Below are 60,522 nucleotides of genomic sequence, written 5' to 3'. Positions count from 1 at the left end.
CCCCTGTTGGGTATGACTTGGGTTGGATGCATAGGAGTGCTGAGATGGGCACGTGTGATCTGTTCCCAAGATCCATTATTGCCCGCTTTAAGTTCAAGGGCAGCTGCCTGAAGTGGCAAAACCTCCTGGCAAGAACCCTGGGAAATCAGACTTTAGTATTTGCAGGGAGCCTATTGGAGTCAGCCCCACTCCACACAGCCACCCCCTGAAACTCCCAGAGGTGGGCAGACCCTAGTGAGCTTGTTCTCCTGCCCCATTTGTGGAATTCACAGGGCAAATGTGTCCAGCCATTCTAAACATTAACAGCTTGGGGAGATCTGTACCATTGCATCTGAAGTACACCCAGTGCACATTTAAAGCATATGGCTCCCCCATCCAAAGAATCCTGGGAATAGCAGTTTTCCCGTCAGAGCCATCCCGTCCACACCATCTTTAAACAACAGTTCCCATGATTCTTTGGGGGAAAACTCCTGCCTAAAAGTGTTGGCCAAGCTTGGGTCTCCAGCTGCTTTTGAACTGTAACTCCCATCATCTCTTGCTTGTAGAACCCGGGGGTCAGGGATAATGGGAGTTGTAGTCCAAAAACAGCTGGAGACCCAAGTTTGGGAAACACTGACCTAAAACTTGAGATGGGTGTGCATCAAATATATATGATGAGGATCTGCCCATTGTGTGGGTGTGACTTGCAGCAGAGGTACCATTTTGCATTGCAATTCCCATTGCAGTTGTAACGTGAACTCCAACTCTGACATTGTGGTCAGATTCTGCCTCAGCGGTCCAGGGCAAAATTTTGCCACAACTTTACATTTTTTACTGGGTTGCAGTTGTTCAGTTCATCTTAACTATAAAGCATTAAGGTTTTGGTTCTGTTTGCATTTAAAATAAGAAAAAAAAAGAAAGAAAAGGGAACTTGGCTTATTTAATAACTGTTATATTGAAGGTAATCTGCTGTTTTGCAGACAATCAGCATTGCAAAGTTTTGTTTTAGAAATCCAGAATGGGAAAAATCAGAGGGCGAGTCTGTGTACAGGTAACTCATGATTCGGAGACGGGCATTCCAGACTCCAGATAGGGCACGAATAGCTTCCCTGTGAAATAACTAAAACCCTTCCTGTCGGAAAACAAGTCCTGCATATTAAATAGAAGAGCCTAACCCATTCTTTCTAACATGCCGGTTTTTAACAGGTAGGGAGGTTTTATTTAATGCAGAAGTAGCATTCAAACATGCAGTTCCTCACCTGCCTTCTCAGCATCACCCCAATTTCTCTGCACAAGTGTATCTGCTCTAAGATGAAAAAATTCCTTCAGTAGCACCTTAAAGACCAACTAAGTTTTTATTTTGGTATGAGCTTTCGTGTGCATGCACACTTCTTCAGATACAGTGAAATGGAAGTTTCCAGGCACTTATGTAGAGAAGGGGTGGGGAGGGGTGGGGATGGGGAGGGGGGATCACTCAGAAGGGTGGTGGAAATGGGTGATTGACTGACTGATAGCTGTTGATGACCGCAAACGACTGCAAATGGTTTTGCATGAAAAAGCAAGGGTTGGGATGGCTGAAGATCGCTTATCATGTATAATGAGATAAGAACCCGATATCTCTGTTCAAACCAGGTCCCTCCATGGTTTTGAGCTTGGTGATAAGTTGCAATTCAGCAACTTCTCTTTCCAGTCTATTTCTGAAATTCTTTTGTAGTAAGACAGCTACTTTGAGATCTTGTATAGAATGTCCTGGGAGATTGAAGTGTTCTCCTACTGGTTTTTCTGTCTTCTGGTTCCTGATGTCAGATTTATGTCCATTTATCCTTTGGCGTAGGGTTTGGCCTGTTTGTCCAATATAGAGAGCTGAAGGGCACTGTTGGCATTTGATGGCATACACAATGTTAGAGGATGAGCAATTAAATAGTCCTGAGATGGTATGTTGGATGTTGTTGGGGCCAGTAATGGTGTTGTCTGGGTGTATGTGGCAGCAAAGTTGGCATCTGGGTTTATTGCAGGCTCTGGTACCAGTGTCCATGTTAAGTCTGGTGGTTGTATTATTGTGGGTGAGGAGTTGTTTAAGATTGGGTGGCTGTCTGTAGGCAATGAAAGGTCTTCCTCCCAGAGCTTGAGAAAGGGAGCGGTCATTGTCCAGGAGAGGCTGTAGATCTCTGATGATGCGTTGTACTGTTTTAGCTTGGGAGCTGTATGTGATGACTAGTGGTGTTCTGTTATTTTCTTTTTTGGGTCTGTCTTGCAGCAGGTTCTCTCTAGGTATCTGTCTGGCTCTGTTGATCTGTTGTTTAACTTCATCAGGTGGATATTTTAGTTCTAAAAAGGTTTGCTGTAGATCTCTTAGGTGAGATTCTCTGTCTGTAGAGTTGGAACAGATGCGGTTGTAACGTAAGGCCTGGCTGTATACGATGGATTGTTTGGTATGTTTGGGATGGTAGCTAGAAGCATGTAGATATGTTTGTCGGTCAGTTGGTTTTCTGTATAAGGTGGTGTCTATACGTCCATCCTGTATTTTTATAGTAGTGTCCAAAAAATGTATTTCTTGCATAGATTGGTTCATTGTTAGGTTGATGGTGGGGTGAAAGTCATTGAATGTCTGGTGGAAGGTTTCCAGGGTCTGTTGTCCATGGGTCCAGATAATAAAAATATCGTCAATGTATCGCAGGTACAGGAGAGGTTTGAGTGGGTAGGAGTTAAGGAAACGTTGTTCTAAATCTGCCATGAAGATGTTGGCATACTGTGGGGCCATGCGGGTGCCCATGGCTGTGCCGCTGATCTGGAGGAACAGGTCATCACCAAATTTGAAGTGGTTGTGGGTAAGGACAAAGTGGCAGAGTTTGGTAGCAAAGTCCGCTGTGGTTTTATCTGAAATGGTGTTCCTTATGGCTTGTAAACCATCATTGTGTGGGATGTTGGTATATAGAGATTCCACATCCATAGTGGCTAGTATAGTATTGTTAGGAAGATTGTTCAAATATTGTATTTTCCTCAGAAAATCTGTGGTGTCACGTACGTAGCTGGGAGCACTGATAGCATATGGTTTCAGAACAGAGTCCATATAGCCGGAAACACCCACTGTAATGGTGCCAATACCTGAGATGATGGGGCGTCCTGGGTTTCCTGGTTTGTGTATTTTGGGTAGAAGATAGAAAGTTCCTGGCCGAGGTTCCGCTGGTGTGTTTGTGAGGATCTGTTCTTGGATGTGTAGGGGTAGCTCCTTGACAATCTTGTTCAGTTCTTTTTTGTATGCTTGTGTGGGGTCTGAGTCCAATTTCATGTAAAAGGCAGTATTGGAAAGTTGTCTGTGGGCCTCTTGGATGTAATCAGTTTTGTTCATGATGACGACAGCTCCACCCTTGTCTGCCTCTTTAATTATAATGTCTGGGTTGTTCCTGAGATTTTCTATGGCTCTCCTTTCAGCATGGTTTAGATTTTGTTGTAAGCGATGGTGTTTTCTGGTCACATCCGTTTGGATTCTGTGGCGGAAGCATTCGATGTACAGATCTAGTGTGGTATTGCGTCCATCAGGAGGGGTCCATGTGGAGTCCCTTTTTGTGTAACTTCTTTTCGGTGGTAGTTGGTGGTCAATGTTCTGTTCATTGATGCGTTTGGAGGGTGATGGTTGTTCCCCAGTAAGTTGAGAGGTGTTGTGTTGTGGGGATGTAGTTTGTTCTACTTTGTCTTGTTCTTGTGTGTGATGAAAATACTCCTTCAGGCGTAAACGGCGGAAAAATGCTTCCAGGTCCCCGCAGAACTGAATCATGTGTTGGGATTTGGCAGGGCAGAATGATAGTCCCCGTGAAAGGACGGATTCCTCAGCTGGGCTGAGTGTTTGCTGTGAAAGATTGACAATGTTGTTGATCTTGTTTTGATTGGTGGCCTGTAGGTTGGAAAGGTTGCAGAGTTTTTTATTTTTCTGGTTCTTCAGTAACTCCAGTTGAGAGTGGTAAATGGTTTGTTTTTCCTTGTGGAACTTCTGCCAGGCCGGGTGATTCCTGATGGAGTTCTCCAGTGCAGAGAGTTCCTCCTTTATTAACTTCTGTTTGGAATACAGAACGCCGATAAGATGTTTCAGCAGTTTTTTAGATAAAGTGTGGCATAGTTTGCTGGCATATTCTGTGGGATAAGTTGATTGAAGAGGGTTCTTAATTCTAAGACCCTTAGGTACAATGTCCAGGTTTTTGCATTTAGATAGAAAGAGGATGTCAGTTTGTACCTGGGCAAGTTTCTTGGTGAGGTTGATGGACTTCCATTTCATGCGGCTCAATGTGGTGCCTTCCATAGTTCTGGTTACAGGTAGGTAGCCGTGTTGGTCTGGATCGAAGTAAAATAAAAAAATTCCTTCAGTAGCACCTTAAAGACCAACTAAGTTTTTATTTTGGTATGAGCTTTCGTGTGCATGCACACTTCTTCAGATACAGTGAAATGGAAGTTTCCAGGCACTTATGTAGAGAAGGGGTGGGGAGGGGTGGGGATGGGGAGGGGGGATCACTCAGAAGGGTGGTGGAAATGGGTGATTGACTGACTGATAGCTGTTGATGACCGCAAACGACTGCAAATGGTTTTGCATGAAAAAGCAAGGGTTGGGATGGCTGAAGATCGCTTATCATGTATAATGAGATAAGAACCCGATATCTCTGTTCAAACCAGGTCCCTCCATGGTTTTGAGCTTGGTGATAAGTTGCAATTCAGCAACTTCTCTTTCCAGTCTATTTCTGAAATTCTTTTGTAGTAAGACAGCTACTTTGAGATCTTGTATAGAATGTCCTGGGAGATTGAAGTGTTCTCCTACTGGTTTTTCTGTCTTCTGGTTCCTGATGTCAGATTTATGTCCATTTATCCTTTGGCGTAGGGTTTGGCCTGTTTGTCCAATATAGAGAGCTGAAGGGCACTGTTGGCATTTGATGGCATACACAATGTTAGAGGATGAGCAATTAAATAGTCCTGAGATGGTATGTTGGATGTTGTTGGGGCCAGTAATGGTGTTGTCTGGGTGTATGTGGCAGCAAAGTTGGCATCTGGGTTTATTGCAGGCTCTGGTACCAGTGTCCATGTTAAGTCTGGTGGTTGTATTATTGTGGGTGAGGAGTTGTTTAAGATTGGGTGGCTGTCTGTAGGCAATGAAAGGTCTTCCTCCCAGAGCTTGAGAAAGGGAGCGGTCATTGTCCAGGAGAGGCTGTAGATCTCTGATGATGCGTTGTACTGTTTTAGCTTGGGAGCTGTATGTGATGACTAGTGGTGTTCTGTTATTTTCTTTTTTGGGTCTGTCTTGCAGACCCAAAGAGACAGACCCAAAAAAGAAAATAACAGAACACCACTAGTCATCACATACAGCTCCCAAGCTAAAACAGTACAACGCATCATCAGAGATCTACAGCCTCTCCTGGACAATGACCGCTCCCTTTCTCAAGCTCTGGGAGGAAGACCTTTCATTGCCTACAGACAGCCACCCAATCTTAAACAACTCCTCACCCACAATAATACAACCACCAGACTTAACATGGACACTGGTACCAGAGCCTGCAATAAACCCAGATGCCAACTTTGCTGCCACATACACCCAGACAACACCATTACTGGCCCCAACAACATCCAACATACCATCTCAGGACTATTTAATTGCTCATCCTCTAACATTGTGTATGCCATCAAATGCCAACAGTGCCCTTCAGCTCTCTATATTGGACAAACAGGCCAAACCCTACGCCAAAGGATAAATGGACATAAATCTGACATCAGGAACCAGAAGACAGAAAAACCAGTAGGAGAACACTTCAATCTCCCAGGACATTCTATACAAGATCTCAAAGTAGCTGTCTTACTACAAAAGAATTTCAGAAATAGACTGGAAAGAGAAGTTGCTGAATTGCAACTTATCACCAAGCTCAAAACCATGGAGGGACCTGGTTTGAACAGAGATATCGGGTTCTTATCTCATTATACATGATAAGCGATCTTCAGCCATCCCAACCCTTGCTTTTTCATGCAAAACCATTTGCAGTCGTTTGCGGTCATCAACAGCTATCAGTCAGTCAATCACCCATTTCCACCACCCTTCTGAGTGATCCCCCCTCCCCATCCCCACCCCTCCCCACCCCTTCTCTACATAAGTGCCTGGAAACTTCCATTTCACTGTATCTGAAGAAGTGTGCATGCACACGAAAGCTCATACCAAAATAAAAACTTAGTTGGTCTTTAAGGTGCTACTGAAGGAATTTTTTTATTTTACTTCGATCCAGACCAACACGGCTACCTACCTGTAACCTGCTCTAAGATGGTGAAGGTAACTTAGTACCATGGCTAGGTGCATTAAACCAGCAGTCTTAAAAACTTAAAGTTTATGTTGGGGCTTTCTAGGAAGGTTTTGTTTTGTTTTGAAAAGTCTGTATATATCTTGTATAGTGAACCTGGGTTACTTTGGAAAGCCTGAGATAAATGTCTCTGGTGAGTTTGTGATTTAGATCACATCATTGCTTCCAAATGGTTCAATTTCTGTGGGTTCAGCCTTCTCACCCTTTCAAGCTGCATAGATCACTATGTACATTTGTTTCAGTTGCATGAGGCTTTTCCCGAATTTGTTGCAATAAAGAGAAAGTTAACAGCACTTTAGAGCAGCTTGTCTGGTTTTCCCCCCCAAAAGCAGGTGTTCTTATCACTCGCCTTCCTCCGTAAGTGAGCTTGGCAAGGGATAGCACTTTTAAAAATTGGAATGGAAACTCATGAGTGAGAACACCAGGGCTATATTTGGATACAGACTGCCTTAGGAGTTGAGCCCATTGAATTTTTGGATTTGTTTCTGAGTAGTTACTTGTTCAAACCAGTTGCTTAACACGAGTTCTGAGGCATCTGGGAAGATTATCAGGGATTCCTCACTTGAGAAGATCAGGAGTGGAAACCAAGTTTTGTTTTTGTTTTTAAAAAAAGAGAACACCAGAGTTTAGATGGAGTCAGCCATGCTTTTTTATTCTGTACAATTCTCTCCAGGAGCAACATTATGTTGATTTATGTTTATTCATAACAAAATAAAAAAAAATCCTTCCAGTAGCACCTTAGAGACCAACTAAGTTTGTCATTGGTATGAGCTTTTGTGTGCATGCACACTTCTTCAGATACACACTTCAGATGCACACTTCTTCAGAAGTGTGCATGCACATGAAAACTCATACCAATGACAAATATAGTTGGTCTCTAAGGTGCTACCGGAAGGAATTTTTTTATTTTGTTTTGACTACGGCAGACCAACACGGCTACCTACCTGTAACTATGTTTATTCATGGCACACTCTTGACTTAGGGTGTGGGTGGCTAGACAACACTTTCAAAAGGTTTTTGTTTTTCTTTAAAAAAATAAGATTTCACTAAAGCTTTTTCATAATGCAATAAAAGAAACTGATCTTAAAAAGAAAACGGGGGGGGGGAGTGAAAACACCAAAGGAAAACCACAAAAAAGAGATGAAAATGAAAAGGACTTCGGATTTTCTACCAAACAGTTACCGGTATATAAAATAAATTATTCAAAACATTCACTCTAGAATGAGCTGCTTTATGTTAGGCAAAAATTTTCCCAATCTTCTGACTGAAATAGATGAATTCATTATCCTTTTTGCACAAAAAGTTGTCTGTTTTGGGTACCTTGACCTTTGTTTTAGGCAGACTTGTACATCACTTTAAGTTGGGTGCAACTTTCCACATTTCTCTCACTTAAAACAAAAATGAGACACCAAGTGGATAGTCATGAAAGTATCAGACAGCAGTTGAGAAAAGTTTGTTCTGCATCCCGGTACAGTGCAATTAATCGCTAAAACAGTATGTTGTTATAGTAACTTAACAAAACAGGAATTTTAAATACTTGCAGCAAAACATTTTGGCTTCTGCCAGAATGAACAAAGCCCTTCTGAGCATTTCTGTTCTCCAAGCTCTGTGCCTGCTACCTTGGAAAGTGTGTCATTTTCGTCAGAGCAACTATTGAAGGGGAAAATAATACAATTGTGGAGTTGGAAGGTACCCCAAGGGTCATCTAGTCGAACCCTCTGTGACCCAAGAATCTCAACTGTTTTGCTGTAAGAATTTAAAGTTTCTGTGCATATATATACATGCACACACGCCCCTCGTGGAATTCCTTGGAGGGAAACTGGGATATAAATCAGGATTTTTAAGAGTCCCAGTGTTATTTGGACGGAGAGAAAGCCGCCCATGTACAGTAACTGAATATTGCAACTACAAGCACCACTACCTGACATAGGAGTGCCTATTGAGCCTTTGCTTAAATATCTCCACTGAAAGAGAGTCTACCACCTCCCAAGGCAGTTTGTTCCTGTTGGTGGTGGAGTTAAAACGCTGGCAAAAGTTGAACTGAATACTTGGTCTCTGCTGGAGAAACAGGCTTTAGCATGGATAAAAATGCTAAAAGGCTAGGCTTGCTGTTGAATCTCAGCGGGCAAGAGATCCCAAACATACCGGCCTCTCATGAGGAAGACCTGGAGAAGAAGCAAGTAGGAATTGATGCCTGCAGTCCTGGGCGTATCTAATTTGAAGGAAGGTCAGCACAAGTTAAAAGGCAGTCTAGAAAACGGTGGTTCCTCTTGATCTCTGCTTTTCCATGCAGACGCATCAGCCTTTGATGCAAGCTGAGCCACACCCCGACAGTTCCACAGTCGGGAAGCACTGGATTCTCAAAATCTGCTTCGCTACAATTTCCACATGCAGATTTTAACTAAACAAACTAATTTCTCCCCCATCCATACTCGGCAAACGGGGTGGGATGGAGAGAATATCGGGTTAAAGGTAAAAAATAAAAAGGTAAAAGACTCCAGGGCAGTAAAGTCCACTCAAAGGCGACTGGGGTTTGCAGCGCTCATCTCGCTTTCAGGCCGAGGGAGCCGGCGTTTGTCCACGGACAGCTTTCCGGGTCATGTGGCCAGCATGACTAAACCACTTCTGGTGCAACAGAACACTGTGACGGAAACCAGAGTGCACGGAAACACCGTTTACCTTCCCGACTTAGCGATACCTATTTACCTACTTGCTCTGGTGTGCTTTTGAGCTGTAGGTTGGCAGAAGTTGGGACAGAGCAACAGGAGCTCGCCCTGTCATGGGGATTCAAACCGCCAACCTGCTTGGCAAGCCCAAGAAGCTCAGTGGTTTAGACCACAGCGCCACCCACGTCCTGCATTAGCAGCTTAAAACACCGGCCACCCTCCAAGTCACATTTTCATGCTGTTGCACACACACACCAGAGAGTGGGTAGGGGTGTCTTTATCAATGTGCGTTACCTGCTTGACTTTCCTGCCCCTGTGCGCACACAAAATATCAATCGTGTTCAATGGCTGTTTGAAATGTATAAACGCCTCAGGTTACAAAGGCTTCAGGTTACAAACTCCGCTAACCTGGAAGAGTTGAGTTGAGAACTTTGCCCCAGGATGAGAACGGAAATCGTGTGCCGGCGGTGCATTAGCAAAAGCATGCCTCTAAGAACAGTTTCAGGTTAAGAACGGATCTCTGGAACAAATTTTTTTTTAAAGACAATTTATTAGATTTTCCAATTAAACACATTTAAACAAAAACAAAACAACAAACACAACATCACATAATAAACATAATAAACACAAAAATTTTCTTCTAAACCTCTTATCAATTATTACAATTTTCTTTGCTCTGCCGAGCTTTGACTTCCCTCCCTCCCAATCGTTTTTTTTGTCCATTCCTGTCTCGCAGTTTCTTTATTCCTTCTCCGGAACAAATTAAGTTCATAACTAGAGCTTAAGTGCAAAGTGAACGTGGCTTAAGTTTTCCTTTTGGATTGAAGCTTGCTTTGAGGGAAAAGCCAGAACTTCTCAAGGACAGGATGGCTCTGCATCATAGGCAAAGTCACACGTACACAGGATTCAACAGGCAGCAGCCAGGAGCACACGGGAGCCAGACTGAAAGGTAATGTATACTCTGCCCTGATTTGAGAGGGTTTGTTTGCCGTTGATGTTCCACTGAAATATAACCCACTAGTTCCCCCTTGTGACCCATCGCAGCACTACATCTTGAAAAAATTAAATATTGTTCTCACAGAATGATAGAATTGTGGAGTCCGACCCCCTGCAATGCAAGAATCTCAACTAAAGGATCCATGACAGGCCTCTACTTTGTTTATATTCAGTGTTCATATGCTACAGCAACCTAACAGAAGCTTAACATGGCCGTCCCATCAGATGACTTTTAGAAGACACTTGAAGGCAGCCCCATGCAGGAAAGTTTTTTATGTCTGAGAGTGTTTTTGTGTGCGCGCTTTTACTATTTTGTTGAAAGCTGCCCAGAATGGCTGGGGCAACGTGGTCAGATGGGCAGCATATAAATAATAAAATTATCGTGTTCATCAACTTAAGCTGCTACAGAGCAAATTTTAAAATTCAATACACCCAACAAGCAGTCTTAACGAAAAGTGTAAAAAAATATATAGCAGGAAACACATTAAAGACGATAGTTAATGTGCTAGCCGGAGGAGCGGGGGAATCAGTAAAATAACTAAAATTGATATTTTACATGGAAAATATATTCTATTCGGTGGGCAATCCTGTAGCCCATTTGGCACCTTGAATTCATGAGGGGGAAATGGGGGCCTGCTACCTCACCCTATGATGCAGTTCTAGGGCTCAGCAGCTCTTGTCAATTTCATTTTCTCCTCTTTCCCTATCTTAATTTCAGCTTTTCATTCATCAGGGGACCATTGGTTGTAGCCAGCTAAGTTCTACTTGGAGCAAACCTGTTGAAATTAATGGACCCAAACAAACTTTGTTTATTCATTTCGATAAGTCTTCTCTGAGTGGGAGTAGCATTGTCTTCCACTCAGAAAAATACCATGGACACTATACAGCCCCGATGTGAAAAGAAACTGCTAGCAGGCTGAAGGAAATAATGCGTGAACACCTCCTCATCTTCCGCTGTGCAGTTCCTAAATGTAAGGGGATCAAATGCAGGCTGGTGGCTTAAACCCCCTTTTATTTCCACTCTGCAAGGCAATCTGCACGGGGTCTCTGACCCTGAGGCCTTCCTGCAGCTCCTGCCCTGGTCCCAGAGCTGGAGAGTCAGCAGGTTTTACTGCATTCAGAGTGCCAGAAAGGAGTTTGCTTGCCTGTGCACATTTTGCTTCTGGAACCAACAGCATCTCTCGTCATCCTCCACTCCCACCCCAGCTCCCCATCATTGGTCATTTTCAGTAAGGCGCTGGAGACGTTTGGGCCAAGTCAGCAACATGTAGCTGTCGGAGGTGCTTCGAAAAAAGGGGCTCGGCTCAGCCAAGACAAGAGAGACGAGCGGCAAGGAAAGAGGTTCCTGGGGTCTGCAGGTAGGCAAGAGGGATGGATGCTGAGACCACCCACAGGATAGGTGTGGCTGGGGCAGAGGTGTGGGGTTGTTGAATATACAGAACACAACCTACCCCAAACTGGGGACTTTGCAACCCCATGGCTGATGGGAGTTGTAGTCTCTCTTCTGCAGCATGGCCAGAGGGCAGGGCGATGAGAGATGCTGGCACAAGCTTGGGACAGGCTGTCTTAAGGGAATCGGATGTAAGCATGGGGAGTGCGGTGTTCAGCCCCTGCTTTTGGTGTCCCCATAGGCATCTGGTTGGCCACTGCAGGAGCAGGGTGTTGGACTGGGTGGGCCACTCGCCTGATTCGCCTGATTCTTATGTTCTTATTGAACTGCAACCATCTGGTGCTTCCCCGTTGTGTTGATGCTGTGATGGTCAACCCCTGAGTCATTTGTTGTTGTTTAGTCGTGTCTGACTCTTTGTAACCCCATGGACCAGAGCACGCCATGTGTCAACAGTGTGATGCAGCAGCAAAGAAAGCTAATGCTATTCTAGTATTATAGGCTGTGTCAACAGTGTTGTATCCTGTTCAAGGGAAGTAAGAGTCCCACTCTTATTCTGCCTTGGCCAGACCACACTTGGAATACTGTGTCCAATTCTGGGCACCACAATTTAAGAAGGATGTTGACAAACTGGAACACATGCAGAGGAGGGCAACCAAGATGAGGAGACTGGGAGGAGATTTGACAGCCATCTTCAAATATCTCAAGGGCTGTCACATAGAAGAGGGAACACGCTTGTTTTCTTTTGCTCTGGAAGGTAGGACTGGAACTGATGGTTTCAAGTTACAAGAAAGGAGATTCCGACTAAACATCAAAAAAAAAAAACTTGCTGACAAACTTGCTGGAGGTTTTAAAGCAGAGGTTGGACGGCCATTGGTCATGGATGCTTTAACTGAGAGTCTTGCATGGGGGCGGGTTGGACTAGATGACCCTTGGGGGGAATCACTTCCAACGCTACAATTCCACCTCTTCCACACACACCCCAGAATATCTATTGCATCATTCCTAGCTGCCATCTCTCACCCCTGCCCCCTTGCTTATATATTTTCTGCATTTCTATCTCAACTTTCCCAAGGGTTCATGGCTGAGCTGGGATTTGAACCCTGGTCTCCCAGGTCCTAGCCCAGCACTCTAACCCAGGCATCCCCAAACTCGGCCCTCTAAATGTTTTGGGACTACAACTCCCATCATCCCTTGCTAACAGGACCGGTAGTCAGGGAAGGTGGGAATTGTAGTCCCAAAACAACTAGAGGGCCAAGTTTGGGGTTGCCTGTCTAACCGCTACACCACGCTGGCCTTTCCAACAGCAACCCAGATCTTGCCACCTTCTAATCTCTAAGCCTCCCTTTTATTCCTTCCAGCTGCTGCTCTCAGAATTGGGCGAGGATGTACAGCTTCATGGGTGGGGGCTTGTTCTGTGCCTCTCTGGGGAACATCCTCCTGGTGGTGTCGACGGTGACCGACTACTGGATGCAGTACCGATTGGCAGGCGCCTTTGCTCACCAGGGACTCTGGAGGTACTGCTTCCCTGGCAAGTGCTACATGCAGCTGGAGAGCATTGGTAAGAGACAGCTTGGAGCCTGTGTGTGTGGAGCCCCACCACACATTGAAGAAGCTCAGTGGAGATGATCTGATGATTTCACAAGCTAAGCTCTGCTCAGGGTTGGACCTACCGTACGTTAATCAGGCAGCGCATAGTTAAACTGGGACTCACTGCTACAGGACGCAGTGGTGGCCCCCAATTTGGATGGCTTTGAAATAAGATTCAAGAAATTAGACACCAAATGCCCTGGGGGAACAGGAACGTGTTCAATTTCTCCTGAAAATAAATGATGATAGAGACAGGGGCACTATGCTAGGGAGGGCATTCCACAACCGGGGAGCTGGCAGGGGGAAAGGCTGTGTCATGGGTCAACACGAAGCCCCAGATGGTGGCATCCCCTCTCCTAGTACTTGGGGGGTGTAAATCTTGCTAGTACTTGGCGGTGTAAAACTTGTACTTGAGGGGTCCAGCCATGGCCATTCAGTGCACCATAACCTCTAGGCTAGATTGCTCCAATGTGTTATACACGGGGCTGTCTCTGAAGACAGTTTTGAATATTCAGCTGCAGAATTCAGTGGCCACGTTGCTCCCTGGGGCAAGATGGTTTGAGCATATAATGCGGATCCTGACCCAATTGCACTGGCTGCCTATTAGTTTCCGGGCCCAGCTCAAAGCGGTGGTTTTGACCTATAAAGTCATAAATGGCTCAGGACTGCAATAACTCAAGGACTGCCTCTCTCTGTATGAATCTACCCAGACCCTGCAATCATAAATGGAGGCACTTCTCTGGGTGCCTTCTCCATGACAGGTGTGGAGGGTGACAATGCAAGAACGAGCCTTTTCTGCGGTGGCTCCCTGTTTGTGGAATGCGCTCCCCAGGGAGGCTCACCTGGTGCCTTCTTTACATATATTTAGATTAGAGATGTAAAATTTCCAGAAATTTTGAAGCTCGGAAAAAACCCTGTTACATTACCACTTCTTTTTTCTTTTCCATATTGAAAGTCATTCTGTTACTTTAGAAACATAAAATATAACTATGGGCAATTGTAATGGGCATAAAATTATCACAACTAGCATATTGCTGTACTGTTTTTAATATTCGGTTGGAAGCCGCCCAGAGTGGCTGTGGAAACCCAGCCAGATGGGCGGGGTATAAATAATAAATTATTATATTATATTATATTATATTATATTATATTATATTATATTATATTATATTATATTATATTATATTATATTTTAAAAATATAGTGTATCCAAACAGGAACTGAAATTTAACTTGTCATTCATCACTGTTTGCTATGCAACATACTTACTCCACCTCCCATCTTTTGCCCATGAGACCTTATGTATTTACTCACACTGATGTGTGTGGTCTGTTAACCACTTTAGTTACTACTATATGCTTAAATTAGTTTGTTTCACTTTTTAAAGACTGTTTTACAGCATTTAATGTTTAAAATATTTTCATTTCCCCCCTTTCATAACACTTCTCTGATTGCCACAACAACACACATAGGGGAAAGTGGGGCACGTTGAGCCATTTTTTACTTTAAGCTCTACACACCTCAAAATAATGCACATAAAAGAAAACTTTTGAATTTAACATTTATTAGGTACTATTCTAAACAAAATCAAAGGGTTAATGTTTCACATTTGATGGAATAAAATGACAAAAAATCACATTTAATTTTTCCAAAATAATGGATCAATGTGCCCCAGTAGTGGGACACATTGAGCCATTCAAATTTAAGAGCAAAGAAGGCATTTTTACTACACAGTATAAACTTCCAAAAGAGTTTCAAAAATATCTCAAAGTTCTTAAGAGTCAGCATCACTTCAACTTGTACTCATTAAGTAAACATGGAAATGTTACCATCTTAGAAGCATGAGCAGTTCCTCCGAAGCAGAGTGGTTTAGGCAACAATTTTACAATATCCTCAAAAGGAATCAAAGCTTTTGGTCCAGAAGAGGGAGTGAACTTGGGCCGCTCATTCACTTTGGACAGAACACATTTTAGAAATTTTACAATGAAGTCCCCATATTCATCAGTTCCGGTAACTTCAGCAACATAATGGGAAATTGTGGTTTTTCCTAAAATCTTCACGATAACAAAGTTTCCCTCTTTCACATCAGTCTTGTTGAATTCTATATTTTCCTCTTCCTCTAGTTCATCTTTAGAATTCAAAATCAGTCGAGTCACTTTCAAACAGCTGGTTCGCATTCAACTTTTCTTTCATAATTTTTGACACAGCCTTTCCATATTTTCCATGGGGTACATTGATCCATGCTCAATGTACCCCATTTCCAATTGGATCAATGTGCCCCACATCACCATTTAAGACATAAATCTATTTTAAGCAAAACAGGCTGGCATGACAAATATTTTAGAACATACAGGTGGCGCTGTGGTTAAACCACTGAGCCTAGGGCTTGCTGATCAGAAGGTTGGCGGTTTGAATCCCTGTGACGGGGTGAGCTCCCGTTGCTTGGTCCCAGCTCCTGCCAACCTAGCAGTTCGAAAGCACGTCAAAATGCAAGTAGATAAATAGGAACCGCTACAGCGGGAAGGTAAACGGCGTTTCCATGTGCTGCTCTGGTTCGCCAGAAGCGGCTTTGTCATGCTGGCCACATGACCTGGAAGCTATACGCCGGCTCCCTCGGCCAATAATGTGAGATGAGCGCGCAACCCCAGAGTAGGTCACGACTGGACTTAATGGTCAGGGGTCCCTTTACCTTTACCTTACAGCTATATTAACTATGATCACATAAATGAAAAGATATTTCAGCTACCTTTACAACTTTTAGAGCTACATGGTTGACAATACATATATTTTTTTTTTTTACTAAAGCTTACCTAATTTAACAAATCTGGATTTTTGTTTAAACTTCTTTGAAAACCCAAACCCAAACACAATGACAGTATGTACGGTAGTATCACTGTTGTCGTAGTAGTGTTGCCACAAACTTTGTATAAAAGCTAAAGTACGGTTTTAAAATGGAAAGGATCGATGTGCCCCATGGCTCAACGTGCCCCACTTTCCCCTACTTTCAGGCCCTTTTTGTTGCTCTATATTTTCTTCCAGTGCTTTGAGTGAAGAGGAACAGAACCAATGCATACCACACACACATGCAAAAACTGAAACCTTTTTCTTTTCTGGTGACAACAGCACCTCCTGAAATGTATCTTGTTCTTGCATTGGAGAGTTCAGTTTGTAACTTAGAATTTGCTTGTCCTCACAGAAATTAGAATAATCTGATACCATTCATATTTTTAAAAAATGATTTGTAAAATATTTGAACCCATCTTAAAATATTTTATTCATCATGTTAAAACAAAACATTCCATAATCTATTTTCTCTCCCCTCACCCAAATTTTTCAGAAAAAAAACAAAAAAAGGCTTCAGGAAAAAAAAATGGGGGGGGGAAATGGACGGGCGGATGTTTTTTCTGATTTTTTCCGGGTTTTTCCTGGCCCTTCACATCTCTAATTTAGATGCCAGGCAACAAAAGCATTCCTCTTCTCCCAGGCCTTTGGCTAATTGAGCAATCTATGGGCTTTTAAACTCTCTCTCTGTGTGTTGGGTTTATGTTTGTTTATTACTATGTAATGTATTTGTGTGTTTTTATATTATAAACCGCCCTGTGATCCTCAAATGAAAGGATGGTATAGAAATTAAATAATTATTCATAATATTATTGCGGGCCATTCCTATTCTGCTCACCCTAACTCAGCAAGCATTTAGCTAGGAATAGTATTCAATAGCTCTGGCACCTTTATGTGAGCTTCTTTCAGTCTTATTCCCTGCAGCCTACTGGAATGCCACCCGGGCCTTCATGATCCTCTCTGCCCTCTCTTGTTTTGCTGGCATCATCACCGGCATCTTTTCCTTCGCCCAGTTCTCCACTTTCCAGCGCTTCAACAGATCCTTTGCGGCCGGCGTCCTGTTCTTCGTTTCCAGTAAGTACCTCTTCTCTCGCACAGGTTGGCCGGTTTCTCAAAGCTGCACAACTCGAAGCAGGGCAGATGCCTAGATTTCAGATGGAAAAACACAGGACTCAGTTGGGGGCCCACGTGCCACACCTGGGCCCCCAAGATGGGGTGGAGGTGGGGATGGGGGTGGAGAAGGAGGCAAGGGGGGAATTTCATACTCCCAGAATAAAGCACTGTGTCTGTGTGTGTGTGTGTGTGTGTGTGTGTGTGTGTGTGTATGAACGAATGAAAGTATTTCAATTAAACAACATTAAGTGAAAAAATTAAAAAGGAAACAAAAATGCAAAAGACAGGAAACAAAAATGCAAAAGGAAACAAAATGCATTAAAAATACAAAAGGAAAAGATTTAAAACCAGCCAGCATAATTCCATACATGCTTGCCTAAAACAAAGGTATATAAGTGAAATATATATTCTAAATATATATACATTTCTTTAGAAGAGTGGCTGGGGGAACCCAGCCAGATGGACGGGGTATAAGTAATAAATTATAATTAATTATTATTATAATTAATTAATTAATTATTATTATCATTATTACAACAACCTACTATGTTTTAAAAATACTGTAAATGCATTGCAATTGGTTAACGTAAATGGATTCTTTGTGCCCTACAAACTACAGCTGAAAGACTCCACCTAAACATTAGGAAGAACTTCCTGACAGTAAGAGCTGTTCGACAGTGGAATTTGCTGCCAAGGAGTGTGGTGGAGCCTCCTTCTTTGGAGGTCTTTAAGCGGAGGCTTGACAGCCATCTGTCAGGAATGCTTTGATGGTGTTTCCTGCTTGGCAGGGGGTTGGACTGGATGGCCCTTGTGGTCTCTTCCAACTCTATGATTCTATGATTCATATTGATCCATGGGAAAGATAAATCTATGCCCCCCCTTTAATCAATGGATAGAAGATATGACAACTCTTGCAACACGTGAACAGATGGCTCGTATAGGCATACATTGCCTCTGGACGTATATGTCTAATATTCATAGGATCCGAGCCAGGAGATGCCTCTTTAGGAGCCAGCTTAGTGTTGTGGTGGGAGTGTGCTGGACCGGGACCTGGGAAGACCAGGGTGCCAATCCCCGCTCAGCCATGAAGCTCACTGGGTGAACTTGGGACAGTCACTCGCTTTCACCTTAACCAACCTCGCAGGGTTGTTGTGAGGATAAAATTGAGGGAGGGGAGGAGAAGTATGCTATGTCACCTTGAGCTCCTTGGAAGAAAGCTGGGGAATGAATGAATGAATGAATGAATGATTGCCAGCCACTGGGAACTGCAAGTTGGAAGAGAGCCTTGTTGCACTCAGATCCTGCTTACGAAATATCATTGAGTATCTGGTTGGTTCTTCTGTGGACTAGATGGACCTTTGGCGTGATCCAACAGGACTCTTTTCACATTCTTGTTGTTGGTTCATCTGTTCATCACGTTAACTCTTCTTCCCTCCTCCTCTCTCCTTCCCATGTCGCAGCGCTCTTTGTCCTTCTGGCGATGGGGATCTACACCGGGGTCACGGTCAACTTCCTTGGCAAGCGATTTGGCGAATGGTGTTTCTCCTGGTCTTACATCTTGGGTTGGGTTGCTCTCCTGATGACTTTCTTTGCAGGTGATGATTCGGGGGGGGGGGCAAGAAAAATGGGTGGGTACGGAAGGAATGGCCCATTTGAAGGATCACAGGGTGGTTGACAATATGACAATATTAACACAGAAGAACATTACATACCATAGTCACAAACGAAAGCAATAACCCCCACCACACACACACATTTTAAAAGGCCATAGGTTATTTAATTAGCCAAAGGCCTGGTTAAGGAGAAACATTTTTGCCTGGCTCCTAATGATATGTAATGAAGGTGCCAGGTGAACCTCCCTGGGGAGAGCGTTCCACAATCAGGGAGCCACTGCAGAAAAGGCCCCGTTCTTGTGTTGCTACCCTCACTGGCGGAGGAACAGGTGTGTGGAGGGAGTGGCCCGCCCTCTGCACCACTATTCTGGTAGGCTGCCATCGCAGCATACACACCCTGTGTGCCTGGTGCCACGCCCCCACAGACAGCATGCCACACCCCCAGAACGCGTGCCACACCCTTGCGGGCGGCATACCACACACCCCAGGATATGCACCACGTCCCCAGGTAGCGGAGCATGCAGCTTCACCGTTGGCTCCCCTCTGGACCTTTTGTGGAGGAGGCACACAAAGAAGGGCCTCAGAAGATGATCACAGGGTCTGGGTTGGTTCCCAGAACTCCCTGGCTTGTGAGGGTGGAACTCTCGCTTTTTAAATCCAGTGGAACCCATTAGCATTGCTCTGTTTCTATATTTTGATTACTTGATTTGCTTTATGTGCATCTGTTTGACTTTTGGGGGCGCTTGCAGGAGACAGGATATATAAATTTGATGGACAAATAAATAAAGTTCAGTTCACTTTGCCATGCTTGTCTCACATTGACTTTTGCTAGGATTCTGCTATGTTGCATCCAATGGGAAATGCATTACAGAATCATAGAATCATAGAGTTGGAAGGGACCTTGAGGATTATCAACCCCCTGCAATACAGGAATATGCAGCTTCCCCATATGGGGATCGAACCTGCAACCTTGGCGTAATCAGCACCATGCTCTAACCAACTGCTATTATATTATACTAGTGTCTTCAGCCCGTTAAATAAACGGGCGCTAGAATGCATGCCGGCTCCTCGATCCGGTGCTCCGCGCAGCGCTGATCAGCGCCGACCCGGCAGGCCGCCAGATCAAGGAAGCGGCCTGCCGGGTCGGCACCCAGCAGCGCTGCACGAAGCACCGGGGGACTGGCGGCGGGGAAGGCAGGCAGGCACTTGCTCTATTGCCTGCCTGCATTCCCCACTGCCTGTCACACGAAGATCAGCGGGCGCTGCTTGCCGGGGTTTGTCAACCCCGGCAAACAGCGCCCGCCGATCTTCGGCTGTCCCCCGATGCGCTACGGCTCGGGGAAGCAGGCAGGGAGACGCAACAGCCCGCAGCTTCCCGGGCTGTTGCGTCTCCCTGCCTGCTTCCCCAAACTAAAGCGCGCGGGGGACAGAGCCGAATTGCGGCGCGGGGGGGGGGGCTTTTCGCCGTTTGCCTTCCCCGAGCTAAGGGGGAGGCAAACGGCAAAAAGCCCCCGCCACGCCGCAATTCGGCTCCAGGACTCGCTTGGCGGTGGCGGGAAGAAGGGGAGGAATTCCTCCCCTTCTTCCTGCCACCGCCAAGCCAGTCCGCAGTGGGGGCTTTTCGCCGTTTGCCTTCCCCCCAGGGGGAGGCAAACGGCGAAAAAACCCGCCGCGCCATACTTTGGCTCGGAGACTGGCTTGGCGGCGGCGGGAAGAAGGGGAGGAATTCCTCCCCTTCTTCCCGCCGCCGCCAAGCCAGTCCCCGAGCCGAAGTGCGGCGCGGCGGGTGCTTTTTACCGTTTGCCTCCCCCTTCACTCCGGGAAGTCAAACAGCGAAAAGCCCCCACCGCGCCGCACTTCGGCTTGGGGACTGGCTTGGCGGCGGTGGAAAAAAGAGGAGGAATTCCTCCTCTTCTTCCCGCCGCCGCCAAGCCAAAGCCGGCTTCCCTCGGCGCCCGCTGCCGCTTCGGCCGAGGAAGCGCCGTCCCATGCCGGAGGTGCGCGGCAAGGCTGCCGGGGGGAGCGCTTCTTTCCCCCGCCGCCTCGCCGCGCACCTCCAGCATGAGACTGGGCTTCGGAACGGCGGTTGGCGGAGCGGCGGTTGGCCGTTGTCCCTCCGTCCAATCCCTGTGTCTCTGGGGTACATGCGCAGTACCCCAGGGACACACGGGACAACTGGACGCAGGGACAACTTGGACATTATTATATAGGATTATACAGTATATTATATTATATTATATTATATTATATTATATTATATTATATTATATTATATTATATTATATTATATTATATTATATTATATTATATTATTACAGTGCACTTTCTTTTCTCTCTCCTCCAATGTGCAGGTATATTTTACATGTGTGCCTACAAGATGCACAAATGCCAGCGACTGGCTGTGACCCGCTAGGATTTCGGCACCCACCATGGCTCTGCCATGTTTAAAGAACTGACGTGTGAGAGGTGGGGAATGGTCTTGTGTGAAAAAGAAAGAAAGAAATGGTTCCTTAAGAAATGCTCATCATTTGAGGCAAAGAAGCTCAGCTGGAATCCCATGGTTCAGATTTCAGCCCAGCCATGCAGTCACTGGGTGACTCAACCTCATTGCCTGCAATATGGAAATAATGACACTGGCCTACCTTACAGGGTTGTTGTAAGGATTACTGTATGGTGATGCACAAGAAATGTTTGGAGAAGGGGCTTTTTCTGGGATGGAAGCAAAGCAGTCAAATAAGAGCTTCACTACACATTGTGGAGCTGCTGAAAGCCTTGATCCATTAAAAACAACAACTGGTAACTCTGGTCCAAACTGTTGTCATTATTGTCATCCTAGCTAGGTGATGCCATGTCATATAGCAGAAGTGAGGAAGTGTTGGTCCTGCTACTTTCAGAGCCTCAGGTTTAGGTCATATTGCCAAACCATCGTTTGCACTAACCATGATTTCAATCACAAACCATTATTTCTGTTGCATATGTACAGGGTTGCAATAGCTTGTATGGCTTCCATCACCTGCTTTCCCAGAGAGTCACTGAATGCTCTCCTAAACAGAAGAACTTGTAAGTGAAGAAATGCTCCCAAACCATGGTTTATTGGTTCAGAAAGCGAAACCACAGTTTACCCAAACTATGATTTGCAAACCAACTGCGAAGCATAGTTTCATATCCTAGTTTGATGGTTATTCATGAACTATGGTGTTGGTTAGCCTACCATGTTAAACTAGGGGTGGCTAACCTGGAGCTCTGCAGATGCCGTTGGACTCCAGTTTCCATCAACCTCAGTCAGCATGGCCAACCAACATGGATGATACGAGTTGTGGCCCTCAGAATGCTAGTAGACTTCAAGTCAGCACCCCAGCATTAAACCATAGCTTAACTCTGCTGGTATTCGGCAACTGACCAGCTACCTTGGATGAGAAAGTAGGGAGGATGAGGTCTTCTCCCCTGCTGCTATTGCCTGTCCAATACATTTTGGCACCTGAAGCACACCACAGAATGACATCTACCTTCCTGGCCCAGGAAGCAGCAGTGAGTGAAGCTATACATCAGGAACAAGTGGGGAATAAAGATCTACATTGGGATCTGGTGCCCCTGTGAATTGTTCCGCCCGAGGCAGTCGCCTGACCTTGTCTAATGGGTGGCCCGGCCCTGTCTGCTATTAACTCATGCACTGCCACATATCAGGGCTTAAAGAGAAGGGCTTCCAGATGAGGAAGTATTGAGCCCTGGCATCTCTTCAGCACTTCAAGGCATTGTATACTATGTTTGATCACATGAGGCTTGGCTCCGCTGTGTTCTTGTGTTCAGAACCATGTCTCTACACAGAAGGAAGACTTCCTTTCTACAGTGTCTGTTTTAAAAGGCCGCCGCCCATCACACTTTCTCTGCTCAAAAATACTTGCGTGAAGGTACCTCGTCAAACGCTTTTAACTGTTTAGCAGAGTTTTCTGGAAAGCAGGGGGTCAGCAACTGAAGTTACCGGTACTCTTAAAGATGAAACACTCACCGACTCCATGAAATCTCGGTCAAGAGTTTTATTACTTGACCAGTCACAAAAATGTTACGGTAGCAACTACAATCATTAAAGCAACAGCTATAACAGCACACTTTAAGTTACAGTCTCTCTCTCTCTCTCTCTCTCTCTCTCTCTCTCTCTCTCTCTCTCTCTCTCTCTCTCTCTCTCTCTCTCTCTCTTTCTCTCTCTTTCTCTCTCTTTCTCTCTCTTTCTCTCTCTCTCTCTCTCTCTCTCTCTCTCTCTCTCTCTCTCTCTCTCTCTCTCTCTCTCTATGGTGTAGTCACAGACACAGTCCATCGGCAGTCCTGACACAGCAGATTTGCAGGCACCATTCGCTGGTCTGCCATCTGCAAAAACAATAGTTCCTTTTTTTTATTGACACTTCCAGCCGAAGCTGCGCATGCTCAGAGTGCCACTCCCATATATGAATGAGTGTTCTAGAAACTTCTACCTGTTTCTGAAGAATGATTCCCTAGCAGTCTGGTCCTTCCTCCATTCTACCAGTCAGCTACTGCAGGAAGAAGGAGGTCTTCTTACATGTGTCTAGCTTCTTCCTTGCCTCTGGCCTGGCACTTTGGGGGCCTTCTCTAGCTTCTCCTTGGGGTGGGGTGGGGTAGATGGAGGGGTGGCTCAGCTGTGATCTGGGGGGTGGTAAATGTAGGTGCATGAGCTTCTGGGATCCTCATCAACATTCCACGTACCCCTCCCCCCCAGTGCATCAGATATGGCCTTTGAGATGGAAGCTCTGGTCCGTACTGAAATTCATGCTGAGGTGCCTCCTACTCATTCAGCTGGGCTCTGCATTCACTTTCCAAGTTATGGCCTGAAATGGGCACATCACGCACCTCATTCATGAATGTATCTTCTTCACAGGAGGTGAGCCGGGGTACTGAGATGCTTCTCCAGATTCTCTACCAGTACTGTGCAGTTGCATAGTTTTTTCCGAGGAGCCCAGAGCCAAGTGTATCAACAGCAGCACCACACAAAACAGAACCTCGATACCCCCATTCACTGAGAAAGGTATCCTCGACCTTCAGCCCCACTGAGAAGGTCAGGGTGTGGACAAAGAGGAACAGAAACTATTCTGGCATGTGGAGGAGAGGGTCCACACCATGCATCTGCGAGTGCTTAAGTGCCTCCTGCCACAGGAGGTCAACGAACGCTTCACTGTCCAGCAACAGGGCCTCCTGCCAGAATAAGCAAATGTCATGCAAATCTGTCACCTCAATTGTCCTCTTTTTGGGTGATGCCTAAGTGCCTACATGGATAAATTGGAACCTGGAAATTAATTACCCATGGATTAAAACAAAAGCCAGGTGAAACTTAAAATGCTTAGCAGCACCATGAATTAGGCTGGATTCTGCTTCATGTAAGGATGCAAAATTGCATGGAAAGATGTAAGGTTTTTCTACACAAAATTACAAAACAACAACAACCCCTCCTGTTGCTGGACAATATGGAACCGATTGGCTAGAATCTTTGAGGATGGAAAGCCCCAAGAATCTGATTGGTCAGAATTCACATGGATTGGAAGCGTCTGGAGCACCCGAGTCACCTAGGCAACCAGATGAATTTCAGAAGAAGTAGATGTTTCTCCATCTCATCCTCATCACAAAGGACAGCAAAAATGGCACAAAGGTGAGGCTGAGATCCTATTGCGGGGAGGGTGCTATACGGGTGGGATATTGTGCTGCCAAGCAAGTGTTGCCCAATTTCATTCGAAAGGCATGAGGAAATTGAAAGACAAGAGCAAGGTCAGAGGTCCTGGGGTGGATCTACACCAGGCACCCCCAAACTCGGCCCTCCAAATGTTTTAGGACTACAGTTCCCATCATCCCTGACCACTGGTCCTGTAAGCTAGGGATGATGGGAGTTGTAGTCCCAAAACATCTGGAGGGCTGAGTTTGGGGGTGCCTGATCTACACGGGGGGGGGGGGGGACTGTTATAAATAACTGAGTATAACAAAAGAAAAAAGCCTATAGAAATGCTATACAGTGGTACCTTTGGTTCTCAAACTTAAACGGTTCCAGAAGTCCGCTCCAAAACCAAGGCATGCTTTCCCATAAAAAGTAATGCAAAATGGATTCATCCGTTCCAGACTTTTAAAAACAATACCTTAAAACAGCAGTTTAACATGAATTTTACTATGTAACGAGATTCATTGATCCAATGAAAGCAATAAACAATGTACTGCAGTCACACAATCAATCAATCAATCGGTAGCTGAAGTGGGTTCCACACAGTTACAAAAACAAAACAAAAAAGCCACAAAAACGCAAAATAAATAGCGAAAACAGACAGACCTCAGGGTAACACTCAAAACGGAAGTGTAACACTCAAAACCAGAACACTTCGGTGCTGGACCTCAGTGTCCGGGCAGAATGATGGGGGTGGAGACGCTCCTTCAGGTAAACTGGGTCGAGGCCGTTTAGGGCTTTAAAGGTCAACACCAACACTCACCCAGAAATGTATCCATCGCTCCTTTCATGTCCCTGATGGTAATGCTTCCTCTCCTCCATGCAGCAGGCCCACTTCCACGATGTCCTTAAGAATGCTAGCACGCCTCGATCTCTTGATGGAACCGCTGCGGATCAGCAGCGCGATCTGCTCTGCTGGAAGCTTGCTGTTGGAGTTTATTTCCTTGAGTACTCCTTACTGGGTACTGCAAAGCACCAAAAAAGGTCTGGTACACAGTGGCCTCTGGACTATCTGCATAGGTCCAGATTGTACCATGTATTGGTTCAATCTACTCGGTAAGGTCTTTTCTACTTCTGTATCTTTCTATAAAATGCAAGCATGTCAAAACCGGGTTTCCAAGTATCTGGACCTGCCTTTAAGTTAGGAATAGACAGCGGAATTTCCACTCAATGTACAGGCCTCCAGATTCTACTATATATAAACAGTACAATACAATAATAGACAAGGAATAATGGCATGTATGATTGGTCAGGTAGTATCAACACATACGGCTATGGCAAGGGTTACCAGGTCAGGAACGCCCTAGACCCTGAGATTTCAGAGCCCAAACCTGAGACCTAGTCTGAATCTAGACATATATTTAAAAAACGCTGTGAAAATGCTTTAAAAAAAAAGTTTAAAAATATATATTGGATTTCCTATAAGCTCACCATTGCCATCTAGTGTCACATTTGTACAATGCACATAAAACGTTATATCTGCATGATGTCATGGGGTGCGCTCCTATGATGTCATTAAACATTAACCACAGTCACTGAGACAATTTGCAAAGATGAAGCTTAATTGGGAGGGGAGAGGGGAGAGGGGAGAGGGGAAGGGGGCAGGATGCACTGTCTTCTTCTTCTTCTTCTTCTTCTTCTTCTTCTTCTTCTTCTTCTTCTACTTCTACTTCTACTTCTACTTCTACTTCTACTTCTACTTCTACTTCTTCTTCCGTGCTCTCACTGACCTGGTGAGTTGTGCTCTCCACCTTCCACTTGGAGGAGGGAAGGCAAACCTCAAGACTCCAGCTCAACCCTAGAGGTCTAGTACCCCTAGCTGCAGCAGTGGGAAGTAGAACTCAAAAAAGAGTCTTAAAGATGCTCATATTTCACACATTAAAAGAGGGTAGAGTGTTATGAAGATATTTTGAAATAGTGTAAGAAATAAAGGCCACCACCATATGACGTAGAAATGGATTTTCTAGTTGATTGGAGACCCTCAAATTATACATAACTTTCCCCCAGCAATTGCCAGATTCCAACAGGAGTGGTAACTTGGGCCTGCGACTGTGGGTGCCTGGGGCCATGGGTGCCATTAGCGTGCATGGCCCTGGCACTGAAATTTGTGGGCACCTAGCCCCTTCATGGGGAATTTTGTGGGTTCTCGGGTGCCCAGGGAGCCAGCACCTATGGATTCCAAATGTTCTTGTACCATAATGATAGCTGCAGCATCTTCTACCTTTGTGCAAAAGGTGAACTTAGTTAAGGGTACTTTCTGGGAACCGTAGCTCTGTGACACTTAAACTACAGTGCCAATAATTCTTTGGGGGAAAGCCATGTGCTTGAAATATGTGGCGTGTACCCAGCCTTGATGGCCTAGGAAACCCCATCAGTGCTAGGATTCCACGAACAGAACGACCGTGTTGTGAGTCATGGATGACACCCACACCATATGTTTAAAACACATGGCTTCCTCTGAAAAATCCTGGGAACTGTAGTGAGCGGCAAAGCTACAGTTCCCAGAATTCTTTGGAGGAAGCCATGTACCCCCAAAGTGCAGTTTCTACCAGTTAATGTTACAAAAGTGACTTCAAGTTTGTCAAAACGTTTGTTGACTTTAAAGGGGCGGGGGTAAGTCAAATTTGTGGAGGGTGTGGCTGACGAGGGCTACTTATCATGACTGCATTCAGACCTCCAAGGTCAGAGGCACCGTGCATGCCTTTGAATACCAGTCCCTGGGGAACAGCAGTTGGACAGGGTCATTGTGCTCACATCCTGATTACAGACTTCCCATAGGCAAAGGTGGAGCTACCTGCTTCGGCATCCAGAGCGGCCCAATGCTGTGCACCCAGGGGCGGGGTGAGCGTCATGGGGCGGCAGAGCGGCGATGTCACCCCCCCCCCTCAGGGATGACACCTGGGGCAGACCGCATCCACTGCACCCCCTTCCTCCGCCAGTGCCCATAGGGACTTCGGCAAAGAGGATGCTGGACTAGATAGACCATTGGTTTGATCGAACAAGACTCCTCTTAAATTCTTACGTTAACTTTCTTCTTTAAGGTGGGAGCAAGAATGGGTTGCGTCGACTGCTAGCCTGCTCAGAGTAGACCCACTAAAATTCATGGACATGACTAACTTAGGTGCACCGATTTTGGTGGCACTACTTTGTTGGCGACAACCCGGTAACAATACCCTTCCTAATGCTTCCTTTTCTGAACCACAGCCATACATATCCACTTCACCCGAGCCTTCATGGTGATTGCGTGTTTCTGCAGCTTCTTTTCTCTGTTGTGTGTCTGCATCTCATTTGAACGTGACCTGCTATTCAACATATCCGTGCTGAGAGCCGCTGTCACCTTCAGCCTCGTGGCAGGTAACCCCAGTGTTGGTTCTTATTCCAGAAGGGCCCATGTGGCTCAGTGGTAGAGCACCTGCTTTGCATGCAGACACTCCCAGGTTCAATCCCCACCATCTCCAGTAGAGTTGAGAAAGAGGACTCCTTTCCTGGGAATCCCAAAGAGCTGCTGCTAGTTAGTCAGGATTCTTCAACCTTGAGTCCCTAGATGACAACTCCTCCCACCATCGTTGACCATTGGCAAAGCTGCCTGGGTAGGAAGGGACTTGTTGTAGGCCAAGAATACCCGGGGACCCAAGAATGAATACTCCTGTCCTGAAACCCTGGCCTACCTGGTGGCAAATATGTCAAATCCCCAGTCCCCACAGGTCCAAAGTCCAAACTGAAATGCAGTCCTACAGAGATCCTGGAGCACCCAAGCTGTGGTCCATCAACAATGGACAGCTGAGCAGAAATAGCACCTCAGCTCTGCTGCCATTGCATGCTGATTGCGGCATTTGGGTTTGGCAAGGCATGGGATCCTCACCTGTTCCAAGCCTACTGAAGAATCACCCACCTTCTCCCAGAGCTAGTGAGCCCCACCTGGCCAGCTGGGGAGCTGGGCTGTGGGCCCTTGCCTGCCTCGGCTTCTTGGTGCGCCCCACCCACTCCTCCCTACACCTCAGAGCCGGACGTGTTTGTGGAGACAGGGTCCTCTCTGGCTCTGGTGATGGGTTCTGTTGTCCCGGTTCCTGTGCACTGCCCTCCATCTCCTCGTCATCCTCTGTCACCCCGGGAGTGCTTCCTGCACCAGCCTCATCTTCCCCACCCCCAGCTTGCCCTGGTGTGTGCCAGTTCTGGCTACACCAGTCACAGGGCCTTCTCAGTAGAATCATAGAATCATAGAGTTGGAAGAGACCACAAGGGCCATCCAGTCCAACTCCCTTGCCTAGCAGGAAACACCATCAAAGCATTCTTGACATATGGCTGTCAAGCCTCTACTTAAAGACCTCCAAAGAAGGAGACTCCACCACACTCCTTGGCAGCAAATTCCACTGCCGAACAGCTCTTACTGTCAGGAAGTTCTTCCCAATGTTTAGGTGGAATCTTCTTTCTTGTAGCTTGAATCCATTGCTCCGTGTCTGCTTCTCTGGAGCAGCAGAAAACAACCTTTCACCCTCTTCTATATGACATCCTTTTATGGTGGTGCCCACCCTGTGGAACACCCTCCCATCAGATGTCAAGGAAATACACAACTACCTGACTTTTAGAAAACATCTGAAGGGAACTTTTCAATGTTTGATGTTTTATTGTATTTTTAATATTCTGTTGGAAGCTGCCCAGAGTGGCTGGGGAGGCCCGGCCAGATGGGTGGGGTATAAGTTGTTATTGTTATTATTAGTTTATTTATTTATTTATTTATTTATTTATACATACATACATACATACACACACCCCTCACCAGGATCTTCTTCAGGTAAATTATTACCTTTATTTCTAGGCCTTTGATGAACTGTTACCTGTGACGGTTGGGTATGTGTGTTGGGGCTGGTTGTTGTTGTTGTTGTTGTTGTTTGTATGTTGGTGTTTTATATTATTTTTTCCTATGCAATTATGTTGTTTTGTTTTTAATTTAAGTCACCTGAAGACATTTTAGATAACAAGTCAAAATAACAACATCAGAAAAATATATCCTCTTTTTAAAAATCTCCTTTTTTGCCCCCAGCTCTCTTAATCTTGCTTGGTATGGCGATATTTACATACGTGCAAAGGCACTCGCAACCTTACACGAATTATTCACTTGCATTTGGTTCGTCCTATGCCTTGGGCTGGGCTTCCGTTCCTATGCACCTCATTACAGGTGAGTCGAGCTTTGCACATGGGCCCCAAACATCCTGCAGGTGTGGCCTTAGCCTTGTCACTTAATTATGAGAGGGGAAAAGGCTGGAGTTGAGTCTAGAAATGGAGGAGAATCAGATGGTAGACATTCTGGATGGTTCTGGTCCAGACTGCAAGGGAACAATATCATTTTTGGATGAATCCCTCCCTTTTTTATTTAAAGAAAACCTCCCTGCAAGTTGGGACAGGGGATAAATACTATTCAGTTCACATTAAAGGCAAAACTACCAATATCACACTTTCCAAACTAATATGACAACGGAAACCCAGCCATCCTTGAAAATTCGCACTTCTCCAAATTTAGTGTTGCAGTTCTACAACCAATGTTTGCAAATAAATAAATAAAATGCCTCTGTTAAGGGAAAAGGTGTATAAAAACAACTATATTAGTAAAAGGAACATACAAAATTCACTTTCCAGCGGTTCTCAAAATTAATCCGTTCTGGAGGTCCGTCCCCAAACCAAAGCGTTCCAAAACCAAGGTGCGCTATCCCATAGAAAGTAATGCAAAATGGATTAATCCGTTCCAGACTTTTAAAAACAACCCCTAAAACAGCAATTTAACATGAATTTAACAAGACCATTGATTCATAAAATGAAAGCAATAAATAATGTACTGCAGTCACACACACCATCAATCAGTAGCTGAACTGGGTTCCACATAGTCACAAAAACAAAACAAAAAAGAGCCGCAAAAACAAAAACACAAAATAAATAGCAAAAAACAGGCAGACCTCAGCGTAACACTCAAAATGGAAGTTGGCACTCAAATCGAAAGTGTAACACTCAAAATGGAGCACGTTCGGCTTCCAAAAAAAGTTTGCAAACGGAACACTTACTTCTGGGTTTGCAGTGTTTGGGTTCCAAGTTACTTGTTACAGGTAGGTAGCCATGTTGGTCTGACGTAGTCGAAACAAAAAATTCCTTCCAGTAGCACCTTAGAGACCAATTAAGTTTGTCATAGGTATGAGTTTTCATGTGCATGCAGGCTTCTTCAGATACACTGAAACAGAAGTCACCAGACCCTTATGTATAGTCAGAGGGTGGGGAGGGGTATTACTCAGAGGGGTGGTGGGAATGGGTGATTGGTTGATAGGAGTGGTAAACCCGTTAACGGCTGTTAACGACTGCAATTGGTCTAGCAGGAAAAAGCAATGGGCGAGATGGCTAAAGAAAGCTTTATCATGTATAATGAGATAAGAATCCAATGCCTTTATTCAGACCAGGTCTCTCCATGGTTTTAGGCTTGGTTGTTGTTGTTTAGTCGTTTAGTCGTGTCCAACTCTTTGTGACCCCATGGACCATAGCACGCCAGGCTATGTAATGAGTTGCAATTCAGCAACTTCTGAATTTTTTCTGTAATAAAACAGGTACTTTGAGATCTTGTATAGGATGTCCTGGGAGATTGAAGTTGGTCTCTAAGGTGCTACTGGAAGGATTTTTTTATTTTATTTTTTGGGTTCCAAGTTGTTTGAGTACCAATGTGTTTGAGAACCAAGGTACCACTGTACTGGAGGGAAAGTGTTTGCAAAATTGTGTACATTAGCCCAAACTGTGCACATCAATATATTTAGTTGTGAAAAATTGCACTAAAAAGCTGGATTGTTTTCATGAGGTTTTCTTTCAAACAGAAAAATTCACAGATTGCTGCAGAAATGTAGAGAACTGAATTTAAAATTGACTAAGTCTGGACCTAGCTCTGGGATCTCAGAGAACCGATGGGCTTATACAAGCTCCTTTTTTTCACGTGTTAGTTTCTATTTCTATATAGGGTGTGTACATTTGCCAGGCATTGCTCAGAGTTTCACACTCTGAGTTTCTTTCACACACTGCAGAGAATGGAGGAGTCAAGAGCAGGCGAGAGGATCTGAGTCTTACATGTCTTTGCAGTGAAGAGGATTTGGGATTGCCAAATATGTAGATTGTCATATCTATATTTATACTGGAAGGAGTAAGAAAGGGGCAGGTGAAACAGTATTTCAAAAGCCAGCAAAAAACAAACAAACAAACCAGCAATTCAATTATAATTCTAAAAGAGAAAATTCTAATTTTCCAATGGTAAAAATGGGGGTGGGGAAAGAGAGCTCAGAAAAGCACACATCATGTAGACTCATCACACCAAATTAAGGGCTGAAATCCAGAATTTGCTCCCACTCAGATTGATAATTTACTTCTCCTGGACCTGCTGATCGTCCCAGGAAGTGCACGATTTGTTTTGCAGCATGACTGGGGAATGGGAGGACTTTAAGAAACAAGCACCAGAAAGTTTGAGCTGTGCAGACTAGTTTTTTTCACTCGTCTCTGCTCATCAAATGATCTGATGACCAGAGAAGCAAGAGGAATTGGATTCCTATCAGGACCTGAAGTGTTTTGTATTTTAGGAGCTAAAATCTCTCTCTCTCTCCCCTGCTTTCTTCCTCCTAGCTGTACTACAAATATTGAGTCACAAAACAACTACCTACTAAGTCTGGGGGCCCAACTCTGCCACAGGAACCAGAAGAACTGCCAATAAGAGCATGGCTGCTCTCCTATCATGAAATCTCAGACGTGGGATATTTCTCTGGGTTAAGTATAGCCATATTCTGGGTATCACACTGGAGTAGGGCACAATGATGGAAAGTGCCTTGGTTGTCTCAGTGCAAATGTAATGGCCAGACCATGGTTTGACTTACACCAGTGGGCTTCCGGATTGCCTCAATTCCCATGAACAAACCATGGCTTGACATGACATAACACTCTGGCAAACTGTGACTTACTCAAAGGATGGTTTGCCTCCACAATCCAACTGGAAGTCAGGGGCTGACCTGCTTGTGCAAACTATAGCTGACCTGCATATCTTACTAGAGCTTGACTTTTCCAATCTTGAGATTAAAAAGGCTATTTTCAGTGCTAACTCGTTGTGATGTTTTCCCCAGCAAAGCTAGCATAATGTGATTATAGACAGAGTGTTGGACTTCGTCTGGGGAGATCCAGGTTCAGATTCTTGCCTCCTGGGTGGCAGGTGTTCAGCCACCATCTCTCAGCCTGACCTACCTCGCAAGATGGTTGTATGGGCCGGAAAAGGAGGGAGGAGAAACACGTCTCCATGGAGAATGACCGAGATAAACAAAAAACCAACATGATAAATAAAGTGCCTTGCTTCACCCCTCATTTGGTTTGTCTCCTATTTGGCATGTCTACACTGCAGAATCCGTATAGTTAAAGCTATGGTTTTCCCGGTAGTGATGTATGGAAGTGAGAGCTGGACCATAAAGAAGGCTGATCGCCGAAGAATTGATGCTTTTGAATTATGGTGCTGGAGGAGACTCTTGAGAGTCCCATGGACTGCAAGAAGATCAAACCTCTCCATTCTTAAGGAAATCAGCCCTGAGTGCGCACTGGAAGGACAGATCCTGAAGCTGAGGCTCCAATACTTTGGCCACCTCATGAGAAGAGAAGAATCCTTGGAAAAGACCTTGATGTTGGGAAAGATGGAGGGCACTAAGAGAAGGGGACGACAGAGGACGAGATGGTTGGACAGTGTTCTCGAAGCTACGAACATGAGCTTGACCAAACTGCGGGAGGCAGTGGAAGACAGGAGTGCCTGGCGTGCTATGGTCCATGGGGTCACGAAGAGTCGGACACGACTAAACGACTAAACAACAACAACACTGCAGAATATGGACTGAAGAAACATGAATTTTTTTGCAGCATTAGTCATGGTTTGCAAAAGGTCCTCACTGCATTCAGTGGAACTGCGCTGTTTTCTGTACTGGAGTAAGTTTTGGTAATCTGCAAGGACCCAGTAAAACACTGACCACGGAGGGTGTCTATGGGCTAGTGCCTGTGCTGTCTTGTGATTTAATTTCACTTTCACACTATCACTGGGTGTTAAGAGGCATGGTGCCCCTTATGCATTCCCCAAAGGAGGAAATGAACCACTGAAAGAAAGAGGACCAAAGTAGCTTACCTGTGAAGCAACAGTTTTTACATGTAGCACTATTACTTCCCTTGATATTTCCAGGTGTCAGGCAGGGGCAATACTGAGGCAACAGCAGCCTCCAAATAAATAGGTTTCTCCCTGCAAACAGCTTCAGTCAAGGTCTCCAGGAGCTGTCTCAGTTTTCCAGCTTCTCAAAAGACTGGTGTTCTCTAGGTGCAGAAAATAAGAGTTCGGAAGGCTAAGGTTGGTATTCTCCTTCCAGCTGGCAAAAATCCCCTTATATTACATGCAGGTCCTGCTATCCAAATGCCTGTTATGCAAAAATTCACTTATCCAAACATGAATAATCAGTACTTAACCTCGCTATACACAGCACAGATTCAGGTATCCAAACAGCTGGACCTGCATGTAGTTGTTGTTGTTGTTTAGTCATGTCTGACTCTTTGTGACCCCATGGACCATAGCACGCCAGGCACTCCTGTCTTCCACTGCCTCCCGCAGTTTGGTCAGACTCATGTTGGTAGCTTCGAGAACACTGTCCAACCATCTCGTCCTCTGCCGTCCCCTTCTCCTTGTGCCCTCCATCTTTCCCAACATCAGGGTCTTTTCCAGGGAGTCTTCTCTTCTCATGAGGTGGCCAAAGTATTGGAGCCTCAGCTTCAGGATCTGTCCTTCCAGTGAGCACTCAGGGCTGATTTCCTTAAGAATGGATAGGTTTGATCTTCTTGCAGTCCATGGGGCTCTCAAGAGTCTCCTCCAGCACCATAATTCAAAGCATCAATTCTTCGGCGATCAGCCTTCTTTATGGTCCAGCTCTCACTTCATACATCACTACTGGGAAAACAATAGCTTTAACTATACGGACCTTTGTCGGAAAGGTGATGTCTCTGCTTTTTAAGATGCTGTCTAGGTTTGTCATTGCTTTTCTCCCAAGAAGCAGGCGTCTTTTAATTTCATGACTGCTGTCACCATCTGCAGTGATCAAGGAGCCCAAGAAAGTAAAACCTCTCACTGCCTCAATTTCTTCCCCTTCTTTTTGCCAGGAGGTGATGGGACCAGTGGCTTTTTGGTTTTTTTGATGTTGAGCTTCAGACCATATTTTGCGCTCTTCTCTTTCACTCTCATTAAAAGGTTCTTTAATTCCTCCTCACTTTCTGCCATCAAGGTTGTGTCATCTGCATATCTGCATGTAGTATGACAAACAAATGAGCAGCCTTAAACAAGCCTTACTTTTGTGTGGTTTTCTGGTTTGTGACAGCTGTTTTGCCAGACACCATGGTGGGTGGGAAGGGTGGGGACAGAGCGGACAAAAAAGCGAGCATTTCCTCCCTCCTTAGGCAAGGTTTCAGAACATTTTCTGGGGTTTTTTTTGTTTTGTTTTTGTCATTTTGGGGTCAAAATTCCATAGGACTCAATGGAAATTGTGTGAACACTCGCCTAACAAATTACTTCCCGAGAACGCATTGTGTTCAGATAGCAAGACCTGCATATGACGTGAGGAGGGCCACCATTTGCTATTCAGCCTCAGACAGCAGCATGTCGTGGAAGACATCTTTGCCAGTTTAAACATAGGGCAAATGCCACCTCTTAACACTAAGCACTGCTTGTGGAATGCTCTCCCCAGGGAAGCTTGCCTGGCACCTTCATTACATATCTTTAGGCACCAGGCAAAGTCATTCCTCTTCTCTCAGGCCTTTTAATCTCTCTCTCTCTCTCTCTCTGTGTGTGTGTGTGTGTGTGTGTGCGCGTGTGCGTGCTATGCTTTGTTTTATTGTGTTTTTATATTGTAAGTCACCCTGTGATCCTCGGATGAAAGGACAGCATATCAATCAATCAATCAAACAAACAAACAGGACATCACAAGAATCCACTAATTTACATGCTAAGCAAATTGACAAATCTCATTTGGCAGAATGCACCCGCGTCCTGTAAAGGATGAAGTGTTACTTTTCCAGCTCGTGCTTTTAAACACCGATCCACCACGATCTTCAAATAAATTCACATTTTGAAGCAAGAAGTTGAGAAACTGCATTTCTCTTTTCTTTGCAGGAAAGCAGTGTCTTAAGAACTGAGCCAGATGGCAGTTGACAGAGAAGGGTTTTAGGATAGAGCTGAAAAATAAAATCCTCAAGAATGAATATTCTGAGCAATTCTTTGAGAATTTCCATTCTCGGGTTCCGGTTCCGGTCGCAGGAATGGCTGACCCTTTTTCCATCTTTCCGACCTTCATAAGGAATTTGGTGGTTGCTAGGGGAGTAAATGGCAACCTCCCCACCTCTCCGGGGGTTACGGAGAGGGCCGCAGGCCCGCAGATGCCCCTAAACCCACCCCGGCTGTTCAAGGGGCGGGGGGGCCAGGGCTGAAAGCACTTATGGAGGAGCGGAGCTCCCCGGACGCCGACCTGCGTAGCGGGATCTCCATGATCAAAGAAGATAATTGGGCTTAAATTCATGGACGTGCTTCAAAAAGGAAGGGCAGAAGCTCTGTTTATTGCCAAGGAATTTTCGCTGCTGAGCGTGAGGAGTGAGGGAGTATATCATCGGCAAGAAAGATTGATTGGGACGCCACGAGAAGGGAAGTGAGTCTTCTTTATTCTTTCATACACTCTACGAGTTATTTTATACCTTCCCGGACGTGATGTCCTGTTTGTTTGGAACAAATGAGAAATGGAACTTAACTGTGTGAGTTAGACTCTATAAAACTATTGATATGATATGGTTAGAAGCTGTAAAACTGTTGAAGAGAGGGCCCCCCCTCCAACTGGACAATCGGAGTGCGGCTGGAAGCGTTTGGATTTATGAGGTGTGACGCACTTGGAATTTGAACAGCGATCTGAAGTTAAGTTCAGCTATAGGGCAAGGAGAGCTATAAATCTGTTAAGAGTTTCTACATAATGTGACAGCTGTGCCTATGCCCGGAAAGCTGTAAATTTTACTATGATCGTCTGCAAAAAAAACGTCGAGAAGAAAACGAAAGTGATCTGAGCTTTTCAAGATGGCGCTGTTTTGTGTTGAAAGACCTACGCAAGAAGAAAGCACTCCAGACAAAGAGGATTTATGGGGATTTAGGGGGAGGCCGGACTGATTAAAACTCACACAGGAGAATGAATATATGGGAAATCTCATTTGATGCTTATTTCAGCAGCGGTGGAAAAATCGGATGAATGGATGAAAGAAGAAAATATTTTAGTGACTGCAGGGGAAGATCGAGATTATCATGGATTATGAGTGACTATTTGGACTTTAGAATAAAGACGGCAGTAAGCAGTTGCGAGAAAACCCCAATTTTTTGAAGCATGGGAACTCCAAAATTGTATATGATTTGGTATAATATTCGGTTTAATTGATATGGATTTGTATAATTTGGAATAATGGATGTGACATAGTTGTACTTTAATTGGAAAATTAATAAAAATAGATTGTAAAAAAAAAAAAAGAGAATTTCCATTCTCAGCTCCCCTCCTTCCCTCATACAGTTGCAGAACATTCAGCCTCCTCAGGTAAATTCAGCAAGATGACCCCCCCTTTCTTCTCCACTTGCATTTAGGTTGCTGAAAGAAGTTAAAGCGCTTGTTCCCTTCCACCTTCCAGCACTCAACTCTTGGTCCATGGCTTCCTTTGTCTAATAATACGAACTACAAACAGACTTACATTCAGCATTAAATGAGGGTTTTCAGCGACATTTTCTGACAAATTTCTTTTTTGCTCCACCCACTCCAAGTAATGTTCATTAATATGCTGTCCATTCTTCAATTTCTCAGTGAGTGTTGGGACCACTAACAACTACAGATCTTACTCTTTCTAAAATGACTTTTAAAATTATTCTTGGGACTTGGTGTCTCCATCCAAAATTCTGCGGGGAAGGCCTACAATGGAGGGCATGAAAGTCCCACCCCCAATGTTCTTAGGTTTGATGATCCCTCCTCCAGACCTCAAGCTTCCCCATGTTATTTGGTGAAGTAGAACCCTCTACAGGGTTACCCAAATTTGGGTCTCTAGCTGCTTTTGGACTACAACTCCCATCATCCCTAGCTAGCAGAACCAGTGTCAGGGATGATGGGAATTGTAGTACAAAAACAGCTGGAAACACACGTTTCACTGGACTAGACAATAAATTAGACATTGCAGTCATACCTCATGTTGCGTCCGCTGCAGGTTGCGTTTTTTCGTGATACGAACGCGGCAGACCCAGAAGTGTTTACTTCTGGGTTTCGACCCGTGTGCATGCACAGAAGCATTTTGCGCCCTTTACGCATGCGCAGAAGCGTTCTGCACACTTTGTGCATGCACAAAAGCGCCACTCAGGTTGCGGACTTTTCAGGGTGCAAATGGCACCCTGGAACGGATCGGGTCCGCAACCCAAGGTACCACTGTACCACAAAAACCAACCTGATACATAGAGAATGTGAAACCAATGTTATGAATACCAAATAAAGGCACATTTTATCAAGGCTTGCCATTCTCATTATTGGCCTGCCATATACGTAACAAATGACCACCAAATGGAGCAAAATTCCTAGGTTTAGTTGTTTTCGGACTACAACACCCATCACCCCTAGCTAGCAAGTTAGGGAAACCCTGACCCTCTTCTACCAACAGGGACTCCAATAAAGCAAGGAGTCCATTTGTGAAAAGGAGCCTGCCCATATTCAAGTGAATGCAAGTAGAAGGCTCCCTGCAGATCTTCACCGCACATCGCTGATCAAGTTGGAAATCGGGCAGGTGGGCAGGGAGCAGGAAATGCAATATATGTAAATGATGTTGAAGGTTGGGCTTGTGTGTGTGACCCTGCCTTGGGCACATTCAGAGCCTTTGCATGTTCAGACAAAGACCCAAGTGCATGTTTGGTTCACAGAATATTTGATGTGATGCAGGGTCAAATATTGAGCAAACACAACGCTGAAAAGCAGGTGAAAGGAATGCATACAGAGTTTTGTAAAGCCTCATCCAAGCAGTTTACATAGCTGAAAAAGAAAGGCAGTAGCATAAAGAAAAGTGATAGGGAAAATAAAGAAAATGTTTCAAGCTCCTCTCTCCCCATTCAAAGGCGACACACCTGCTTATTGCACAAGTGTTTGCTGTCTCCGCACCACTCCTGCAAATGAATCCCCTTTCCAGGAAATATTACGCTGTTTAAAAGAACGTTGGCACCTTTGGACCAAGGTCACCAGATCTCTCTTTACTTTCTCCGCACAAGGAAACAGATTCCGTGTTAAAAGGTGGTTCCTGGAATTTCCATGTGCAAGAGGGTGTTGGGCATGACAGGGAAGCAGGGGCCACACAACCATACAACTGCAACAAAAACCTGCCTTTGTTTCAGACATGCATCAACTGCTTCAAAATGCCCACCTGCAAAGGAACCCAGCAAAAAAATGACGTTGAGTGTTGAAGAAACAAATCCCCCCCCCCCCACGACAAGACATCATGTAATTTTGTAGCATGGTTGCTTTATTTATCCTGGTAAAACGCTTCACTCAGGTATATCTTTCAAATTAGGTACACTCTTCATGAAACAGGATCAAACGGAGTATTCTATTTTATTTTTTTTGGTAAAAGCAAACTGGTTCTTTGAATGCCATTAGAAATGTAAAACAGGCAACCTTCCTCGGCACCAGTCGGTGCTCTTTGTCACCCATGCAAATAGCAGCTTCGGAGGAGTGAAATTAATCGGGATTGCAACAGGGGAGCAAAGGATAAAACTCCCCCTTCCCTGCCTTCTGTAATCTCATTATGTAAATGCGTCAACCCACTCTGGCTGCTCTTTAGATAAGCAAAAGAACTGTGCAGGTGCAAAAGGGTGCATGCACTGGTTCCGCCTCCAATGCCCAATGTGTACTAGCCCCACCCCGTTTTTCTTCACCTATGTGCATTGAATGTCCGCAGGGAAATTTCAACCATGTTCTGCTGATCACATTCAGAACATCATATACGTTCACATTCAATGGGTGGAAAAACACACACTATAAATAAATCAGAAATTAATAAAAGAACAAAAAACCCTATGGAAAATCGTGTCTAAAAATTTCCTGCTCCCTGGTGCCACCTGGTGTTGCATGCTTATAGCGCATTCAAAATGTTGTCTCTTTACTAATGTAGCTGAGTCCATTGGTTTGTTGTTGTCCAGTGCTTAGCGACAGCAGGATGTGCTGCAGTTATAAGATGCTTAATTAAGTCTTTGTCCCTAAGGTGTCCAGGGCTACCTGATCCCTTGTATCTCAGTCAAATGACTGGGATCTTTGGAAGAATCTCTGTTGGTGGCCCCTAATGGCTCAGATGCATGAATCTTAATTCGTGGAAGCGGTAGATTCATTGTAGTGGTCTCAAACTTGTGACACCCCCTCCCAATTGAGATTACATGGGCACCCTTCTTTCTGAACCTCAGGTGCATGACTAATACTTATTTTTTTATAAAAAAATCTAATATATTTTTTATTATTAGTTTATTATCTCATTTCCAGTTGGTTGCTTTTATGTACACTGCTTAGAAATGTGAATAATTAAGTGGTGTTAAAAACATTTTTTAAAAAGCAAAACAAAATGGTGATATAAATAGGTTCGGTAGAGGTTCATGAGATGATACATATGCCATAAAACTTGTCCCCACTCCATAGGCCCTTCTGGGTCTTGAGGGCAGAATCAAGTCAGCTTTCCTCTGGGAGAAATCTAAGCCACCATTCATGGAACTTATCTCTCGCATTTCTGTATATATTTTTTCTAACACGTTTTGTCAATTTTTCCATTAGGGCTATAGACCAATGCTGGATGCACCACTCTCTCGTCATATTCAACTTTGCAGTTTCCCACTGTTTAAAGTCCCTGATAAGTAAAGATAAAGGGTAAAGGACCCCTGGACAGTTAAGTCCAGTCAAAGGCAACTATGGGGTTGTGGTGCTCATCTCTCTTTCAGGCTGAGGGAGCCAGCTTTTGTCCGCAGACCAGGGCTGTCTCTAGGCCCGGGTCCGGTGGCGCGGGGTGCCAGGGCGCCAGGCCACCAGGGGTGCGGCGGAGGCCGCCCCAGGCACGCCTCTCAGCTGTTCAGCGGCTTCAGGCCGCTCTCCGGAGGCACACGTGCCTGGGGCCACCTCCGCCGTGCACAGGGGCGTCGCAACAGGGGGCGGGCAGTGCCCCCTGGCCCAGGGCCGGCCCTACGGCCAGGCTGGGTTGCGCAGGGCTCCGGCCCTCCAGGTGGCAGCCGCGCTGTGTGCTGGGAAACGGGGCGGGGGCACCGGAGGGATTCGTCGCACCACGGCACCAGGGTGCCAGGTATACTTAAGACGGCCCTGCCGCAGACTGTTTTCCGGGTCATGTGGCTAGCATGACCAAACCGCTTCAGGCGCAACAGAACACCGTGGCGGAAACCAGAGCGCACAGAACTGCCGTTTACCTTCCCGCCAGAGCGGTATCTATTTATCTACTTGCACTGGTATATGTTCGAACTGCTAGGTTGGCAGGAGCTGGGACAGAGCAACGGGAGCTCACCCTGTCACAGGGATTTGAACCGCTGATCTTCCAATAGGCAAGTCCAAGAGGCTCAGTGGTTTAGACCACAGCGCCACCCGCATCCACTAATAAGTAGAGACCAATGATTCTGGCAAAAAAAGTGATATTCAACAATGGGGATGGGGTGCTGGCAGGGGAACCTTCCCTGTCCATTGGCAATGGGGATTAGTCTTAACTCAGTTGAACATAGTAGAGAAACGAGGCTACAATGGGGAAAGCAATTAGATCTGGAAACAACCTTTCTTTTGGAGGGCATAGGGGTGCCAGCTCGTTGGCGAGGGATGATGCTAATTCATAGCCTGTGTCCTCCTGTGTGTTTAGTGGTGGTTTGGTCTGTAGAAACCAGCAGGTGAAGCTCAGCCATACAGAGAATATATGAAGGAAGCAAAAGAACACAAAGCTTGGTGGAGAGAGATGGGGGCCATCCACAGAGGGGTGGAGCCTTTTGAGAGGCAGTGCCAATCCCTTCCTACCCCTTTTTAAGGGTGGTGGAGTCAGAGCATGCCAGGGACTTGTTCCAGAGTGCTGGCTTCACCTGGAAAAAGGAGGTAGTGATTCTGAGCCAGGTGAGATGATTAATCTCTAGATTTCTGTGGGAGAAAGGGGTATTTTTTTTAAAAAATAGCTGAAGGTGCCTGCAAAACTGAGTAGCTAATATATCGAACCGGGGTTCCTAGTTAACACCCCAAAATCCAACATTGCCTCATTCACTCCAAACCTGAGCCACTGGTTTGCAATCGTTTTGCAACATTTTGCAACTCCCCAACCCCCATACAAAGTAACTGATATATCAAACTGGGCTTCCTATTTAACACCACACAAAATTCAACATTGGGCCCATCCACACTTCTGCTTGTGCCGTGCCTAGAAAGTACAGGTCCTAGCAGCTTTCTAGGCATGGGTCTGAGCAGTTTCCTCCTTGCCCCACTCCTTCCCAAGGGAAAACCTGCTCTCTAGCGATAGATTGGAACCAATGGCAATCTGGGGGAAACACGAGAATGGTTTTCCGGGGTGTGTGTGGCTGGGAAGTACAGTGGTACCTCTACTTACAAATAACTCTACTTACGAATGTTTCTACTTACGAATGGAGCTCCGTCCGCCATCTTGGATGCGGTTTAGATAGGATTTTTTCTACTTACGAATTTTTAGATAGGGTTGCTTCGACTTACAATTTTTTTCTCCCAATGCATTCCTATGGGATTCGACTTACAATTTTTTTTTACTTACAAATGTGCGTTCGGAACGCATTAAATTCGTAAGTAGAGGTACCACTGTAATAGGACAAGAGGAAGTGTGGGTAAGAGTATTTGGATGAGCCAAAAATTTTGTATTTTGTTTTGCAGCACAAACCGCCATGTTTGGCAGTGCCCAGAATTGTGTGGCTGACTTGCCCAGTGGGAGGGCCTTACTGGTCACCCCAAATCCAACATTGCCTTAATTCACTCCAAAGTTTTGCTGTTGTATCTGTTACTCAGTTTTGTGGGTGCTGCAAAAAAACAGGGATTCTACTGCAAAATGATTTGTAGTGAATTGGATAATGCTAGTTTTGGGGGTGTTAATTATGAAGCCTGGTTTGATACATCAGTTACTCATGCATGTGTGGGGTTCAGAGGCAATGAAAAGTGTGTGGTTGGTGCTGCAAAATGATCACAAAACTTTGCATAGCTCTGTTGGGGGTCCCATATTTCTGGGTTCGTATATATTTCTATGAATCCTATTTTGATGTGAAAATTCATTTTTTTTGTTCTGAGTCACTTTGCATATTTATTTAAAAAGGGGAAATACGAAAACTGGGAGGGTAGGGTTGTATCCAACACTAGTCCTTGTCAGAGTAGGTTGATTGATTGAAATGACATACACTTCAATTGTCCCAATTTTCCCAGGACATCCTGGAATTACAGAAGCCAATTCAGTTTCTGATTTGATCCCAGAATGCGCCGTTCCTCCCTCCAGCACCACTACTGCTGAGCTTGGAGAGGAGGATGAGCCGGTGCTTGAAGCCAGTGCTGGCACTTGCAGTGGTGTCCCTCTCTTGCATGAGTCAGTTGGCTGCCACAAGCGCGTGGCACCAAAAGACATGCACCCCAATTTTCAAGAGAGGAAGGTTGGAGGGAATGTAATGAATGACCATGACTCAGCTAGGCTCTGCTCAAAGGCTCTGCTTTGAGTTAAACTTGGGTGCATTGGATACGACCTATAACAGGGGCAAAGCAGAAATTTGTTCAATCCACATTTTAAAGTGAACCAGACCTGGATTTATACGCAGATTGGAGCACAGCTATTAGCTGGATTAAACACATCTTTGAATTTTGTGGTGCAGTTTCAGTTCAAAAATGTATCTTTTAGAGGGCAAATGAGTGCAAAATGTGTACTTTATGGCAAAGTACAGTGGTACCTTGGTTTAAGTACACGATTGGTTCTGGAAGTCTGTACTTAACCTGAAGCGTACTTAACCTGAAGCAAACTTTCCCGTTGAAAGTAATGGAAAGTGGATTAATCCGTTCCAGATGGTCTGCAGAGTACTTAAACTGAAGCGTACTTAACCTGAAGCGAACTTTCCCATTGAAAGTAATGGAAAGTGGATTAATCTGTTCCAGACGGGTCCGTGGAGTACTTAAACTTAAAGTACTCAAACTGAGGCGTAAAACCGAGATATGACTTTATATACAATTTAGGTGTGAGCTGTTGGTGCTTTTTTCTTACCTACAAAAAACAGGACAAGCATCTATGTCTGAATGCATTTGAAATGGTCATGGAATTGAAATAGGGTGAGCCATCAATCTCAGATAGATTGGTTAATCGATATCCTCTATACTATTCCAAAGACTTCAGTGCAGCAAAACTTGGAAATGACCATATTTCAGGAGTAGGGAAGCTGTGACACTCTAAATTTGGCTGATCTACAACTCCAATCATTCCTGACCCTTCACCATGCTGGTGCAGGAGCTGGACTCCAGCAATATCTGGAGTGCCACCAGTTTCCCATTGCTGGCCTACCAGCATTAGTTGGTAATTTTATTCCTTCTGAGAACCTCAGAAATGTGGCGGGAAGGGGACAACCCCCCCCACCTACTTCTGCCCCCAGGAACCTGAGTCAAACAGTTTCTGCTGTGTTTTTCTTCATTCCTTGGTATGCTTGTTTCCTGGCTCCTTAGCAACACTTCAAAACTGTGCTATGTATTACACAGGCAGCAAACAGCAATTTGACACTTACATTGGTAAAATAAAAGGATTGTTATCTCTTGTGGTTTACCTGGGCAGATTGATGGATTGTGACCGGTGAGCATGATCTAAAGCAAAGTCATGAGAATGTCTCTCACACACTTGTACTGTAGGTTTAGATTTTCTGCTTTGAATGTTGAGTTGGACAAAAGTGTCAACTCTGTGGTTCAAAAATGCATGAAAAATCTTATCAATGAGATGTGGCCATCGGCACTAGAATAAATAGGTTATAAGAACATTGACTCCACATTTTGATTTTCAACTTTCTTTATAGCTATCCCATTGACTTTTTTTGATTCGTTTAAAAGAAGTTAAGAGTCTGGGCCTCCTGCTGTGTGGGTGGATGCAAGTGATGATGAACTATAAATTGTTCCAAGTTCTACCCCAAAATAAACTTAATTCATCTTTTGTTCACTCAGCAACCATGAAAACCAATTTCAGGTATAACTCAGAGAGTTATACATTCTGCTATCCGTCCGCTCATTATCCACAAATTCACTTATCCAAATACAGTACAAAGAATTCTACCCCAACCTGGAATGTCCTGCTTTTCCTTAAGACATCCTTAGTTTCATCAGAGAAATGTTGAAGGGTATGGTAGGATGTTCCTATTTTCACTGAAGAGATGTTGGAGGGTATGAACCTGAGCCAAGGAGACAAGTAACTATAACCTTTATAAGATATCTGAAGGCAGCCCTGTATATATGTTGGAAGCTGCCCAGAGTGACTGGTGGAAAACAGTCAAAAGAGCAAGGTATAAACATTATTACTAGTGGTAGTAGTAGTAATAATAATAATAAAAGCAGTATTGCATAGGACATCCCTATTTTCATTAGAGAAATGTTGGAAGGTATGAATCTGCTGTAGGCCTTTCAGGACATGTGCAACTTACAGGGGGGGGGGGGAAACAAACCCTAATCATAGCCTGCAACTGATGTGGAATAATGTGAATGTCTCCTTCCCCCAGGTTCATCATCCCTATTGTGCTCCTCAGGTACAGATCTGACTATTCTCACAATGCATATCCTACAGATCAGTGCTGTGGTTTGTGCTTTCATCAGCCTTCTTCTCCTCCTTATCGCCCTGGGCTCAGACTACTGGGTGCTAGTCGGCAATGTGAACCAAGGCCTCTGGAAATCTTGCTTTACTGTCGTTTCGAGCTATACTTGTTTGTCACATTCAATGGCTGGCATACCAGGTAATATCTTCTCTGTCTTGTGCTAGGAGAACTTAAGGTGTGGTATTCTAAAGCAGATTGAACCAATTTTCCAGGCGCCCTGGTGCCGTGGTGCGAAGATCGCTCCGGCGCCCCCCCCGCCCCGTTTCTCACCACGGCTGTTTGGCGGGCACAATGCTGCTGCAGCAGGCACAACCATGCGCCGCCCCGCTGACGGCCCGGCGCCCTGCGCCACCCAGCCTTTCCTTAGAGCCGGCTTTGCGATCTTCATTTCTAAGGTATGCAGCAGTGTGGCGGGACATTAGATCCTTCTGAAACTCCCTGGAAGTCCAATGTGGCTAGAGATAACACATTTACCCTGTACTTTTGGCGGTGGGGGGGGGGGAGAGGGTAAAATATTAGGTGCTGGGACTCATACTATGATAAAGGTGCCCTGGGTGCAGCAGAAAACGGCTGCTGTGGGCAGCAAAAAAATTAAAAGGTGATGGTAGTTCATCGCCCTGGGTTCAGACTACTGGGTTGTCCCCAACAATTACAACTTGGGCCTCTGGAATTTGTGCATGCTTAATTGACAAATTTTGGGGGTGGTTGTGTCAGGTAAGATCTTCTCTGTTTTCTGCTAGGAATACTTAAAGGTATTCAAAAGCAGATTGAACTGATCTTCATTTCTAAGGCATGCAGTAGTGTGGGGGGCACTTGATCATTCTTCAACTCCCTGAAAGTCCGGTGTGACTAGGGATAACATATGTTAGGTGATGGGAATCATATTTTGATAAAGGTGCTGTGGGGGCTGCTGTGGGAAGCAAAGAAATAGGTGACAGTAATCTGCAGCAGTGAGTCCCACCACTGCCTTTACTATGGTATAATACATGTAGGGCCAGACTGAGAGGTTTCTGCACTTGAGGCAAAACGGAAAGTGCTTCTTCTTCCGTAGCTTCCTGCTTGCGGTAGCTGGCACCTGCAAGTACACCAGCACTGCAATGTCAGGCCTGAAGCATCACCAACGACAGGACGCCTTCCCTGCAATGGGGAGGGTTATGGGGAGACTTGGCGCAGTCACAATGAGCTTCTGGCCATGTTTGGAGTGTAAACAAGGAGCTGGCGAGGGTGTGAGGATGTGAGTTCCCACATCTCCTTTGGAACGCAACTGTTTCTCTGCCAGGAAGTGTTTTCCTTCCCTGACTTAGAGTATGAAATCTGTGGTGAATACTGCCCAAGGGGTTGCCTGAGATACAGCCAAGAGACACTGCACTGCTCCTTCAAGTCAGAAATTCCTTCCTTGCACAGAAGGGATGCACATGGATCCATCAAACAAACTGCTGCAGTGCTTGAAATGTCAAGTATAGTGGTACCTTTCAAGACGAATGCCTCGCACAATGAAAAACTCGCAAGATGAAAGCGTTTTGCGTTGCGCGAGGGACTCGCAAGACGACGAGGTTTTCTATGACCGCCGCTTTGTCTTGCGAAGTGCGGCCATAGAATGTAGCACAGGAAGCTGACAGCTGATCTTCCTTTGCCGCCTTCCTGTGCTACAGCTGGTTCCCTGGGGCTTGCCAAGCAGGCGGCAACAAGCCCCGGCAAGCAGCGGAGCCGACGTGCGGCAGGCACTGCTTGCCGGGGGTTTTCGGCACCTGCCTTCCCCGAGCCAAGGGGAAGGCAGGTGGCTCCGGAGGACGGTGTGGGGGCTGTTGTCGCCTGCCTTCCCCTTGGCTAGGGGAAGACAGGCGGCAGCAGCCCCGCTTTCTCCCGCTCGCCTCGGCGGCTGCGGCGCTAACAAGGCCGATCTGGACCGGCTGGAGGGTGAGCGCCGTGCACTTTCTCCTGCTCGCCCCGCGCGCTGTGCTCACCCTCCGGCTGACCCAGGATTGGGTGTGTGAGCGCCGCCGCCACCGAGGCGAGAGAGGGGAAAGCGCATGGCGCTCGCCCTCTGGCCAGCCCGGATCGGCCCCCTCAGCACCCCGCCTCCCAGGAAAGCGCCCTCCCTCCCTGCCTCCCTCCACCCGCCGTACCTGCTGCCCACCGTATCTCACCAGCTCAGAGTCGTTGGTGATCCGGCAGGAGCAGCAGCGGGGCTCGCCAGGCGGCCCTTGGTGGCAACAGCGCCGCCGCCAGAGCCTTAAAAACTTCCAGAGCGGCCGTGGCGGGTGAGTCGCCGCCTTTTTTGTGCTTTCCCCCCCATAGGAGCGCAATCCCAATGCATTCCTATGGGAAACTGCGATTCGCAAGACGAATTTTTCGTAAAACGAATTGACCCGTGGAACGAATTAAATTCGTCTTGCAAGGTACCACTGTACATGAACCGGCAACTCCTGCATCTGCCAGAAGGGCTGGGGCTGTGAGAGACAACAGCAGCCACTCAGTGAGGACATATTGACCTATTTGGAAATAATGCCTAGCTGCTTCAACAGCCAGGTGATGCAGCTGCAGGCTGGCATTTCTTGGAACACTGGAGAACTGGGGTTCAAAGAGACTCTGTGCTGTTTTGATGATTGCACCGCTGCCTTTTTAAAATAGTGTTTCGAACTTATTGTAAGCTGCCTTAAGAACTTTGGTTAGTAGGCGGGGTATGGATATTCATAAATAAATAAAATAATCATGGTGCTGAGTAATAGGCGCCTGGTCCGTTAGGGCAAATGGGGCACTGCCAATCCCCACCTGCCAGGGGTTGGCTCTGCCTGACATGGCCTCTGGCATTGCCTAATGTAAGGGTGACTCCCTACAGGGAGCCAGCCCCCATCATCCTGACATCCACCTCCTCAAGTACAGAGAGCACCAGTGGTTCTGAAGCAGCCAGAGGGGGAGGAAGAGACTTGGACGGGGAGAGAAATCAGAGTGAGGAACAATGGGAAAGCTCGGGGGGGGGGGTGGAGGGATGCAGGCAGACGCTTAGGGATGCTGCAGAGCCAGGGAACTGACTGCTGAGGGAGGAAGCTGAAAGGGCATCACTCATTCCGGTGCCATAAATAAGGAGAGCGCCGCAACGCAGGTCAAGGGGGCAGCATTTTGGGGTGCCCAGACTACTTTGCTGGCGTAGGAACAGACGTACGCCATTGCCGGATTCTGATTCGGGATGAGAAGTCATGTTTTAAGCTGTCTCTACACTGTAAATAAATAGCACAATAAACTTTGAAGACAAACTGGACTCAAGTGGAGTTACTCTAGAGTAGCCACGATGACCCTCTGACACCTACTGTTAGTCTCCCTGGCTGTTATGGGCATTTAACCCCCTTCTTCCTTTCTCTTCCTTCCTTCCTTGAAGTTTACTTGGATGTTCCCCGAACCTTCATGATCTTCGGGATGATCGCTGGAGCCGTCTCTTGCATCGTTCTTTGTGGAACATTTTTTGACTTCCAGTTCGGTTTCCTCTCCCAGGCCAAGACCTCAGCCATAGCCAGCCTTGTTGCAGGTATCCCTGGGGTCATATGTATCTGATTCCACAGTCACCTCAAGCCCCCCAACTCAAAGCTGTAGACTGTGCCTGAACAAATCCCACAGATCCTAATTTGAGCTGAAAGGAAAAGTCCAAACGGAATCCTATTGGTGGAATCCAACTAAGTCATATTCAGAGTAGACACACTGAAATGTATTGACATGATGAAAGGTACAATTCCAACCCTTACTCTCCATCCCAGGTATTTAGAGAGTGGTGGAGCCACTACTGCATATCCAGTTCTTTTGGAAGGTATGAATCTGCTGTAAGCCTCTCAGGACGGTGAACTTCTGATGCTTTTTACTGCAATACCTGCAACATCAGATGTTGAAAGTAGGAGCCTAGAAAAGGGCTTAGCGATCTCCCTAAATACTTCTTTCCACTTCCATTTCCATTAATGTCAAAGGTGCAAAGGAGAAGAGCCAGTTCATAAATCCTTTTGTGATCCTCCCCCTTCTTCTTTGCACCTCCAATATTATGGAATTTGCTGCCAAGGAGTGTGGTGGAGTCTCCTTCTTTGGAGGTCTTTAAGCGGAGGCTTGACGGCCATATGTCAGGAATAATAATAATAATAATAATAATAATAATAATAATAATAATAATATATTATTATTTATACCCTGCCCATCTGGCTGGGTTTCCCCAGCCACTCTGGGTGGCTTCCAACCGAATATTAAAAACAGTACAGCATCAAACATTAAAAACTTCCCTAAACAGGGAATGCTTTGATGGTGTTTCCTGCTTGGCAGGGGGTTGGACTGGATGGCCCTTGTGGTCTCTTCCAGCTCTATGATTCTATGATTCTATGGTGCAAAGGAGAAGAGGAGGATCACAAAGGATCTTCAGTGCCTCCCCAGTGGCTTTTTTCAAACTGCAATGTTGGAGATGGAAAAGAGCTGTATAGAGCAACTTCAAAAGCAGCACTGCAAAGAGAAGTGGATTTCATCCAACAGAAACTACGTCCCCCTTCTTCAGCAAGGCATGCTCCTAAAACATTCCTTTTTCTACCTATGCCTCCACAGGCCAGTAGAATGAACAGCTTGGCTGGCAGAAGGAGCAAGGCAGAAAGGTGGCTCAGAAACGGCTGCAGCATGTTGTGGCAGTCCCTTGCATGAGCCACCCATTCACCACAGCTCATCACACTTTATTTCACATCGCCACCTGTCTGTGTTCAAGTGAACTGCAGAGTGATGACACTTTTACTTTTTCATTATATGTAACTGATACAGCCAAACAATTGCATTTGAAAACAATTTGAAAAATAGCAACCATAAATGTAAAAACACTGCTCAGAACAGCAGCCGATAATCCACAATCAACTCAGATTCAGAACAGATACCAGCTGGGATAAAAATTTTAGCACGTTTGTTGAAAGCATGACATCTTTAGCATGCACCAGAAAGACAATAGAGAAGGTGCCTGCCTGATATATAAATGGAGGGAGTTCCAAAGTGTAGGTGCCACTAAAGACCCAATTTTAAAATCACGCAGAACGGACCTCTAGATAGGGTGGGACCTGCAGGATGCCATTTCTTGCAGTGCACAGTGGTCAGCTTGGGATGTTGGGGGTGAGATGATGTTTTGGTCCCACTGGTATATAGCTATATACGGCTTTGTACACTAATTTGGAACCTTGCATAGGGGCTGATTGGCAGCCAGTGCATTTCTTTCAGCAGCAGTAGATATGTTGATCATATTCCACCCCAGTGAGTAGTTGAACCTTTCCATTTTGCACTAGCTGCAGCTTCCAGCTCAGCATCGAGGGTTAAATTTACAAGTAGCTTTATATCCTGATGTATTTTTTCTTCCTGCCGTAGCTGGTTGCGTCCTGATTGCCATGGCCACCTTCACAGGGCTTACAGCACCAAACAACGGTTTTGCATGGTCTTATGGCTGGTCTTTTGGCTTGGGTTGGGCCTCCTTTCCTCTCTTCCTTATTACTGGTGAGTATGTTTCAAATGGGAAATGTTGAAAATGCATGTCTTTATTTAAAAGATTGCCTTCGCGTAGCATTGTCAGCTGCATTATTTAAGTCTTGGACTGCTCTACAGTGTGTCCATTTGAACACAGATGAAAGCAGGTGTGTGTGCGCGCATTCATACCTACCCAATGACGTTGTGGGTTGGTATATGTACCAAGAGCGCTTCCTTTTTCATTTACCTGAGGCATGGGCAGGGAAGGAAAAATATGGACCCCCTAATTAGGTGAAAGGTTTTATAACACCAAAACCACCCTTGTGGGTGGGATGCCAGGATCTAGAATTAATTTAGATTGAAAGCAGCATGTTGAGGATGAGCACGAATGATTGCGGATTAAGAAAAATGATTTTTTGTGTGCTACCTATGGGGTTAGTATATACGTAGGTGTTAAATAGCATGAAGGATAGAGTACATATCTGAGGGGGTCCAAAATCAATCCCCGTGGGGTAGAACATTTATCTTACAGGACCACATCCTGCATCCCCCTTAACATCAATGAAAGGACCTATTTCAGATCAGCACCCTCTCTTCCCCACTATGCCAAAAGGACTCCATCATGCCTGACTTGCATGACCATGCTCTGCACCCCCCCCCAACTGTCCGAATAACAGTAAATGAAGGACATGACACAGCTAGAATGGGATCAAACCAGGCCACAACTTTATTCACATCAGAAGCAAGAGGTTTGACATAGCATAGCTGCCAAGTCTCCCGTTTTCCCCGGGAAAACCCCTTTTTTTACTTACCTTTTCCCAGTGGTCCCCCGTATCACTTCGTCTCCCATTTTTCTCCGTTATTTTCTCCTGCTGGCAGCCATTTTTTTCTTTCCGATTTGCCCTTCTATGGGCACCAAAAATGGCCGCGGCCAGCTTCAAAAGTCGCATCTATGCATGTCCGGAAGTGCATAGACGTGACTTCCGGTGTTGGCGGCGGCCATTTTTTGTGCCCATAGATGGGTGGAGTGACACTGGAAGTTGCGTCGGCGGACTTCCTGACATGCGTACAAGCGACTTTCGAGGCCGGCGGCGGCCATTTTGGGTGCCCATAGAAGGGCAAAGCGACACCGGAAGTTACATCGACGCAACTTCCGGTGTCAAATGGCTGCCGGTCCCGGATTCTGCAGTCCGGAACTTGGAAGATAAGGTCAGGCCCGGCCCTACGTGCAGGCTGGGTGGCGCAGGGCACCATGGCGCCGGCCCGCCAGGAGGGCGCTGTGAGCTGCGCCCACCCGCTGGCCGACCGGTCCGCTGTGCAGCTGCGCCTGCCCGCCTGCCGCGCAGCAGCGCCTGTTGCACCCACGCAGCGTGCGGCGCCCACCCACCCACCGCGCTGGGAAATGGGGTGGGAGGGCACCGGAACGGGGCAGGAGGGCGGTGGAGGGATCCGGTGGGCGCCGGAGGATCCGGCACACCACGGCGCCGGGAGCGCTTAAGACGGCGCTGGATAAGGTCATAGGCATTGGTCAACCATTTACTTCCAACCTGGCTGCTGGAAATAACACCAAGGGTCAACACGGCAGCAGGGTTTATATCATGCTGACATCAGGCATAGGCAAACTCTGCCCTCCAGATGTTTTGGGACTACAACTCTCATCATCCCTAGCTAACAGGACCAGTGGTCAGGAATGATGGGAATTGTAGTCCCAAAACATCTGGAGGGCCGAGTTTGCCTATGCCTGGCTTATATCAAATAGGGGGACTCCCATAGGGGTCACCGCCTTGAGGAGTCCTGAGGTCCAAGCCCCTGCCTGGGCATACACCCAGAAGCAGCTCCTGCAGGGCCCCTTTAATGGGATTCCCTACATTTGGGGAGGGGTAGGCCAAGACTCTCCCCAGCCCGGCCAAGACTAAGGAGCATCCGATGCCTAGACTGCCAAAGTTGTGACAATTGCTATGAGGTAGGAAAAAACCAACAGGCAGGTGCTGACTTCCCTGATGGACGAATTCGGTGACCACCAATGCCACAGCAAGGTCTGAAAACAGTATGAAAAAGGGCTGGCTGGGTGGGAGATCCGACAAAAAACTACAGGTAGTTGCTGGGACTAGGGCTAACTTGCCCCATCAAGCCCGCTCCCTGGGAGGGCCCTGTCTCCAAGCCTGCCTGCCATTGGCCAATTTGCAGGCAGGCTTGAATCCAAAACGCCAGTCAGAGAGGTGAGCTTGAAGCCGCCCTCGCCAGCCAGGCAGTCCCCAGCACCAGGGCCCCTGTCGGATGAGGGTGCCAGGAGGCATTGCCTACCCACAGTGCCACCGTACCCGAAGGGTAAGCAGACTCCTATGGAAAGCCACTGAGATGTCCAGAAGAACCAACAGCATCACAGCCCCAATACCCAACCCTAGTCAAAGGTCATTGGGAGGCACAACCAGTGCAGTTTTTGCCCCTTAGCAGAGCTGAAGCCAGAGTGATTGGGCCAAGGTAATGCATGGGATCCCAAAGTGCCTGCAATGGAATGGTGACAGTTATGTTGCCTAAGTGTTGCAGATTGGTGGAGAAGCTGTAGCTCAGCATAACATGCATGTTTTTCATGCCCAAGTTCATGCTCCAGAAGCTTCTCAGAAGGTTGTGAAAAAGTATCTGGCCGAGACCCTGAGAACTGTTGCCACACAGGATAGATGTATAATGGCACACACACACACACACACACACACACACACACACACACACACACACACACGGACCAAGGCATGTATCTGCATGGCTGCTTCCTACGATCAAATCCAACACTACCCCAATAGTTCAAGGATCCCATGTGCCCATGGAAGACATCAGTAGAAGTCTCTTGCATTAAAAATTGGCACATATACATCAAAATATGTATTTTAGTAATGCATATGTTGACCTAAGCTATGTGTTTATATATGTATGTATGTTTATATATGTATGTTGTGGATACACGTTAGTTCTTGTTACGTTTTATTTTAAAATAGATAATTTACAGTTTGATGTGAAAATGGGTTGGAACAGGATTACGCATTAATAGCACAGATGGGATATAGCATTAATAGCACAGATGGGCTTATCCATCCACTCCTAGACACTTCCACTTCTGCCCACGACTAGTTCCAAAATGCACAATCAGTGTGGTTCTGTGGAAGGTCTTGGAGGATGAGTGTCCCCACTGATGAGCAAGAGTCAGGGCACCCAGATATCTTGGGTGGTGTTTTATTCTGCTCCCCCTGTTGCCGTAATCAGCCCCTTTTCTCTCCTGACAGGTGGGCTGTCTTTCCCCTTGGACACTGCTGGGTCAGCATGAGCATGAAGAAAAGGCTGCTACCATTTCAGTTGACACTTAGAGTTATGTTGATAGGGTGGGGCACAGACACAGCCTGGACTGGGGGAAATGAATGTACCATACTTTAGTGGGAGGAAACGGAAACAAGGCCTCTTCATAATAAATTGGAATCCTTTCCCTGAATACTGTAGAACAGGACTAGCCAGCGATGTGCCTCCAAGCTTTAGTGGACTACGATTTCCATTCTTGACCTTGCTAGCTGAGGCTGATGGGAGTTGGAGTCCAATAACATCTGGAGAGCAGCAGAGTGGCTAGGAAATCATTCCTTCCCCAAACGAAGACTATTATTATTATCATTATTATTATTATTAAAAATGAGGTTAAAGAATATCTACAGCATAGTATCTGCCAAACATATGATGATCTAAGAATTAATAATGATAATAATAATAATAATAATAATAATAATAATAATTTATTGTTTATACCCCACCCATCTGGCTGGGTTTCCCCAGCCACTCTGGGCGGCTTCCAACAGAGAAATATTCCTTCAATGGCTGGGCCTGGGTTAAAGTCAAGGAATGAGTAAACCAGGCTTTTTCAATGCATCCATCAGAAAAGAATGGTCTATGGATTAAATTATATTCTGAGTTCTTGCCTTCATATTCTGTGTATTTTGTATTCTGTAGTCTTCTACTTGTCTTGCTCATTTTGTGGGGGTAGTGAGGAATATTATTAAGAATATTATGATTTCAAAATAACAGTTCAGTAAAAAATATAGAATTCTAAAAAACTGTACAAAAACACACACAACTGGGTTCACAGTGGTTACTACATAAAATAGATTACCTTCTTTTTTTCTTTTCTTTTTTGGCAAATAGATTACATTCTTAAGAGACTATACCAGTGTTTCCCAAACTTGCTGCTCTTGGAATAAAACCGCTAATGCCACCCCCCACCCCCACCCCCATCAGGGATGATGGGAATAGTAGTCCAAAAGCCGCTTGGGAAACACTGGACTAGACAATAAATTAGATGTTACAACAAAAACTAACCTGATACAAAGAGAATGCAAAGCAAATGTTATGAATACACAACACAGGGAACAGACTCTAGTTATGTGCGCAATGTGGATTGGAGTCAAGAACCACAGATTCATTTTTTAAAGAAGTTTTCTCAGAAGAAAAATATTTCTACATAAAGGCATTAATTCCCAAACTGGGACATTAGCCTGATTACGAGGGCAGAATCGCGAGTTTGGATTTAGAAACAGGAAGTCTAATTCTCTGCAACTTCAGAAGCAACAGAACTTCTCCTATGTCTCTAAAATATGCAGAGATGAATGTTACTTTTTCCATCCTGGTATGCTTGCATGAAGCTTACATGGAGATTCGATTATGTCTAGTTTTTATTTGGCATCCATTCCCCCAATTAAGTACCAATATATTCTGAAATACAAGACAGAAACCTGCATAAGCTTTATCTTAAACTCTTTACAAAATTTGGCATCCATTCTGATTTGGTTGTGCTAGAGTGAAATATCACTTTGATCCAGTACATATGTACAGTACATATTTGAATCCCTTCTGCAAAATAGCAACAGTCTGAAGGCACGCTGAGTGAGCTTTCTAAGTTTACCTCCAATGGAAGTATTTTGGAAACTAAGCAACCACCACCACATTGACATTACCAATATTATATAAATAGATTTTAAAAGAAAAGAAAACCAAACGCTTTATTTTACTTTCAGTGACTAATGTGTGCAAAATGACACTTCTCCAATGAAAAGGACATGAAATACTTCCAGGGTTTCATTAAATGCTCTTTAGAATGAGAGTGGAAAACGTACAAGTGGAGAAGCAGATTTCTCTCTTCATTTAACACACCATTGTCACCATGAAGCTTATGTTCTTTGAGCTTCAAAACGTGGAATCATAGAATCATAGAGTTGGAGGAGACCACAAGGGCCATCCAGTCCAACCCCCTGCCAAGCAGGAAACACCATCAAAGCATTCTTGACATATGACTGTCAAGCCTCTGCTTAAAGACCTCCAAAGAAGGAGACTCCACCACACTTCTTGGCAGCAAATTCCACTGTCAAACAGCTCTTACTGTCAGGAAGTTCTTCCTAATGTTTAGGTGGAATCTTCTTTCTTGTAGTTTGAATCCATTGCTCCGTGTCCGCTTCTCTGGAGCAGCAGAAAACAACCTTTCACCCTCCTCTATATGGCATCCTTTAATATATTTGAACATGGCTATCATATCACCCCTTAACCTTCTCTTCTCCACGCTAAACATACCCAGCTCCCTAAGCCATTCCTCATAAGGCATTGTTTCCAGGCCTTTGACCATTTTGGTTGCCCTCCTCTGGACGCGTTCCAGCTTTTCAGTATCCTCCTTGAACTGTGGTGCCCAGAACTGGACACAGTACTCCAGGTGAGGTCTGACCAGTGCAGAATACAGTGGTACTATTACTTCCCATGATCTAGATGCTATACTCCTATTGATGCAGCTCAGAATTGCATTGGCTTTCTTAGCTGCTGCATCATACTGTTGACTCATGTCAAGTTTGTGGTCTACCAGGGCTCCTAGATCCTTTTCACATGTACTGCTCTCAAGCCAGGTGCCTCCCATCCTGTATTTGTGCTGGAGCTCTTAGACAGGGTGTGTCACAGATAGAGCCTGCTCTGGCGAAAGCTAGAACAGAAGCAAATATTTGAACCTCTAGAGGCAGTCTGATTAAGAGGGCAGAAGAAGGAGTTTGCAGCCCTGGTTCTGCTCTTAGACATCAGGGAATGATGCACCCAGAAGGAGCAAAGCCTCTCTCTTCCCCATCGTTTCATAGTTGTTGTTTTGTTGCTTTCATGAGGATGTGTGGGTTTGCTGAGGAAGGGAGTCTTTCTCAGTGAGGCTCCACCTGGCTCAAATGGGTAACAATGCAGGCTCAAAACAAACTTTGCAAACCTTTAGTAGGTGACAAAGTAGGGACCCAGGTGGCGCTGTGGGCTAAACCACTGAGCCTAGGGCTTGCTGATCAGAAGGTCGGCGGTTCGAATCCCTGTGACGGAGTGAGCTCCCGTTGCTTGGTCCCAGCTCCTGCCAACCTAGCAGTTTGAAAGCACATCAAAATGCAAGTAGATAAATAGGAACCGCTACAGCAGGAAGGTAAACGGCGTTTCCATGTGCTGCTCTGGTTTGCCAGAAGCGGCTTTGTCATGCTGGCCACATGACCTGGAAGCTGTATGCTGGCTCCCTCGGCCAATAATGCGAGATGAGCTCGGAACCCCAGAGTTGGTCACGACTGGACCTAATGGTCAGGGGTCCTTTTACCTTTACCTTAGTGGGTGAAAATAAGAAGCAAAAAGACTAGGCTAAAATCATAAAGCATATTTTTTCTGATTGTAAGAGAAGGGGTTATGTGGTTGTCGATGGGCTTGCCATGATCCTTTGGGAGAAAGGTCAAGATATAAATTGAATAAGTAAATGAATAAAAATGGGTTACAAAGGTACAAACTCCCCTCCAACTGAACTGAACGGAAGATTGGACAAACGGAAATACTGTACACCGAAATTTGTTGCTTCATCCATCCCTAGTCACAAAGAGTATGTATATGGAAACTATCCAGACTTTGCAAAAAGTTTTGCAAGCATTCAGCACTCTCTCCTTAAAAGGAAATGAGCCCTGCATAAGGCCACTTCTGGAACTGCCAAATGCTTTAGCAGTAGATTATCTTAACAAGTGAGTATCGATGAGGATCAATAGCTGCCAGTGATGCCTCTCGGGCTGATGGCAAAACAGGCTGCTTGGAGATGGAGGTCCAATGTGTGGGAGGTCCAATGTGTGTGGGGAGGGGAGCAGTCAATGTCTCCTCTTCATCCACTACATAAAGCAGAAATGGGGAATTTCAGACCCAGGAAGCAGGCTTAGCGTGGGGGGCGGAGGGAGAGGTGGCTGTAGCCCTGGGTGCATGATTTTCAGGGGGCACAAGCTAGGCACCCCCTCACAGGAATCCCCATCCCACCGTGCCTGCAGTTGGGTGTTTCTGGGTCCCAGAGCCCAGCCTAGTCTCGTCACCATTTCCCCAGCCCGCTCACTAATTGGTTGCCTGGCCAGTGTCGGGGGGGGGGTGGACTTGCCAGTGAAGGGCCGTATCGGGTCCTCCCTGCATGGGCAGGAAAGGGCTCAGAACAGCCATGCTTGGCTCCAGTAGCTCTGCATGGGCTCTGCAAACCCTCCTCACCTTGTGCACATGCCCGGTGGCACTGGTTATGAGGGCTGGTCTGGTGCAGTGTGTTACATTCCGGGTGCAAAGGAAGAATTGGATTCTGAGATTAAAAGATACAGACACGAGGTTTTGACCAGCAGAACCTCTGGGAGCAAGTGCCAGCCCCACTCACGGCCAGCCCTAAGGCAAGACTGGGTGGCGCAGGGCGCCGGGGCGCCGGGGGGGGGCGCCATGCTGCTGTGCCCGCCAGACAGCCACACGCTCAGAAACGGGGGGGGGGCGCTGGAGGGATAGTTCGCACCACGGCGCCAGGGCACCAGATATGCTTAAAACGGCCCTGCCCCCACTCACAGGCCCAGGTGTTTTATTAACCAAGGAATTTCAACACAGCATACGTAACAACCAATCAAATCCTCTCTGGTCATTTCAAAAAGTATCCCCAAGTGGGGCAGAGTAAGGTAATAATGAACTTTACACTACAAAGACTCCTTTGAAACATGCATGCATAATAAAACAAAAAAACAGGAGGCAGTCAGCAATGCACTTTAGTACATCCCGGAGGTGATTACCCCAGGAAAGGGAAAGATAGGTATTTATCATCCCCATGTTAAGAACTGGTTTCCTGACCATAAAATCTACCTAAAGAGTAACAGAGCTACATCAACACTTTCTACTTTATGCTACAAAGGAAGGGTGCCTGGTAGGTAAGCATAGAATCATAGAATCATAGAGTTGGAAGAGACCACAGGGGCCATCCAGTCCAACCCCCTGCCAAGCAGGAAACACCATCAAAGCATTCCTGACAGTTGGCTGTCAAGCCTCTGCTTAAAGACCTTCAAAGAAGGAGACTCCACCACACTTCTTGGCAGCAAATTCCACTGTCGAACAGCTCTTACTGTCAGGAAGTTCTTCCTAATGTTTAGGTGGAATCTTCTTTCTTGTAGTTTGAATCCATTGAATCCATTGCATTGAATCCATAAGCAAATGGTTTGTGTGAATACGTGGCTTGTCAGACTTTAGAGAGAATGGCAGACAGCACAGAGGCCTGTGGGAAGGTGCATAGCCTTGTGGGATTCTATCAGAAACTTATGCTTCTGAATCACACCCAGTCCAGATGCGTTCATCGACACGATGGCATAATTCATATTACGTCATTCCTCATAGTAATCCGACATGACCACCACATCAGTGGGTTCTGTTGACCTTCCATGCCGTGCCGTGCTTCTGCCCAGCATGCACACATATGTGCCCCAAAAGGCCGCTGCCAGGAGGGAGGGCAAATGCTTTGGGAGGGCAAATCCTTTGGGAAGAAGGGTGAGATATAAATTGAATGGATAATCAAACAAGAACGGATGCAAAGTACAGTGAGCTACAAATTGCATAAGCTCCAGGACGTCCCCTAACAAAACACAACTCCTTGGGTACAAGTCCAACTTCGCCAGAGAGTGGAAAGATAAGGATTGAGATAGCCAAGTTAGCCCTAGGGGTGGGGATTTGATTCAGTTTGCATTTGAATCACACTTTCTGTAACAATGCACAAACCAAAACATCTTTCAAAATTCACACTTCTCTTTTTACAAATGAATAGACTGGTGGATTTTCCATATGAGAATTGGTGCCTTATGGGAGATTGAGATGGGGTGATTGTTGGAATCCACAGAATGCTGTGTGAGATAGTAAGTCTGCAGCCCTGAGTGTAACTAGAGCAGACTCTATTCAAGGAAAGCACGAGTTGCAGAAGGGATAGCAGGACATCTCCTGGGGTTGCTGGGCAGATTATTCTAAAGGGCCTCAGGGGATTGAGCAGTTTGTGGCTGGGGGGGGGGAGTTATGTTGCAAGTCAAAGCTTTAGCCATTATAAATTCCTGCACGGGCTGGGTCAGGATGCCTGATTAGTAATGTGCTGTCAGTGGATTGGCTGTCATCGGTTTAAAAGGGAACCCTTTCAGCAGTGAGTGTGGTGTAGAAGGGTGTGGCCAGTGAGAGGTTTAGAGAGAGAAGTTTTCCTACATGCCTTAAGGTGCAGCCAGGTATCCGTTTGTCTGTATGAACTGCTCGTGTATCATAGCCTGTAGATATTTGTGTATAGCTCACAATAAATATACTGCACTAAAGAACCTGGAACTTATGAGCATTTCTTCTAAAGCGCCGTGAATGAATTTGCGACAGTGGTCTCCCCAACACAGGATAAGACTTCAGAGAAGTTAACCTTTGCTGCTCTGACCACTTTTTGCCTTGCTGTTCGTCAATGGCTTCTCGATCATTTCTGGAACACAGTGGCAATCCCGATGGCTTGTACCATTTCCTCTTGCTAATGCTGAAGGTCTATTGCAAGTTGCTTGTGTGTTGTAACCTTTGAAGACAGGGCAATGGAGAAGCAGAGAGAAGGACTGAGCTGTG

General features: G+C 45.7%; 3 protein-coding genes across 3 annotated transcripts; all 3 read left to right on the top strand.

Moving 5' to 3' along the window:
- The first annotated feature begins 12,737 nt into the window (after positions 1-12,737).
- On the top strand, positions 12,738-20,921 carry LOC118087445 (lens fiber membrane intrinsic protein-like). Its single transcript, XM_035120088.2, has 4 exons — positions 12,738-12,912; positions 16,707-16,856; positions 18,356-18,490; positions 20,860-20,921. The coding sequence occupies exons 1-4, from the start codon at positions 12,738-12,740 to the stop codon at positions 20,919-20,921; spliced, it is 522 nt and encodes a 173-aa protein (XP_034975979.2).
- Positions 20,922-25,063: 4,142 nt separating this feature from the next.
- Positions 25,064-31,356, top strand: LOC118086294 (lens fiber membrane intrinsic protein-like). The gene is made up of 4 exons (XM_035117736.2): positions 25,064-25,277; positions 27,426-27,575; positions 29,263-29,397; positions 31,271-31,356. The coding sequence occupies exons 1-4, from the start codon at positions 25,064-25,066 to the stop codon at positions 31,354-31,356; spliced, it is 585 nt and encodes a 194-aa protein (XP_034973627.2).
- Positions 31,357-41,381: 10,025 nt separating this feature from the next.
- LOC118087282 (epithelial membrane protein 1-like) lies at positions 41,382-54,579 on the top strand. The gene is made up of 5 exons (XM_060276520.1): positions 41,382-41,422; positions 45,046-45,276; positions 48,515-48,661; positions 50,503-50,628; positions 53,877-54,579. The coding sequence occupies exons 2-5, from the start codon at positions 45,096-45,098 to the stop codon at positions 53,915-53,917; spliced, it is 495 nt and encodes a 164-aa protein (XP_060132503.1). The 5' UTR covers positions 41,382-41,422; positions 45,046-45,095; the 3' UTR covers positions 53,918-54,579.
- The last annotated feature ends 5,943 nt before the right edge of the window (positions 54,580-60,522 follow it).

The sequence above is a fragment of the Zootoca vivipara genome, chromosome 6 (genome assembly GCF_963506605.1).
Source record: "Zootoca vivipara chromosome 6, rZooViv1.1, whole genome shotgun sequence".
NCBI classification, from domain to species: domain Eukaryota; kingdom Metazoa; phylum Chordata; class Lepidosauria; order Squamata; family Lacertidae; genus Zootoca; species Zootoca vivipara.
Note: the sequence above shows the minus strand (reverse complement) of the source record. Positions and strands in the feature narration are given on the sequence as shown.

Bases quoted from the DNA above. Each gene is read 5' to 3' on its own strand.
- LOC118087445 (XM_035120088.2), top strand. From the start codon at position 12,738: ATGTACAGCTTCATGGGTGGGGGCTTGTTCTGTGCCTCTCTGGGGAAC. The intron at 12,913-16,706 runs GTAAGAGACAGC...TATTCCCTGCAG, and splicing joins CATGCAGCTGGAGAGCATTG to CCTACTGGAATGCCACCCGG. The intron at 16,857-18,355 runs GTAAGTACCTCT...CCCATGTCGCAG, and splicing joins CGTCCTGTTCTTCGTTTCCA to CGCTCTTTGTCCTTCTGGCG.
- LOC118086294 (XM_035117736.2), top strand. From the start codon at position 25,064: ATGTCCTTAAGAATGCTAGCACGCCTCGATCTCTTGATGGAACCGCTG. The intron at 25,278-27,425 runs GTAAGGTCTTTT...TCTGAACCACAG, and splicing joins GTATTGGTTCAATCTACTCG to CCATACATATCCACTTCACC. The intron at 27,576-29,262 runs GTAACCCCAGTG...TTTTGCCCCCAG, and splicing joins CACCTTCAGCCTCGTGGCAG to CTCTCTTAATCTTGCTTGGT.
- LOC118087282 (XM_060276520.1), top strand. From the start codon at position 45,096: ATGCATATCCTACAGATCAGTGCTGTGGTTTGTGCTTTCATCAGCCTT. The intron at 45,277-48,514 runs GTAATATCTTCT...CCTTCCTTGAAG, and splicing joins TTCAATGGCTGGCATACCAG to TTTACTTGGATGTTCCCCGA. The intron at 50,629-53,876 runs GTGAGTATGTTT...CTCTCCTGACAG, and splicing joins TCCTCTCTTCCTTATTACTG to GTGGGCTGTCTTTCCCCTTG.